The sequence below is a fragment of the Musca domestica genome, unplaced genomic scaffold (genome assembly GCF_030504385.1).
Source record: "Musca domestica strain aabys unplaced genomic scaffold, Musca_domestica.polishedcontigs.V.1.1 33, whole genome shotgun sequence".
NCBI lineage: Eukaryota > Metazoa > Arthropoda > Insecta > Diptera > Muscidae > Musca > Musca domestica.
The window spans coordinates 10,912,840-10,984,928 of NW_026712312.1; the positions used below are offsets into that span (position 1 = coordinate 10,912,840).

Sequence of the window (72,089 nt, forward strand, 5' to 3'; positions counted from 1 at the left end):
CACCGTTAATCCAACATCTACATAATTTTCCGTTTAATGGCCTGCTTTTTCCCACTCCTTCACATAATTAGTTCTGTGAAAACAATGAAACTGCTGCGTCCATTGTCTTCCTTTGACGAGGCAATAAAATCGTCCTTTGTCCAACACCACAGTGCGCGTGTGCAAACAAAAATTTCACCAGCATTAATGATTTTCGTTCTCGTTTTCGTTTTTCGCGGTGTAACACAGAAAAACAACAATTACGGGGCAGTGTGCTCACACAAGCACTCTTTATTGACGGCAAACAATGGAAAACCAGAGCAATTGCAGCAATAATCATAAAATAATTGGAACAAATTGTAAGGGAAGTGCAGTGCCAGAGGAGAAGGGATGGAAGCATAGTCGAAGATGCGGCGACGTGTTAAATGATACCAAAAAAAAAAAAAAGAAAATCATAAAGACGCTCGTCTCTACACGAAGCAATGCTGAGTTTACTCAAAAAAGACAATCAATTAAAAACAACAACAATAATGTTATTTTTTCGGAATTGATTAACACTTCAATTCTTTTTTTTATATATAGATAGATGGTAGTATGTATGTATACATTGGTATATATATGTATAACAACAAGCTGACGTAGGAAGATCTGAAATGGACAACGCATGTACTTAAATTTAAGATGAAATTGAATACAATTCGGAATCGATTCCAAGACCTTCGGCGGTAATTTTATACACACTGATTGTACGTCTGTGTGTGTGCGTGCGCTGTATTATACATATGCATGTACATTTACATTATTTACATCCATAACTATACGCAAGCAACATAAACGGCCTAATTCTTAGGGGCCGCAATTATATGCCGTCTGTAGAAACATACACATGTGTACATGCAAACATTCAAACATTCTTCTTCCATCTCCACTCCTATGACATTAATTAGCTGTGGATGCACAGCAATTGTAGTCGCTTGTGAATAAGATACTGCTATGCTTTGCGTTCGGATGGATGTCAAGCCAGCAACCCAGACAATTGTACATACGTACACACGTAGATATATGCTATGTGGCTTATACTCGCTTATTAAAATGAGGTACCTATTTCTCGGTTCTTATCTAGTGTGGTTGCTTTATTTGTTTATCGACTACGAACATTCTCGTGCGGGAATGTTACTTAGTTTTCTGTTTGCTTTGGCTCTGTGCTATATGTGTATGTATTTTCATTCTTCTATTCTTTTTGGAAAGATGTTTGCTTAGGTGTTTCATTTCCGTTTCATAAAAGTCGTATTAACACACCGCCGTCCGTTTGTTTTCCAGCGTTCGCTAATAAGAGCCAAGAGTACTTGGTGCCTGGCCATTGTACAGGTAAATTTTGTTGAAGATCGGTAATCATGGAAATTTTGTGGCGGCAAAGTTTTTGCTACATCGATAGCATTGTTTTTTTTTTTTTTTTTTTTTTTTTGCCGCAAACGGACTTTCATTCTCAAAGAAAAAAATTAATATTGGAGAGGCAATCAAGACCACTTCATCTGCACATGTGCCGGTTCCGATATGTCTTCCATGTTTAACTTACATTTGCCGATAATGTAGAATGTGCACTATTGCGCCCGGACATGAATCCAAAAATTCCGAACGTACCCGAGCATAAGTTTCGAAACATTTTAATTTTAATTGTATTCTAGCATTTTATTTATTAATCAAGGATTCTCATTGTAATTGAGAAACATGTCAATTATAATGCGACAATTTATTTTTTTATTCGTAAAATTCCATCTAAAATTCGAATTAAATCCGTCTTTAATCTAATTTTTCGATTTAAAGTTGCAGTTTTTGGATTTGTGCATAAAAACTTGTCACTTGATATTCAAAATATTCCATTAGTAATTCCAATTATTCCATTTAAAAATCGAGCCATTTTATTTGCATATGAAAAAGCAAATGCGAAATAAAATTTTTCGTATTTTTTGCTTCAAATTTCGGATGGACAAATGGAATACTTTGAATACATTTTAATTGCAAGTGAAGTAATTCTAGTTTACTCCATTTCAATTTCGATTTTTGTAATTTAAAATTTGAACTATTTCGTTTCGATTTGCTCCATTTTAATTTTAATTATTCTATTTGAAAGGCGAAATATTGCATTTAAAATTTGAATGAAACAGATGAATGATACTTTATGTAGATATTTCAAAAGTTTTGTAATTTTTTACCCTCCAGAAGGATAATTGGTATTGCCATCCGATTTGCCAATCCCTTTCAAACGATATATGTTTAGCGAAATTCCATTTGCCGACCAAGATGTGGCATCCGCTGCAGTTTAATGCTTGAACCCCGTAAAATACTTTATAGATGTTCACATATGACATGCGATCTTAGTGAGCGATGCGCTATTTATACCCAGCGCCACACTGTGAAACATGCAAAAGTCGAGTCGATTTATGCATGTCTGAGCGTTTTTTCATGTGTTTTTTTAATCAAAGTACAGATCGCATTTATTATTATGAAATCGGTGGCAATCAGTTCCACTTGGGATATACAGGGTTGCCCATATTCGACGGACCCATCTGGCAACGCCATAACTTTTGACAAAGATGTCACATCGCTTAATGACATACCGCGTTTGAAGCGTCAGTCCAAGCAGATTTTTACCATGAACCAATACACGCCACGCGAGCACTCTGAAGTAGTTGAAATTTACATTCAACAGAAGAAGTCAATTGTAAAAAAAAAGGTGAGAAGTGCGCCTTCTAAGAACACCATTAAGCGTTTATACGAAAAATTTTCGACTGGTAAAGCTCTTTCTAATCCGAAGAGGCCATATAAAAGTCGACCAAGGCGATCGGCCGAGAATTTCGCTGCCGTACGAGCCAGTGTTGAGAGGTCCCCAAGAACATCCCAAAAACGCCGTTCTCAGCAGTTGGGCATGGCTCGGTCCACTTTACAACGTCCACTTTATTCGCATTGATTTGCATTTGTTCCCGTACAAAATTCAATTGACGCAAAGAATGTTGCCTCGTCGATTGGAATGGGCCCAAAGGTCCGTCGAATATGGGCAACTCTGTAGCTCCAATATATACCTTTGCACGATTTCCCCTTTACTGTTCATTAAATGCGTAAAACTGCTCCAACAGACACACACAACCAAATTCACACCTAAAATAATAATAAATAAAAAGTATTGAAACGGACTTGACTTCCTTCGGGCGTTACGGACAATCGCTACTGCCGAGCATAGTTCTCCTTTTTTTAAACTATGTCCTACATCAAAAGGGACAAAACTCTCAAAAAGGTTTTCATAGTCACGTATGTTCGTTGGAAGCGACGTCGCAGCATCGTATGGTACGCCTAGTCCTACTTCTTTATTTTTATTACTATTCGATCTTCGGACCGAATTTTATTTACTTATTTTTGGATGAAAATATATGTTGTACGATGTATATTTCAGTTCAGATGTGAAATGAAAAAAATTGCGTTGACTAATTTATACTGAGAATTTCTCGGAGCTATATCCGTTTCTAAATATAACTACAGAATTTGAAGTCTACGAAGAATATATTAGTAAGGCATCAAAGAATCACTGCGTGGATAAGAAAATATTAAAAAAATATGCTTCTTAAAAAATAACTTAGAAATTCTCTTGTAAAATCTTCCACACCATTAAAAGTATTGTGGAATTATTTCGATTTGGAGTCGACAACTATTTTTTTTACCAAATTGTAGAACTTGTTTTGTTCTGCAAACAAATCCAATTATTCGTGTAACGACATTTCAATTGATTTCCATTGTAATTTGCCAATTGTGGGCCTGATGTATACTTACCTGCAACTACTGACTCACCTCCCACTATCGTTTGCTGTCATAAAGTCCCAATAAAAGCTCTCTTCAACATCATTTTGTCAGTCGCAAATTAATAATGCATTTTATTTTTATATTCTGAGCGGGACATTCATCATCTTAGGAATAATCTTTCATGTCGTCGTAATCATCGTCACTCTGTGGTTATCAGATTGTGTTTATGGCCCATCAGCTCGCAATGAATACATCTGTGTCACTGTTATCTGCTGTAAGTTGACAACTTTACGGCTCATCAACAGTCGACTATGTTGTTGTTTCTGTTGGGTACCTGTCTGCGGACTCGTAGAGGTTATGACCGTTGATTCTCCTACAATATGCCGAGATATTTACAATAATCCTCCCGATATAAAAACTTATCTCTGTTTGTGGCAGTTCAGTATCTTATCTCGGTTTCTGTTTTCCTCCTCACCAGGACACCGGCAACGGAGTCAAGTGGAATGTTTTATTATCTTAGGATGCATATTATCAAAGCGGGATGTGGCAAATATCTGTAATTTTACTAAGAGATAATTATTAAATCAACAAATAAGAAAATGGCGATTCAAAACAACAACAAAAACACACCTCAATTCGTTTAACACAAACACATTGTTGTTCGCCTCGAAACATGGTATTTAAGTACCCGAAATCGCCAATAACATGCATGTTTTTACATAGCCGCTTTAAATGACACAGATAGCATTTTTAAGACTAAGACTTAATTAAAGATTTCGGCGGAACTATTCCTGAAATAAAGTCTGGAATGACAACGTTTACGGAAATCGCTTGTTTTCAGTTTTTGGTTATTCTCTGTAGAGTTTGGCTTTGTTCTTCTCTTTTAACTGTGAACTCCCAGAAGGTTTACATCGAAATCAGTGTCATCCCCGCAGTCTTACACTCCGTTTGACGAAGACGCCGATCAATTTTGCCACACTTTGAAAGAATATAAAAAGCTAACAAAAATCAATGATCCACTTGAGCTGTCTTAAAAACAATTTAACGATAAGTCTATTAGAAAAGTACATTTTTATTTATTTATTTATTTAGTGCACACACGTATACATACTTGCATAGTTACTCACCTATACTAGGAGGAGCCTGAATGCTACCGTCATGTCCGCATTGGAAAATTGCTTGCATATGGAGAATTAAGAGAATATTTTTACCTGATTTTTGGATCTTAGACGTGATATCGAAGATCAACTTTGAGAAACATGTACAGGACGCGCGATTAAGAAATTATGAGGGTATATCTTAAAAGACTTCGTAGGTGTGTGTGTTTGTTACAACCCAATAATTTTTACAAAATGTTACCGATATGAATAGATTGTAAACTTCTAACTATTTCACATCTGTTTTTTTAATACATTAACTATATTTTACCATCAAATCTGATCGAACTGAGTCGATGTGACTATATGTCCATGTTTGACTTAATTTTTGGGGGAATTAAGCGGCATATGCCAAACACGAATTGGGGCAGAATAGTGTGAAATCGGATCAAGATATATATATATATGAGATGGGCCATACAATTGGACAGATAAATCAATTAACTATAAAATAGCATCACAAATTTTGGTTGCATTGCGTATTTTATTTTCAACTTAAAGGCCCGATGGCTTCTTGTAGAATTTTCCCAATCAAAAAGCGACGGGAGTGGAACATTCTTAGACACTTTCATTTATTTTCAATCATAAACATATCCTTAGCTCAATTTCATGGCTATGTTTTTAAGTTTTCTTTCAATTGTAATAGATGAATTTGTTGGCATTTCAATGCTGAAGATTTTTTTATGGGTTACAAATACACGAGCTCTCTACACTTGCCACCACTTACCAGCAACACTCTGTCTGGCATCTGCGCACTTCTAACTAGTCGATGGCATTTATCGATTTATAGGAAAATGTCTCCAACACGACTGCAGACACCGCCACTCCTCCGCCCGCATTTCAAATTCACAAATTAAAGTAAATATTTTTGTCTGTGATTTCTTAACATTCGAACACTTTGTAGGGCAGATCTCAGCATTTACATAAAAAGACAAACAATACTCTTTAAATAATTTGAATCACTGTACGTACAGGATTTGAAGGAAAAAACAATGGTCTGGCGAATATTCTCAGCCATTTTTTGTAATAATGCCTACATTCACAGTTGTCTTTAAAGTCCAATAGCATTTCTTGGTATTTGTCTCTTGACCGCAAATATAAAAAATAAAAACAAAAGACTCCAAGCGGACAATTCGTATGTATGATAGATGTCGCAACAGCCTTGTTTTTTCTGTAGTTATCAGGAACAATTTTATTTACCAATTCTAACATGTACACTGTGTCCTATTCATAAGACATTTCAAACGCCTTTTTTCTTCGCAGTATTCTTAAGTTAAAATAGGGCATTTTTTTAATTTAAAATCGTTGTCCTTACCAAGTTATAGTTTAATTGGGGTTTTGAAAGGTCAATTTCACTGCGCCCGACCGAATTTATGATGAAACATGGTGAATAAAATTCTTTTTTAACTCTTCTTTCAGTCGTTACATCTGATAGTAAAGTTTTTATTATTTCAAGGTTTCTCTATTTTAATAAATAGTTTTTTTTTTTTCTTAAAAAAAGGTAAACATTTTTTAAGTTCGCCTGGACCGAATGAAGGTTCCGTTATACAGAACCTATATCGACTATTTCATTGCAAATGTATGCATTGGAAGCAATGTAGTTGTTGTGCACAAAAACTCCATCAAAAATTTTCTGTGAAAAAGATTTGCTGATGGAACATTAATCGAACTTGGAGGGGTTCTGGTGTTTAATTCGCATATGCTTAATCACAATAAGTTCGAAATAAATACTACTTCCAGAGAACGACCCTTGTAAGGCATCATCCACATCAAAAAAGGTAAAAAAAGAGTTACTAAATGTAGAGGGTATACAAACATTAGAGCACTGTGAGTGGTAGATGGATATAAAAAATCAAGGGTCTATGTGTCTTTTAGACACAAATGGCGCAAAGCTTTGAGTTGTAAGGTTTGTCCAAATCGTTAGAAATGTAATATTCTGAATTTGATAAAAAAAGAAAAGATTCCCAATTCCAAATAGGAATTCTGAATTTCAATTGAGAAATTATGAGTATCAAATAAAATTTCCGAATTTCAAATGTAATGTCTGAATTACAAATTATATTTTGTGAACTTTATACATATACTGAAACACAATATATGAATTTCAAAGAAATTATCTGAATTTCAAATGGAGATTGTTGTTGTACTATCAAACAAGGTACATAATTTACTACAAACGGAACAAATGATGTGTTAGGTATATTTATAATTATGCAAATACTCGGCGGCAGTAATAGCAAATTGAATATAATGATATATATATTAAAGAAGTGTGGGAAACAAAAGAAAAAATAAATTCGAAAGTTACTTGTTTTCCTGCCAATAACCATCCTCTCCATTCGTATAATGTTGAACATCTCTGTTTGACATTAATAGGGAGTAGTCGCTTATCGTTACTAAAATACTTAATAGTTTCAAGCAATAATTTTCTGCGAGGGCGGTCCGAATAGCGCGTCAATTCTTTTAAAACATTGACTGTTCCGGCTGATTAACTTAGCGCCGTGAATATTTCTTCGTTTATTGCAATTAAATCGAAATTGGTAGTATTCGAACATTTTCAATTTACACTCCCTGCATAGCAAGTCAAATACATCAAATTTGTGTTGGATTGTGGCTTGTGTGACTTTGGAAATTTTACCCAATTTAAAATAAAACAAACATTCATCATCTACAACTGAGGGCTGTTGCGATCACGGCGTCATAAATATTCCGTAGCTTTGTTTTACGACATTTGTTTGCGTTTTTGATTTTTTGGTTGTTCAACACTTCGATTTATTTGCTTTATATGTTCACATAAATAAAAACAGAAACAAGCGATTGGAGCCTCTGAGCAGCAGAAGATGGAGCTGCAGAACGACAGCAGTACAACCAATTAGCGGCAGCCATTAGTGATCATTTAATTATTATTAATAAATTATTTATTCTTGTTAGGGCGTCTGTGTGTGTTTGTTGTTGATCTAGACGTTCGATCGATAGTATTATTCCACATTGAAGCTATGGTAAAGCACAGTGGTTAAGTTATTTTATTTCTATTTCGGACCACGTCTCTGCCCCCTGAATAATTTGTGAAATGATGCAAGTAATACATTCACCTTGGCATCAGTGTTGTTTTCCTTAACATTTTGTGGAATATTTACATATAATCTATGTCTTGAGAGGAGGAAGTCTGTTCGGTAGGATCCTATTGCCCTGACGAAAGTATATATGGATATAATAAATTGGGTACTAAGTGTATCTCACTCAGACTCAGTATATTACGCATTTAAAATTGAAAATGTTTTTTAAAACCGATATTTTGAGTTTATGGAAATTTAAGACTAGAATGGGTATGTTTCTCTAATGGGTTTCCACCCTAGGTTTCTTTGGACCAAATCCTGTTCAGGACATTTGGATTCGATCTAGCGATGTCCGTTTGCCTGTCTGGTTGGTGCGCACGATAGTATCATTATCAAACTTAGATCGAGTTCGGTGATGAAAAACATCGGTCCACTCCTTCCAATCCCTCCTCCACAAAAAATTGAATTTTTCAAAGAAAATAATTTACCTTAAAAAAGATAGGCTCAAAAATTAACAATATCGGCCCACTCCATCAAGTACCCCCACAAAGGGCAACAATTCGTAATAATTATAACTCTTAAAAAATATGAAATTACAGTCCGATTGCTTCAAATCCCAATACATTATGTTTTCTGACACAAGATCTGATGTGAAGATGGGTTATTGCGCTCCACTTCTATAGTACCTCCCCCACAACGGGTCAGAATTTGGAATAGCCATGAAGCTTGTAGATTAGCACCCGATACCTTTCAAACTCGGTATATCTCAATATTTCTATCCACACAAGATCTGATGAAAAGGCGAAATATATCGGTACACTCCTTCAGGTACCTCCCCCACAAGGTACCTCAGGTACCTTCCCCAATATATTTATACCTCCCATAAAGCGAAATAAGCATCCGAATGTTATCAAATTTTACGCGCCTCAATATTTTTATAAATACAAGATTTGATTCGAAGATGGGATATATTGGGCCACTCCTTCTGATACCTCCCCTACAAATGGTTAACATTTTGAAAAACCGAAACACTCATAAAATGTGAAAAAGGATCCGGTTCATTCTTCTCATTCCGATAAAATTTCACACATCTCAAGATTTATATTAACACATGATCTGTTGTGAGGATTGTAGTATTTCTAGTAAATTCTCTTTAAAGTTCACATACCTAATATTTTCACTAATGGATGACGCAAATCGATACACCCTTTCTGGTACCTCCTTCCCAAAGGGTCAAAAATTTGTAATATTTATTTTTCTCATGTTTTCCTCAATAAGAGATCTAAAGTGAATATGGAATATATCGGCCACTCTATCTGTTCCTTCCCCAGAAAATGTCAACATTTGATTAACAAATATTCGCATAAAATTGGAAATAATTGTTCGATGTTCTTTAAAATTTATATCACTATTATATAACTATTAGAGGAAATTAATACATCGGTTGACTATATCTGGAACTGCAGGACTATTTCAACATTTTACGAAAATGCATATAAAGGAAATAGTCGGTATAGTACAAATTTGGGACGTTGTAATATTTATATCTGACTTAGGCCCGATTCGAAATGGAAAATATTGGCACACTCCTACAGTAGTACCATCCCAATAAGGGATGAACATTTTAATAATCATAACGAAAGTCAAAATTTATTTTAAATAACGGACACTGGCGGAGGGTAAAAATATTTCGGCAAAGCCGACTGATACCTTATAATTTGTTCTGAACAATCCCGAGTCGATTTAGATATACGTTAGAATTATCTTGTGCTTATAGAACGCAACTTGTTTATATAAATTGAACCTAAAGCCGGTCTTTTATCCCTTCAAGACATTATTCTTTATTTTATTATTATGTGTCCAAAAACATTGACTTGTCTCGTTTAAAAAAAGAAGGAATTCAATATGAACATATATTTTTGACTCTTAAATAATCCTTAAGGATTCAGAGCGCAATAATCAAAGAAAGAACTGTGTAAGAATTTTTAAATCTTGGCTTTTTCAAGTTGAACCAGTGCATAAAATGGACTTATTCAAAAAACCAAAACGAATGTTCCTGTCCTGCCTCCTTCAGAGTTATTTTGGCGCGTAAAAACGTGTGCGTTGGTTTGTTCAGTAGGGATATTTGGGAAACGGGGATGATTGAATTCCGCCCTATTCTAGTGGTCTTCAGTAATATACAATATTTATCGTATTTGATCTCCTTTAACGAAGCCTCGTAGAAGAATATCCAGAGATATCTTTTTTGGAATTTTAGTTTAAATTTTTCCGAATACCTATGATGTTTCCGATTTTATTTGATTATTTCATCTTCAAGAAGTGATCCACAATGTTCGTGATGTCTTTATTTAAAGTCCGCCTGCATTTGTCCATGATATTAAAGTTGCTAACTTTTCTTCAATACTGTGCAAATACAAAAAAATTAACAGAATGGCCAACATTTCTCCGCACTACCTTTACCTTCTTTCACAGCAGCGTTTTTAATGAATACTCAATATTTACATTCGTAAAATTTGTGTTGAGACGAATCTAACGGATGCAAAAATGATAAGCGGTAAAAATAGCCATACAGACAGAATTATTCCGATACGTTCCCCGAACCAGGCCTTGATTTATTAATCAATTATATTTCCACGTTTGGAATTATTCGTCGATTTCAACTATTATGTAATTCGTTGCAGTCTAGACAGTTTTGTAATTCCTACTACACCGGTAAATATACCCCGGCAAAGATTCGACTGTAATGCTTTATCACATCTCGGGATCTGGATTCTGCCTGTCCGATATTTTGGTTAGTTAGTTGGATTAACTTTAGTTAATAACTTCCGTTAAATTATTCATTCATTTCACCACCGAAATCTTTAACCAGGTACTCGTCACGACACCATAATTGAATGAAATTATTCCGGGAAATGTTGTAAAAATGCGGCTCATTAATGAGGGAAACCCTTAGTTAGTCCTACACCCGTAGACGCGTACATTTAACACACAACAACCAGCGGCAGGTAGGCGTTATGAAATTCATTCAAAACGGCCTGCATTTACTGTTCTCCAGTATTGCCGAACATGATAGAACTTTTCAGCATTAATGGAACCGGACCATCGGAAATTTAGTTCGCGGAGAATTGGTCTAATTATTGCCAAGGCGTTAAATCATTTATGATGGCACTTGGTGTTCGGAGAGCACAACAATTCGAGCGATCATTAAAATCCGTTTAATCCTAATTTGGCAAACCGAATGGCCTGTGTCTGTGCGATCTTGGGGGAATTCCGGGAACAATACATGCTTCCAACGGGCTATGCTATATGTTGCTATGTTTCAATGAATTGCAGCTTTTGTCGAGTTTACCGGACTTTTTAGTGATTATTTTTACGCGGAGGCCTTATCGATTGTGGTAATAATAACATTTTAACTGATTGTACTATTGACGTTATTCGTTACATCTGTAATGTTCTGTCGCGTGGCGTGAAAGCGATTTGACGAGTGTTTGACATTTGCCATTAACAATTTTATATTTGCCACCAAAAAGTTCTGGCTGACGCTAATGACGTTTACTGTGAATGTTTTTGCTAGCGTCGTCACGTCATCGTCATCGCCACGCCATCGTCGATGTCGGTGTCTGCAACCATCCCGAATTGGGGTTTGTGGCACCTTAACCTCAGCCATGAACATGGAGTGTGTAAACCAAAGATATTTGGTCTGGGGCACTTTCTTCGTCTTCGATGAGGAGAAGGACACCACATTGACGAGGGATGGGGGGTGGGGCTGATATAAATAATATACCCTTCGGTCGTAAGACAGCGCTTCTTTGGGATGATTTACGTGGAATATGTCGACGGTTTACTGATGACCACGGACATAAGAATGGCAGTTCTTTGTGACAATTGCGCCGAACAGCAATGTTTTGTTTTTGCCGTACTTTTGCTGTCACATTCTCTGAGCAAACACAATTTGCAGTGGCAGCAAAGAACTTGAGGGTTGTGGTATTGGTAGCAGGGAGTTGGTGTGCATTTTTTGGGTTAAGTTGATTCAAAAAGGAAAAATAGTAAGAATCGAAACATAGAGCAGCTGGGTTTTTCGTGCAGGGTTTTGTGATGGCAAAAGAGACGATGCTTAAAATTATTTAAACCTTTTCTCGAATCGGGGTTAAAGTTCAGCATTTTACAGTAGATAGCTACATTAAATGTTTAAAATTGCTTTAAACGTCCCACTCTCCCTGCCAGAATACTTGTAAATCGTTACAGAACATCCTGGGTCCGTTTCAAAACGAGAATTCGGGAAGGCGTTACCGCTTCCGTCGTAGCTCCGCCCCAAATAGAGAGCACGACAGATAAGGCCATATGGAATTTGAGAGAGATGCGTTAGACGTTGATTGTATTGTGCTGTTGAGTTCTTTCTCTCTCCCTCTCTCTCTCTCTCTCTCTCTCGACATGTTGTCATATCGTATAGTTGTCTCTTTCCTGTCGACATCCATATTGGGTTTTCATCCACCAATATTCTCGTCAAATAAATGGTTTGTTTGCAGAGCGCTCTGTTATTGGAAGAACCAGTTCAACAACAACAATGTCGTCGCAGACAATCTGACAAATGATGGTGTCAGCGGTGGTGGTGGATGTTCCATAAACCCTCGGAAACCGGCCAAATGTGCGAGAGTGAGTGAGTGCGCTTGTGTTTGCACCTACCTGCCAGTAAGGTTTGCCATCGTTCAGCCAGCAAACTGTGAGCGAGCTGGGCTGACTGGCCGCACTGTTTCACACACGTCTCGAACATCTCATAACCAACGCGCGGCGAACTACACTTGAACACGGCCTGAACAATATTTGTTAGCAAGCCAAATAGTAAGACGGCATACCCCTCTGCAAACAGTCGAATTCAAGAGCTCAATCCAAAGAGTACTCGAGCGCATTGTAGAATTTGTATTTAATAATAATAATCGCATAAAAAACAACACAAAGCAAAGACACACAACGGGTGTTATTTATTGAAACAAGAAACAACAAACTAAACCACACCAACCGTCGCCCGGATCAGAAGTGTTTTAAGTTAATTTACTATATATACAAATATAGAAGTACACAAATCAGTCTATCTGAATATTTAAACAAATAAACAACAGCAACACGAGGAGCAGCAGCAATAGCAACAGCAAAAACATTAAATAGAATTGAATCGTATCAAAACAAAACAAAACTACTGACAATAGCTCACAGTGCAGTGAAGTGAAATAGAATTGAAAAAAAGAAAGAAAGAAAAAAAAGAATAAAACAGAAAAGCCAACACCGAAGAGAATCAAACAACATTCGAAACAGAAAGGAAATTTTGATAATCAATAAAGAAATGTTGAAAAGGTCACAGCTTTCGCGCTCGTCATTTACAATTTAAAAAAAAAAAAGAAAAGATTTTATTATTTAAATTGTGAACGTTTTGGTCGGATCATTTGTTCGCATTTGTTTCGGTCCCACATTATTCTGCGGTAGAACGGCACTGGGATAAATCGGCATCATAACGGCGCAACTATTGAACAGTTTCCTTAAGGGTTCGCCCCACCAAACTACCATAGACATCATGCAGAAACTCTACTCGGAGGCGCCGACTAGCGGTCCCATCAGCATGACCAGTCAGTCCGGCGGTTCGGCGGGTGGTGGAGGGAACAATGCCGGCGGTGGTGGGGGAGTTGGCGGCGGCGGCAATCAGGGTAACCCAAACTCTCAGAACCCCAACAACAACAACAATATCGGCAACAATAACAATGGGGGCAACATGAGTCCATTAGCCCGGGCCCCCTACAGCATGAATGCCATGAGCATGCCCGTTGGGGGTGGTATGTCGTCGGTATCGCCCCAAACGGCAGCCACTTTCGGTTCCAGTGTCTTAGATTCAGCCGCCGCTGTAGCCAGTATGGGAGGATCAATGGGCGCAGCAGCGGCCATGAATTCTATGGCACAGAATTGTATGACGCCGAGTAGTATGAGTTATGCCTCGATGGGATCTCCCCTAGGCCAAATGGGCAACTGCATGGGCGGGGGAATGTCCACAATGGCTGCAATGGGTGGATATTCGTCAATGGCTGCCGCCGCCAGTGCCCGTGATTTGGATACAGGCTCCCCCAATTCACTGAACAGATCGCGCGTAGAAAAACCGACAACGTATAGACGAAGCTACACCCATGCAAAGCCACCATATTCCTATATTTCGCTGATTACGATGGCCATCCAGAATAACCCCACACGAATGCTAACACTGTCCGAAATATATCAGTTCATTATGGATCTTTTTCCCTTCTACAGACAGAACCAACAGAGGTGGCAGAACTCCATAAGGCACTCATTATCCTTCAACGACTGTTTCGTCAAGATCCCACGTACACCCGACAAGCCCGGCAAGGGATCCTTCTGGACCTTGCATCCCGACTCGGGTAATATGTTCGAAAACGGCTGTTACCTCCGGCGCCAGAAACGCTTTAAGGACGAAAAGAAAGAAGCCATTCGCCAAATGCACAAATCGCCCTCGCACAGTAGTTTGGAGGCCACATCTCCGGGAAAGAAAGATCATGACGATTCCCATCACATGCATCATCATCATCACCACAGTCGATTGGACCATCATCAGTCGCACCACCACCATAAAGACAGCGGACTTGGCGGATCCCTGGGCTCAGCACATTCAAAAGACGCGGAGGCCTTAGCCATGCTGCATGCCAATGCTGAGTTGGCATGCTTGGGACAGCAAGCCCAGCATGCTCCATCCCATCACCAGCATCATCATCAACTGCAACAGGAAGAGCTGTCCAGCATCACCAGCATGGTCAATCGTTGCCACCCCTCCTTGATAAGCGATTACCATTCGTCCATGCACCACCTGAAGCAGGAACCATCCGGTTATGCACCTCCCAGCCATCCATTCTCCATCAACCGCCTACTGCCGACTGAATCAAAAGCCGATATCAAAATGTACGATATGAGTCAGTACGCTGGCTACAACGCCCTCAGTCCGCTGACAAATTCACATGCTGCCTTGGGTCAAGAGTCGTATTACCAAAGTTTGGGTTATCACGCACCAGCCGGCACGACTACCTTGTGACATCACCAGTATCCCTTGGCTTAAGGACGAGCGGAACAGATGCTGCTGCGTAATACGGCTTCAGGCTTAAACACGAATGGCGCCAACGGTGCCAGCACGTGCGTTGGTGCGACGGGCACCACTTCGTCGACCACGAGTAGCAGCATCTTTTCAACAGGTACCAACAGCGGCAACCCTCAACAGCACCAACAACAGCAAATGCAATCAAACCAGAATGAATCTGTAACACCCTCTTCCACCGCTTCCAACCAACATCAGAACCAACAGCAGCAACAACAGCAACTCCATAGCTCGAGTTCCACGGCAGCAGCAGCAGTAAATTTCTACAATCAAAAATTGAAAGCAGCCGCCTATCTAAATAGCAAAATGGCGGCAGCAGCCCATCACCACCATCAGCATCACGCGAATCTGTTACAGAGTCAGCTGACTCCGAGTGACCTGCAAGAGGATTCTTCCAATATCACCAGCGATCTCAATGACGACCACTTGCAACAAGTCCACCATCAGCAGCAACAGCAGTTCTACAGCAACTACCAACAATATGCCGCAGCAGCCACTTCCTATCGGAACTGGAATCACACGTTGAGTTTAAATGGGGCAGCGGCATTGCAAAATCTTCTCTAAACGTCGGTCCAATGAAATGTTCGAAATAAAAACCGTTCATCTGATAAAATCGGCATGGATCGTTTGCTCGTCACCTCTGGCCCGGTAGTAGTATTGCGAGATACGGATGTGCACCCGTGGTCGTTTCAATGGTTACCCGCGTCGGTCAGCGCTTTTTGAAAAAGTTTACCACGAAAATCTCAAAGATACACAAACGCACGATAAAACCAATCACTGTAAATAGTTTTAACATTTTCCAATACGTTTTTTCGTTTCTTGTTTTTTTTATAATTGTTAATGATAACGAATATATTTTTTCATCAAAAGATTTCAAAGAGTCTCTCGCCCAGACTTTTTGAAATGCAGCAATCAAAAGTGATGTAGATTTAAGCGAAAACAAAGTTACAAGTTTTGTAAAAAGACGTCTAAAAACACATATTCCACAAAACAAATCGTACATCCTCATAAAAAAAACGAAAAAAAGACAAATCTATAGCCGTGCCATGAGTTGAATAATTTTAACATTCATTTTTTTTTTCATACAGAAACTATGAAACAATCACAAGAATCAAAAAACAAAAAAAAAAACAAAAAAACAATAGGAGAGAAACCCAACTTTATACCTTCATACCTAGAAAACCCATAGTAGCGATAATTTTGTGTAGTCTTATAGAGTTAAGTGCAATTTTTTCTGTTTGTATCTATCAAAATCGGTCTTCGCATTGTAAAACAAACAGATAGAACAAAAACAAAACCAAAACCAAACATGAATCTTCAAACCCTTTTTTACCTTTTTTTTTATTATTTTTTAACCAATTTTTATACATTTTTTAATTCTGACACATTCCTGTTGTAATGTCTAAACCAATGTTATTACCATCCTAAAATTTTGTAAAAATTATGTAAAATTATAGTCTAAGTCTAAGCTATCCTTAAGGTAATTAGTAATATTTTTAATTATATTTGGAAAATAAAAGGACTCACGCATAAATATATATATACATACGTACATGTACATTTTTTATTACAATCCTAAGCTTATTAAAAGAAAAGAAAAAAAAAAACAACCACACAAAAAAAATAAATTATAAGCCCCATAAATAAATGCCATGATTATTCAATAACTAATAAAAACAAAACAATTTTTTTATTAAAAAAAAAAAAAAACTCCACTCCGAGAATTGAAGTGAACGCAACTGTTCCATTAAATTAACAGATTTTACAACTTTTTCAGAGTGAATATGTGTAAAAAGTTAAAACGCGACAACAGACATCTATAAATCAACAGACATTGTTAATATTGTACTAAAAACAACAAATTAATTAATTATACATGGTTAGCATAAAATTAAAAATTACAACAACATTTAATTACTTTTAGTTAAAATTTAATAAAAAAAAAAAAAAAACAAAAATATATGAAATTCTTTATACAACTGTTCGTTTTTTTCTATTCGACTTGGAGATTGAAGATCTGCTTGGAACGAAACTGTCGTATGGAAGGATTTCGACTGAATGATAATTTTGGGAGGTTCGATAGACTCGATTTGTCTTTAATAAAAAATATGTTTAGTGCAAGCAAATGATGGAAATTATTTTGTGCGACTAACTAAAGAGCCTTGCTTTTACAATATATGGCTCAACGATCGTGGTAATATTGTCTCAGCTCTCACGTTTTCTTGCAAGTCTTGGCAAAACTAATTTAATTTTACAAACAAACTTTCCCTCGAAGAACATCCATCCATTTGTACAAATTTTCACGAATTATTGCGTTATCGTACACAACTAATTCTACCATCTCTATATGCGATTTACACGCTGCTACTACACCACTGACCTTTAACAAGCCATTGTACGTTAGTTATATTCCGTTCCACCAACGAGTTTGTCGAACTAATGTCCACAAGAGTAAAACACTCCTGTTACCCAATCCAGCCGCTGAGATACCACTTCGGCCGATAACCTATCACGGACAAATAAACTTATCTACAAACTCGTTGAGAATCGAATCGAATGCAATGCAGAAAACGGTATGATAACAATTCAGAGCAAACAATTATAAAAATTGCATCTCCGTTTCGCCCGAACCTTACTCAAAAATTTTATTTGTTCCTCCCAAGCATTCATGAGAAAACAATATAAATTTATAACTATGTATGGCCGTTGTAAGTACATTCTTATCTGAGAAATAAGTCAGACCGGTCCTTAAATTGACAATCCGTTCACAAAGGTGTCACTGCTTCGGTCGTGTGAAGTCGTCATGATCGAGAGAGTACCTACAGATAAGCACAGTGAAGGGTCTATTAATATATACAAATGACAACTAGTGATTACAAATTGGATTTGAAGTAGTCTTGGGCTCCACTGATAAGCGGGACTAATGAATTGTTCTCTTTGTTCGGCCGTCATGTTTTCGATTAGTTTCAAATCCATCCATGTGTGTCGGCCAGACTGTACGCCAAAGCGTTGCCATCTCGATGAACACTAACACCCTGATATCAATCAGTGTTTTACATGTTGTCGTTCCTCCCTTTTTGGGTATGACAAGAAGAGCATGGAAGCTAATAGTGATGAGTTTGATAGCAACGGCAAATTGAAGACACTTTTATTTTCACACAAAAACTGTGATTTTCTCGATTAGTTTTTAATTTGATCCTCCATCTGGTGGGCGGAAAGGGTCCTCACATCAAGCAGTCTTTGGTATTTTCCAAACAAATAATACTTCTAAGTTCACATTTAATTTTGTTATTATGGGGGGCTTTATTGCTACACAAATAAGCGCATAAAAAATAATATTAAGATCTAATTTATGGCCTGTAGTGGCATTAGTGCAAAATTATGACTGAAAAGTCTAAATTCAAGTTCACAGCGCTGCTGTTCTGGTAGGACTTAGCGACTACTTTATTTTGGTCGCTAATTGCCGAAATTAAAAGTGCTTTTAGGCTTCTGACGAACGATGACCACAATCGCCAACTCGAACGAAAACGGAAACATTTTATACTCAAATGGTAAGAGATTTCACTTGGATTGGAATCCAGTCACTAGCTTCTATGTTGCCGAGTGGTACAAAAACCTTGAAATGTCATCACAGTTAGCCAAATTGTAATACGTATTCAACATTAAAACGCTTGGAACACGTTTTACACCTCTACGAAACGTATTTCTTTCAAGAAATCACAAAACTATGTTCTATTCCAGAACCTGCAAGAATCTACTAGTTTTGCAATTTGTTGTCGATATCATAAATGAAAAATCGGTTATCATAGTAAAAATGCTTACACTTTTTCAATTCTGGGACAGAACACAAAATTCGAGAAATGTTGTTTTTTATTTTTGTATATTTTGGCATTTAAGTCTCATTTATTTATCAGTGACAGGCCTACCTAATACCGTGCACAAATACTCACCTTCCTCACTGTGGTAACACATTTGGTACGGCGAGGTCCGAGGAGCAAGAAAATTGTCCAAAAATATTAAGGTCTTCAAAATTTAGCCATTTCCCGTTATAAATATTTATATTTTATCTAACATTCTTCTTTATTTTCAACATATCAATAAACAGAAATAAGTTCTGTCAAACTTTACATTTTTAACTTTAAAAATGTGTACGTTCCACGTATTTTTGTTATATAAATAGATGCATTCAATTTTTGTGGTGGAAAACATCGAAAACCTGCGTCAGGCTTAGGTAGGCCTATGGTGTAAAAGAATACTTCCAATCATGGTATGATTATTACAAGGTAAGCAAGTGCTGGCTTATTTTTGAAAATTATACAAGAATTTTTCCAAAAACGAATTGCCAATAAAATTTTAAGAAATTAAGAGCGACGAAGAGAGATTTTTTGTCCTTACTTAAAGGGATGCGTTTTGCATGGCCGTAGTTATCGGAAGCAAGACCGGATATTTTAAAACATTTGGTGCAAGGGCATTTTTAATGATTTGTTTGTCTTTGTTTAAATTCATATTTGATTTTCCAGGTGTCGCTTCTATTACTTTTTATCAAACAAATCTCCATACGGCTGTTGTTTTAAATTATTGTAAAGCAACAGTTGCTATTACCGGATATTCTTAAACCCATTTAGTAGAACATGGCATGGTTAGGCCTACCCAATACACGACGTATCGTACAAAATTACTCACTTCCTGCACTATGGTATGGATGTTTCATACAACCGTTTTATCCAATTACGCAGTGATCATATCATCAAGTCAAATTTAAATTTAAAAAAAATCTTCAAAATTTCACTTTCTCCGCATTTTTTGTTTAATTCGTCAAACCGATACAAAAAATGTAAGTCAAACAAAATATATAAAAATTTACCATTTGTTGTGGTGCCTTGTTATTCTGCCAAAACGAAACACATCCAACATACCATACCAACACGAATAAAACTATAATACAGCTTGAGAACAATATTATTATTAATAGTTGGCCATAAACATTTATTAAAAAAAACATATTTCTCAAATAAGTCGTCATTTAACATTTGTTTTGTTCGTTTTTATACCCTACAACACTATGTGTTGGGGGTATTATAAGTTTGATTGGGCCAAAAATTATGTAACACCTCGAAATATTGATTTCCCACATAGGAAAGTATATATGGATCTTCCTATCTCGCCGAGCTGAGTCGATCTAGCTATGTATGTCCGTCCGTCCGTCTGTCCGTCTGTCCAAGTTAATTTGTAATCTCTCTACAGGTCGCAATTATGGCCCGATCTTCACGAAATTCAGAATGGAGGTTGGGATAAGGTCAGAATAGAACCCTATTTCTTTTGGAGATGATCGCACAATATTTAGGGGTCGAAATGGACCAAAAACTGAAAAATTTTGCTTACTTGTTCATAAATGGCAATGTAAGGCAAATAAGGAAAAAAAATCACCAAATCCTTATGGTAAGAATATGTGATTAAGGGGTCTGTGATTTACATAACTTCAATTTTCTTATAGACTGAACGCATCAACAAAATTCAGGAATTCAGTAGGTATTTTTCCAGCATACGATTGAAGTGAAATATTTGACAAGGAGATGCAGAAGTTCAAAAACCCAAATAGAAAAGGATCAAGCCTACGGTAACAAAAGGAATTGCAACAGGGAAGAACATGGAAATTAATAATCCAATAAAATGTATAAGAATTGCAAAAATGGGTATTTTAAATTATTATAACAAAATCTTAACATGCTATTATTTTCTCAATCTTATTCTACAATTACAATAATAAGCTTATAAATAAGGGTTCAGTTTTGGTTATTCTATGTTTATTAAACGAGCATTTCTCAATAAATTCTCAATATTGTCACAAGCTCAAGGCTTATGATTTTAAGCTTAAACAATATTATTCTCAAGTCATTTTGGTACGTTGGGCAGTTTGTATATGCGTGTGTATTGTTTTTGAATAATTAAAATATTTTGGAATTATTTCAAACTCAGCTGCAAAATATTCTTAATTTCTACGTTAGTGGGCAACAAAATAGCAAATTTGTAATAAAACAATATTGTAATTCTCTCTTCGATTAAATTGTGTGAAATAGCCCCATCATTCCACTAATTCTTTGTGGTGTTCTCCAAAATGAATATGTTGTGAGTTTTTTTTCTGAAATTGCAATTTTTAAAAGTATATTTTTACTCAAAAGTCTCTGGTACAAATTTTCGTTTTTCCTTTAGTATGTCCTTAAAAAATATGTGTGCGATGTTCCGATGTTTAACGAGCATCTGACTATCCTCATACAAACTTTTCCCCGGGGAAATACTCCAACCACCAGAAGTCTACGATCTCTGGATTTTAAAGCGGCTAATGCTGACCATTTATGAGCTGTATATGACAACGGATTCATTAGGCGTCGGCAAGATGCGAATGTACCATAGTTTTTATGAAGGATAACGGACGGATTACTCTTTTAAAATATTTATTTTTAGGATAAGAAAATATTTCAAAATCGGTTTCAATTTTATTTTGAAATCATTAACAATATCGTGACTAAAATTTTATAATTAGAAATCTTAACAAATATACTTCATAAATTGTTCAACATAGTTCAAGGTTACACATTTGTCACTGAATGTTCTGAAAGTTAGGGTAATTGGTTCGTAAGATGTAGAAAACTATCTGATAGATTTTAGGGACTATGAAGAAACCCCATTTGGGCTTAATTAAAGTTTTCTCATAGTGGAGGGTATCAAATTTGATCACTTCATTATTCGATTCGAATTTTAAATGAAATGATAAGGTAAGGTACCGGTCACTGCCAATAGGCTATAAAAAGCTGAACGAAGGAAAGGTTTATCTTACAGTAAAATCCAGTCCGACGCTTTGTTACAGCCTAGTTTTTTTTATTTCATCTTCGAGGCGAGCTTAATTACCTAAAATTTGATACTACCACACACTACCCACTATGTGTGGCGTTTCGCCGCTGATACACAATTTATCTGGCATATGGCTGGATGGCTTATAAGAGCCGAATTTCCGAAGTAGTATTTTTTACGATTACACATATACAACTCCCAGCCGTGTTTTTTGTATGTATGTTTTTTTTTATTTTTTATACGAAATTTATTTTGGGGAAACCAATACTCTAAATTGAAATTAGAATACAATTACTCCTCTTGGTACCCGAAACCGAATATTTGAGGATCGATTTCGAACGGTATGACACAATTAATATACAATCCACGGTAGGGAGGAGGAAATTAAAATTGGATGGCAGAGAAAAAGGCCAAATGGCCAAATCAATTGGATTCATGGTCTTCAGCTAAAGGGACGTGTAAATCAAGAGTAAATTCAAAATATGCAAAATAAAGTTTTTCGATGTCTACCTTATGATTGGGGGCATAAAAATGACAGTCCAACATAACTTCTCTTTTTTTACCATGCTATCGGAGTGTTATTAACTAGTTATCTACTCACCGTAAACTGTTCATCTTGTATTGCATTAATATTACTTGATGACATTTAAGTCAGTTGTAATAAATTAAGCAACAACAGAAACATGGTGAAAGTGTAAATCCAGGGTAAGCGGAATAGGTGACATCCAAATTTGCCAAGAATGCGTAATTTTATGAACCATTGGCTGACTTTGAATTAAAGTCGTATTATAAATCTTAAATTAAAGTTATAAAATATAATCCTCATGTGCGGAGCCATGGAGAGTGAACCAAAGAAGAGCGGGAACATTGAAGACAAATCCCCTCGAAAATCAATTCAGCTTAACTGAGTATGGCTCTTTGTGCTGTTAGTGACTGCCTGAGCATAGTTGTTTTTGTTGTCTTTTGTCAATGGCGTCTATCACTTTAATTTCAATATGAATACTGTCATACACGCACACACACACACACACACACACTTAGACTTACATACACAGGGACTGATAAACTCACAAACGTGCGCATACACACCAACCAGCAAAAATCAAGAGATACTCATACATTTCGAAGACTAAAAAAGCAAAAGGTGTTGCTGGCGAATACTCTTTCTCTCCTTCGAATGGGTGGCAAATCCGGCTGGGTGGTTGAACTATCACGGGCCGTTTGATGGGCGATGTTAAAAGCCTGAAGTTTGTTTGCAGGAGACCATTGTTTAATATTCCCTCCATGTGTTAGACATGCGCTCTTTCTAAACTGGCTTTTGGAGCTCCCCAAAGCACGGTCGTCGTGGTAGCTTCAGCAGCAGACATTGTCGTCATGATGAGTAATATTTCTGGTGGTGGTGTGTCCAGATGTATAACAAAGTGGGTATGTGATTATTTCATGTACACATACACGCACGCAAACAGCCATTCATAAGTATTTGTAGATGTGTACAACATTTAACTACAAGTTACACATTTTGTTCTTCACAGATACATTTTTTGTCATTTCTTGTATTTGTTGGTTGTCGCACAGCGTAGAGTGTTGAGCACAATAGGTATAGTTTCTTTATCGAGCGGCAAATATACATGGGTATGTATATGTCCTCGCAATGTCATCTACGGGTACATGCCTTTGTATGTATATGTGTACATTAGAAAGCATATTTACTAGGTAAGACTTTTATGTTTTTTCAAATGCGTTTATATTTATTCATTAACAAAATTTGAAAAATTGGAGAACGTATCGCTCATTTGTACTCATTTTGTTTCAAAATGGACGTTGTTATATTTAAAATTGCTCGATTAAGCGAACATTCATAAAAAAACAGATTGACAAATATAAATATGGAACATAATTGTCGGTTCTTGAGCCCACCTCATATTTTAAACTATATTACACTTTGCATAGATATTTATATTTAGATGTGATTTCCTAAGTTCTTGGTCTACAACTTTCTTTAATTGGGTTTTTACTACTTAATAATCTGCAATTTATACAAATTATTACTGGACGCCGTTTAATTGCTCAAATTGACAGCGAGTAGAGAACACATTGTTGGCAGTTATGTTGTGATCGGTTTATGTATTGTCTATTTTTTTTATTAAAATTTCAGTCAATAAATGAAACATATTAATTAATTTGTAGCAAAAAATACCTAGTGTTATATTCGTGAAATAAGTGAGCTCTAACTATAACAAGTAAAAAAAAGTAGTAAGTTCGGCCGGGCCGAACTTCGAATACTCTCCACCGTTTGGAAAGAATTAGAAATTTTTCAAAAAAAAAAAAAAATAAAATTCATTAAAAAGTCTGTTAAACTCTGTAAAATACATAATATTGTATGGGGGATATACGATATTTTGAACCTATATAGACCATTCCCTTTCAGGGGGTTAAGTGCTCACAAAGAACTTCTTGTGTGGATTTTCAGACAATACCATTGGATAATATGGCTAAAATCATCAAAATACCAAATATCGGGGGGTACCGTTATATGGGGGATATACAATATCGTTAGCTTATATAGTTAATTCTCTGTCAGGAGATAAAGTACTCACAAGGGATTCCTTGCGTGGATTGTCAGACAATTCCGTTGGAAAATGTGGGTAACATCATCAAAATACCGAGTATCGGGGGTACCGTTATATGGGGGGTATACGATATCGTGGACCTATATAAAAAATCTCGCTCTCAGGGTGAAATACTCACAAGGGACTCCTTGTGTGGAATTTCAGACAATTCCATTGAAAAATGTGACTAAAATAATGAAAATACCGAATCTCGGGGGGTACCGTTATATGGGGGCTTGACCTGCCTGCTGACAAAAGAGAGATCTGTGCAAAATTCCTATCTTAATTATTAGTAGCGTGATTACAACAGACGGACGGACAGGGCTAAATCGTCTTAGAATTGTGCGCTGATCAAGAATATATATACTTTGTTGGGTCTTAAATCATTATTTCCATTAGTTACAAACGGAATGACGAACTTATCATACCCTCCATACTATGTGTGGTGGAGGGTTTAGTTTCCGTCTTCTCAAGTATTCGAAATGTTTTATTCTTGTTGGATTTCGGCAAATATCGTTCAATAAATTTTATGTGACCATCTTTTACCATCTTTTATTGCTATTTAAGATCAGATACATTACATCAGGAAATCACATTATTATTTTAATAGAGATTTTTTTTCAGAATTTTGACTAAAATAAGGAATTTGTTAAAAATCGTATTGTGAAGTAACCATCTGCCTCAATAAAAACCATCGAGTTCAACCGTTTACAATATACAACGGGATCCTAACATACCCGATTAACTTCAAAAAGATGATATAATAAGTCTATAACCACAAGCCTTGAAATAAAAACGACTTACGACTAATGCAATGCAATTTCCTAATGTGGGCCATTTACGTTATTTCCCACTTTCTGAGAACATGCCATGTCAAATGGAATGTATACCGATCATACGATTACTAGCTACAACTTTTTGCAATAGTTTGCGAAAAGGGTTTTATAAAATTTAATCCAGCCATTTTTGCAGCAAACATTATCTTTAACTTTATTTTATAACGTAGGGTTATAAAAATTGCTAAAATTGTAGAGTGTTAATGCAAATGTGTCTTGTAGACCTTTGCCAAAATGCTTGCCTGCGTATAATATTTTATTCACCACAAAGTTAAACACAAAATTTCCCAACGCATTGCATTAAAAAAAGTTGAATATTTTCAACTTTGACAATGCGTCTATTGCTTGAATGCATGGAAGCATTCAAATGTGAAAATAAAAACAAAATATAACAAGTTTTGCAACTTCAGTTGATTTGAATAGAATTATGGCCCTTGCGTATTGGGGTAATATGACCCAACAATAGGCTTGATTTTGTTAAAATATTGGCTATTTTGTGGGCAATGCCACCATTTCGGTAAGACCACAAGTATGAACATCTAATTTTAAACGACATCAATGTTAAATATCACTTCAGAACTGCTGATCATTTTTAAGGACATTTTTCAACTTTTATCATGATTTGAATAGAATTATGGCCCTTGCGTATTGGGGTAATATGACCCAACAATAGGCTTGATTATGTTAAAATATTGGCTATTTTGTGGGCAATGCCACCATTTCGGTAAGACCACAAGTATGAACATCTAATTTTAAACGACATCAATGTTAAACATCTCTTCAGAACTGCTGATCATTTTTAAGGACATTTTTCAACCTTTATCATTTGTAACGAAGCCTCGTGTAAAGATGAGTTGTTGATGTCACAATCAATTTCGAGCTCTTGTACCAATTAAAAAACAATCAAACTTTTTTCCTTTCGAATTTCTTTGTTAAAGAAAAACAGCACGAAAATAAAATAAAATAAAAAAAAACCATCCTAAACAAATGCAAACTCTTTTTAATAAAATTTTTCAATTAAGACCGAAACAGACACAAATATACATACATACCTATGGCAGTGCAAACAAAGTTGCACACATACAAAGGGTATGGTGAGCTCACATTATGCATGTACCCAAAAATATGTACGTGTGTGTGTGTGTGTGTGCGAAGTTTTAAAGTATGAAGAAAAAACACCCCACCCGATCCACTCTCTGAATTTTTAGTATATGAGACAAGAAGAAGAGCAGACTATAAATGAATCATACGCAACTGCCTAGATAAGGGGTTGAATCGGGCGATGTGCTAAGCTAATAAAAAATTAAAATTAAAATAGACTTTGTTAAGTGACTTTTGAGCAAAAAGCAGAAATGCAAAGATAGCAAAACGAAACATAATTAAATACGACAATGAGAACGACAGAAAATTAAAATCAACAAGTCGAAAAACCCTGAAATCTGATATACGCCATAAAATGGGCCCAAAAAGTGTGTTTATGTGGATAGGACGACATTTTTATTTTAGGCCACAATATGGCATGTCACATTTTACATGTAACGGTACTAGTTTACGAAAAATTATTTGGAAAATCCCAGCTTAGTGGTTAAATTGTAATTCGCTTTGACGTTTTGTTCCCATGTCTCAGGATACCTCGAATTCTGAGTTTTCGCAGGCTTTTTGCTTATATAGGTACTCTCTTCATTATGCTGACAAGTTCGGCCACTTTGAAGGTATAGTTCATTATATTTTAATATCAGTTATGTCCGTGAGGGTTTGAGCTCATTCTTAAACTTATGCTGTAAATATAATCTCCAAAATAAACCCCTTAGGGACAGAATTCGCAATATATGTATAAACACATATTAAACAAGTAAGCAAAGGCTATAGTTGTGCGGGCCGACCATGTGATACCGAACAACACTAGAATATGTTGGAAGCCCCATTATGTTCAATTCCATTTTGGAAGATTTCGTTTCTGAAATAGTATCAGATGTTACCCTAAGGTTTTTGACCGGGGGCATTTTCCCAATATTTACGAACACCCTCATGTTGCTAGGTATTAAAAACAAGTGCACACTAGATACAATCCAATGGCCAATCAAAAATGGTAGAATTCATCCCTGTCCTTAACTCTCCTCGTGCAAATTCCGTGCCGAATGGTGTTCAATTGCGACTGCAAAATCAGGACAATTTTTGTCCATTTGAAATTTTGTCAAAAACACTAGACTTTGATTCTGACCCTAACTCTACCTCCATGCGAAATTTCGTGACGATCGGATAATGGCGACCTGTATATAATGCCCTCAACACATAGTGTTGTGGGGTGTAGAAAAACTTTAGAAAATCTAAAATTCAAAATTGTAAGCCAAATTGAAAAAAATCGCATGCGAAAAAATGTGACAATAATTGAAAAAAAAAAAAATAAATGTAACAAAAAATATTCGAATTTATTGGTATATTTTTACGCGATTTTCATAGATTTTATACTTTTCAGGCAAGAGACCATTCCAAAAATGAAAATTTTTGTATTTTTTTGACATAAAAGCCATGCTTTATTTTATCCGATTTGATAATTTGAACTTCAAACCTATTATATTTAGATATTCAAGTTAACGAAAGGAACAAGTCTTGATAACTTCTGATGGACCGCAAAGCCGATTGACATTGCCAGAAGTAGGTGAATATCTGTAAATATCATCATGAAGATTGCTTTGGGAGACCACTATATTCCATTAAAGATCGTATCAAATAATTATAAATAATTAAAAGACTTATATTTCAGTGTCTACACTTAGCGTATTTGTAATGCATACTTTCGCCAAATTGAATACTTCATGTTGCACTAACTTAGTGGAGCCATAGAGTCCTAAAATACACTGCTTTATTATTACCCCTGCCGCAAGCTAAAAGGCGAATGTAAAGTACAAAAGGTATAGTGGAATTTGCATGCGGTTTTGTACAAACGGCAGAGTGTAATGCTTATGTAACAATTTTTTTTCTCATTATAATACTTTGTAATTAGGTTTTCCAAAGTTAATTAAAATTCGGTTATGAAGGCGGAAACTTTTTTATTTCCATGAGCTCTTCTCAAAATGTATCATCCAACGAAAATGCGTACAGCAAAGAAGCTCAGTTAAATTCAACACCCATGCAAAAGGGTATGAAGGCGAAAAACGCGAGGACGGGTCAGAAGAAAGAAAACAAGAACGTTAGGGGAATTTCATTTCCGTGAATGTATGATTGTGCTGTGCTATCTCCCCAATATTTTAGAAAATACAGAGGGGAAAATATAACAGCGTGGGGTTAAACAATTTTTGACTTTTTACTGCTTCAGAATTTTTGGGCAAACATTTCAGAGAAATTACAGAGATAAAAAATTATATTTATTTCGTTCGTGTATTCGTTGGGCTAGCTGCAACAAAACACAAACACTAAACATACAACAGCACCAGAATGAAAACGAGGGAAGTTACCGAATTGTGTAATACGACAGCAATCGTGTATACCCGAAACGAGTTTTAAAAATAATATACATATTCCGAGGATTTTATGTCACATATATATTTATATTTACAACCTCAAAACTCACATATCGTTAGCTAAAATGCAAAAAGGCGTAACTAACAAAACATAATTGCGTAGATTTTTCTAAGTTAATAAAAGTGCCCATTTGATCGCAGACGTGTACAATTTTGTCAAGCCATGTAGTTAAAAGACATTCACGATATTCATTCAAAACTCAAATTTCAATTTTTTGTTAGTTCCACCTTATTGCCTTTTAGCTAACGATATATAAATGTTTTAGAATCGTTGAAACTGAGATTCGCATTTCTTAACCTTGAGAACTTTAAAGATATTCCCATAAATAACAATTTTTTTTTGTTTTTTTTTTTATTGGTATTTAATCAGGATCGCATAAATTAGATTATTAAAAATAATTAAATCGTTAATGGAAGTAACGAACACAGCTAATGGCATAGAAAGTATGAAGCTGCTCCTAGAAAAGCAATGCAGTGCACCCTTCAGTTGTAATGTATGATTTCCCCCTATAAGCCGATTTTGATTCAACTTTGCAAATCCTAATATTTGCGTCAGTGCTAGGTCAGATGCGAAAATGGACAATATCGGTCAACTCAATTAAGTACCTCCCCCACAAAAAGTCAACATTTTGAATATTTTCAACTCTTATAAAATGTGATGCAAGAGTCCGATTGTCTTCAAAATTCTCACATCCAAATAATTTTATTAAACACAAGGTCTGGTGTTAAGATTGGCAATATGGGTCTTTCTGGCACCTCCCCCACAAAATGTCGAAATTTAAAAATAATAATAATAATGAATAAATAAATAAATGTTTTCTGCATAAAAAGATAAGCAATAATCCGATTTTCCTCCAAATTTGCAAATCCTAATATTTGCGTCAGTGCTAGGTCAGGTGCGAAAATGGACAATATCGGTCCACTCAGCCCCTCACAAAAGGTCCAAATTTTGAATATCCATTAAGCTCATAAAACGCGAAATTAACATCCGATTCCATTTAGACTTGGTACGTCTCAATATTTCTATCAACGCAGGGTCTCTAATAAAAACGGTAGAGATCGGACCATTCCTTCTGCTACCTCCCCCACAAAGGTTCAAAGTTTTGAATAACCAAAACGTTTATAAAATCGGAAATAAATCCGAAATAAGCATCTCTTTATGTTTCACACATCCAATTATTTCTACTGGTACCTCCCCCACAAACGCTCAAAATTTTGAATATCCATGAAGCTCATAAAAAGCGAAATTAACATCTGATTCCATTCCAGACTTTGTATCTCAATATTTCCATCAACACAAGATCTGTTATAAAGATATAGAGATCGGACTATTTCTTTTGCTACCTGTCCCATATAGGGTTTAAGAGTTTGAAAAACAAAACGCTCAAAGAAACGAAATAAAAATCAAACTCTCTTCAAATTGCACACATACAAACAATTTTGCTAATACAAGATCTGTTGTGAAAAATATATACAGGGTGAGATAAAAAAACCTGTAACAAAGTCAAAAGCCAAAATGTTTACTTTTTTTTAAATTGTATTGAACGAAAGCAAAAATGTCGGAAATAGTATCCAATTCTACAATAAGTTAAGATATGTTCGAATTTGTCACCTTTGGCACGCTCCTCGAATGTTGCTCTGAATCATTAAAGAAGTCAAAATATATTTGAGTAATCGAACATTGGCTCAGGATATACATCCGTCGGCAAGACCGACTGATACTTTTTAACTTGTCTTTAAAAGAACTCAATACGAAAAAATCAATACACTTTTTAAAATTTTAAAATATGCTATTTAACTCGACCATACGATATGACTCTACAAAATACGAAAACTAACTTAATGACTAGAAATCGTTATATGGGAGTTATAGTAGTCGTAGAAAAAAAAATCAAAACCCATAAGCCCAATATTCTGGATAGACCCTCGTTTCATTTCTGGCAAGCACACGTTAATACTGAAACGAACAAGGAGAACATTACAATTTAATGAGCAGACATTGCTATGCTCCACCCTGCGTAATACATACCAGCTTGGCGAGTTTATTCTGCTTTCGGCTTTCTTGTGGTTCAACAATGGCGTACTCCCTTACTGTTATACACATGCACATACTAACAAACTGCTGAAGTCTACAATGGAATGGGGAAGTAGCTCGATAAAAAAAAAACTCTCTACAAAATAATTTAAAATGATGTCTTCAGACATAAATTGTAGTTATCTTGGTCCAGCAGTCGGCGACACTCCCAGTTTTCTCACCCATGCCAATCCAAACCCACAATACTTAGATGCCTCAAAAAGCGGATGCACCAAGTAGTAGTTTGACTGCGATGCTGGTAAGAGCGACTTGTCAACGTAGCCGAAAAAATTTGTTACCTTCTTTGCTTTGCATTTTACTTACCTATTTGTTTAAGTCGGTTTTGTCGACCGATATATATACCCTCGGCTTATGTCTGATAATAAAATATATTTTTATTTGATTATTCAAAATGTTTACCATTTATTGGGATAATACCGAGGCGTGGGCCAATATTTTCTATTTCGCATATAACCTAGGTCTGAAAATGTTTTGGAAACTTTTGAACTTTTGTGGACGAGGTAGGAGAAGGAGTGGATGCATTAAAACAGATAATACTGCTAAGAATACTGAGATGTGCAATAATTGCGTATTTCCATTTTTGTGGGATTAATTGGTAATCAACATTTTTATATGCTGTGTGGGAGGTACCACATTTACATTACAACTATGAATTATAGCTATATTATTATTTTAACATCGGTGGGGGAGGTACCTATAAGAATAGGTCGGTGAGTTTCATATTCACATTAGAACTAATGTAGATTGTAGATGAAGCTAGAATACACATCAAATAAATATTTTTAATTTGTTGACACTTATTTAAATTTTGTCAGTCAGATAGACTGGACGGACGAACAACCTTAGATCGACTTCAAATGTCCTTAAACGGATTTGGGCCAAAGACACCTAGGGTCTAATAAAACCGTTATTTCGATGTGGCACGTTATTGTCGTATCAAATGATATATACCCTCTGTAGCCATATGTCTAAGGCATTAAAGCTCCTTTCAGCTACTTCTGTAGTCTGCATTTGAAGTCTATGTTTTGCGTGTACGTATGTTTGTGTGTATATAACACTAAGTCATGTTTGTGGAGGTCTTGTTGTTCGTAGATTGGCGCACTACAGATGCTCAATCAAAATTTGTTCTGTAAAAATCGGAAATTCAGCCGATAAGATATGATTTGTAAGAATGTTGGGTCATATCGCATAAAAATGCCCTTTCAGAAATATTTGAGCAAACAATTATTGCCCAAACTTTCATTTCACGCTGTTCTCGTGGGTGAGCACATTCTGATATGCCACATTGGCCTAATCACCACGTAACCCATAGTTTCGTCAAGATTACCGGGGTTTTCTTTAAAAATAATTAACTTTCCCACAGAGCGCTCTCGTGTGTTGTCATTCCCAACACTGAGACTCAAAAATACCATCAATAAAATATATAATTGATCTACTTTTAAGTACCGAAGTAGACACCACACATTTATTATATTTCTGCCTGTCAAAATTATGACAATTATGACTTTCGGTTTTATTTACGTCCCCTGCGTTTGGGGGTGGAAAGTTAACACACCTCCAAAAAGCAACTAAAGATGTTGGATTGGAGAAACGTACGGGCCACAGTACGACATGGATATGTAATTTCATCCAGTCATCCGCTCTACATTTCTTTCATTGAGCCGTCGCCCACCCTATTGACAGCGCCAATGACGCTTAAGTGATAAAGGTGTGTTCAAGAATGATAAGACGCTATAAAGTATAGCAGCTCATGAAACTTATATCCAATATGTCAGTGTCCGTCCGGCCTCCATCAGTCATTGTCACACCTATCCAATAGAGAAACAAGGCAGCAATAACAATTTGCCCACATTACCCATTTGCTAGTCAAAGTCAAACTCTCTTACAAACCTATATTCACAGCAAAGGCTTACTTTTAAAGGTATAAGCGGTAGCCCCAATGAAAGAAGACAGTTATTGAAGGACACTCGGGAAAGATATCAACGTTTTTCTAAGACACATGTGAATGATCATCGAGTAGATTTGGATACGTTTGTTACGTAAAGTAATGTTGGTTGCAAACCACGCCATGTGAAAGAGAGAAATAAAAGCATTTATTTCTCAAATCGTCAAAGTCAAACTCTCTTACAAACCTATATTCACAGCAAAGGCTTACTTTTAAAGGTATAAGCGGTAGCCCCAATGAAAGAAGACAGTTATTGAAGGACACTCGGGAAAGATATCAACGTTTTTCTAAGACACATGTGAATGATCATCGAGTAGATTTGGATACGTTTGTTACGTAAAGTAATGTTGGTTGCAAACCACGCCATGTGAAAGAGAGAAATAAAAGCATTTATTTCTCAAATCGTGGGACCCAAATTCCAAAACACTTTTCACAAAGAAAACCCAATTGCAGACTTACTAGCGATGGGATTCTACCCAGTATCATCCCAATTTGTGGCATACAATCCAAAGTACATAAAATGCAACCTTCTGACTGTACAAGGCATGTATTAGAATCAGTCCACATTTAGATATAGGTCCCCTATATAATTCCCAATATGAATTAGCCGATTTATAAAATAAAAATAAAACATTAAACTCACTTACAAGCTTTCTTTAAAACCCCTTCTGTTGAAATTGGTAGGCAGGGTAGAAATTTGTAAGAACAAGTAAAATAGTATAAGTCGGTTTTGCCGACAGATGTATACCCCCAGCCTTGAGTTATGAACGTGACAGATTTGGACTATACTACTTGGCTACTTATATGAGATAGGTGCACATATTCGGAAATATGCGTCAGGTAACAGATATAGCGGACCGAAGTATTCCATTTTCAAACTTCATCTAATACAGATAAAATATATTGGTATGTGCAAAATTTGAAGGAAATTGAACATTCGTATCCAATTTTATGCGAAATCATAAATTCCGAAAAATTACATATTCATATCAGAATACTGGTTAAGAGAAATATTTAGATATAGCAAGTTGTTAAGAATCGCCGGCTTGTTTCGCAAGTTATGACAATTATAAGTTGGCAGATCTTGTGTTGATGAAAATATTAAGAAGCTCCAAGTCTGAATAGAATCGGATGTTAATTTTGCGTTTTATGAGCTTCGTGGATACTCAAAATTGCGATCCTTTGTGGGGGAGGTACCAGAAGGAGTGGACCGCTATATATCCCAGATCTTGAGTTAGTAGAAATAATGGGACGTGTGTAATATGAAGAGATCCAGATGTTTATTTCGGATTCTTTCCTCGTTTTTCAAAACTGTCATCCTTTGTGTGGAAGGTACCAGAACGAATGGTCCGATTTCTACCATCTTTATAAAAGATCTTGCGTTTATAAAAATATTGAGACGTGCTAATTCTGAATGGAATCGGATGTTAATTTAGTGTTTTAAGAGCTTGATGGATATTCAAAATTTCGACCTTTTGTGGGAGAGGTACTTGATAGAGTGGACCGATATTATCCATTTTTGCACCTGATCTAGAACTGACGTAAATATGAGGATTTGCAAAGTTGGAACAAAATCGGATTATCGATTCTCTTTCTGTGCAGAAAAAATATATTTTTTTGAAAATCTCGATCATTTGTGTGGGAGGTACCAGAAGGAGTGGACCGATATATTCCATCTTAACACTAGACCTTGGGTTACATTAAATATTGGGATGTGTGAAATTTGAAGACAATCGGACTCTTATATCACATTTTATAAAAGTTGTAATTATTCAAAATTTTGACTATTTGTGGTGGAGGTACTTGATGGAGTGGACCGATATTGTCCATTTTCACACTTGACCTAGCATTGACGCAAGTATTAAGATTTGCAAAGTTGAAGCAAAATCGGATTATCCTTTCTCTTTCTGTGCAAAAACTAATTTTTTTTGAAAATTTCGAACTTTTGTGGGGGAGGTACCAGAAGGAGTGGACTGATATTGCCCATCTCCGAACTCGATCTAAGTTTGATAAAAATATTACCATGTACCAAGTTTGGACCAAATCGGATACTCCCTTCGAGAGTTGTCGTGCGCACCAGCCAGCCAGACAGACAGACAGACGGACGGACGGACGGACATCGCTAGATCGACTCCAAATGTTCTGAAACGGATTTGGTTCAAAGAGACCTATGGTCTAAAACCGTTATTTCGACTGGGCACGTTTTGACCGTATCAAATGATATATACCCTCTGTAGCCATATGGCTGAGGGTATAAAAATTAACATTATTTTCTTATTTTTGTACCCCACGTAATACCATGCACATTAAATATTGCATATATGCGTATTTTGTATGCAGACAGGATAAATTCAGAAATGGGCCATGTTAGTTCACGTTTTCCAATAGCACCTAGTTAAGTACGGTTAAGTACTTTCCGATATTCGTTATTTTTGGGTCAACTTTTTTACAGAATTGTTTAAAATTCGGTTCTTAGAGTTTGGGTTCTACCTCTTGTGGCAGAGTATTGCCTATATAACGGTACTTGCCGATATTCCGCATTCTGATGATTTTAGCCACATTTTACAACTCGCCATATATAACAATCACTGTAGCGGGAAATCGGAACCATCGAATTTACGGTATTTTAAAGACTTTTTACCAACTGATTTCACTGACAAAAATGGAAGTGGAATGGAAGGCTTTCTTTACCTCTTGATGGAGGGTATTCAAAATTACTTCTTTACACATTTCATTTAATCATTTCATTCATCGGAAGTTTTCATCAATTTGGCGAAGTTCGATTGCAAGTGGTAAAGCCGGTTTTTTTTTTGTTTTAGCTCTGTGCGGTGGCATAAAAACAGCAAAGTGGCAAAGCGTGCAGACACGTGGCACCATTTCTATTCGATTCGTATGAGGACAAAAAGGACGCGCGCTTACATAGATTAATTCTAATTTTTAGAACGAAATCTGTTGCTCTCAAATTCGCTATTCGCAGCGTTTGCCGATAAAAATAACGATAAGTACAAAAAAGAGAGCAATAACATCAAAACAAACAAAAACAAATTGTTAAGGATTTGTTGTAATTGCTTTAGAGATAAGACTGCCAACATAGCAAAACAAAGCGCAATCCAAGGCTCATGGTGACAAAGGACCGTGCAGGGGGTGGGTGGTGGTTTACCGGCCGACGACCAGTTCAAACAGAAACCCGCTTCAGTGTAATTTCCAATTTTGAAGCTAGAGGTCGAACGACCGACCAACGCACCAACAAACCACTTTCTAAGGACAGAATCCGTCCAACTTTATGAGTGAATGACTGCGAAACTCTTCTGCTACAGTTAACAAAAGGGATGTGACTCAAATGTTATCGAACCTTTTGTCACCACAAATACATACGATGTCTATTCCACAGTCAATGCAGCCTTTCTGTTGGACTGGGGTATTGGGACATTGGGCTGACGACCCTCCATCATCGTTGTGAAACCCATCATTGTCACCAGTATTGCTATAATCCGTTAGTGACGCATTCAGTCACGGAGCTTACCAATGACCATTCATTCTTTGCTGGCTGCTGCATGTTTCCATGAATCGATAGGGCACATACTTTCTCCCAGAACATACACTTACACGTGAACACAGATTCCACACGCACACACCAGCCTCTGGTAAAGATGAATATTTCCATATAGAATAATTTAAGAGCGCCAAGCAAAAGACGAGTGTTCCGAACGCTGTCATTGATAAGGATAAAATTGTTTGACAGTTTTGTAGGAGCCGAAAGGAGGAACTTATGATTGATTGCTTTTGGTTGCTGAAATGTTTGCATTATTTCCTATAATCAAGTGCATAAATTATATTTTAGCCTATCTGTGTCTGCAAATGGCAAAAAATGAATAGTGATACCAAGGTTGGTCGGTTTCAGTGGGATCCAACACAAGCGTGCCTTTAAACGGAGTCAATATCGTTCCCATTGAACTAATCTTGAACGAAAAAAAAACATATTTTGATACCAAAACAGACATGTGAAAATTGTAAGATTTGATTATTGTTGTGATTTTTCGATTCAGATTGAAAGAGTGTGGAAAATCAAATTAGGGCACAATACGACTGTAAATGTGGTAATAGTGACCTTTAACGCAACAAAGTCAAACGCCATAATTTTTACATTTATTTAATTTTTTTTTTTTTTGAATGAAACACAAAGTGTCGGAAATAGCATCAAATATTAGAGTATGTTTAGATTTGTTCGAATTGGTCACTTTCGACAAGAATTATGGCCTTCGAACGGCCAATAAAACCGTCACACGCTGCCCGAATGTTGCTCTGCGGTATTTTGGCCTATTCCCGGCGAAGCGCTTGCTTGAGGTGATCGACACTTTGGTATTTTTAGTGCCTACCTTGCTTTCAAAAATACTGCCGACACATTTGTAACCATTCTTGGGTGGCGCGTGCTGAGTCCTGTTTGTATGCGGCCAAAATGTTTGTGTGCCCAAGGCTTTAATACACCCTTCAGAACATTTTCGCCATAATATTCGGCATTTATTCTGATGCCACGGTTGATTAATGCGAGCGGAGAGCGACCATCGGCTGTTAGGCAGCCCAAACCATCACCATGGCCGGCCCTTGAGTTCTGGCCAACCGAAGGTGCACATTTTCAGCTGACCTCTTTGGCAAGTAAACACGATCATTTTGTTTGTTTACCAACAGCTGGGCAACAAATGTTTTCTCATCGGAGAAAACCAAATTCGGCAGTTCACCACTTTCGGCCAAGCGAAGCAACTCTTTAGCTCTTTTGAGTCTATTTTCTTTCTGTTGCGGTGTAAGTTGTTACACTTTTTGGAATTTCAATGGCTTTACCCCGAACTCATTTTTCATTATTTGCCGAATGGAATATTGCGATATGTTCAGCTCACGAGCCATTTTCGGCCAACTGCGACGTGGGTTTCGATCAAGTCGCTCCTTTACTTTTCGAACCATTTCTGCTGATGTTGTTGTTTTCTTCCGTCCACTTCCTCGACGTCGGGCTACGCTTCCAGTATCGCGGTAACGAGCGATGGCACGAGACACAACTTGTGGTTTTCCATCCAAATATAAAGAAATCGCACTTTCACACTTGAATTCCATCACGAATAACTTTATTTCTGGAAAATTCTCACGAAAATGGTTTAGAACGCTTATAAACAATATAATGAGCTGTTACTGGAATAATTTAACAGCTGTCGGACGAGTGGCTTAGAAATGACAGTAGTATGAAGTTGGTTGCAGTTTTTTCATCTCACACTGTAGGTATTGCAGTTGCAATATGTGACTGAGCATTTTTGAAATAGTAAATAAGTATTAAACTTTTTTTCTGAAAAAAAAAGATTTTACAAGAATGAAAACCTAGGCCAAGGCATGCAAGATATAGCGTTATACCGTAGCTATACCTAAATTACAAAATAAGAACCCATCTTACGTGATTTGAACTGGCAACCGTACATATCAGGAACTAATTTCTGCGAGTCTGCATCTTAGTACGATTACCAATGATTACTAAATATACGTTAATCGAATTGGGAGTAATTTTTTATTTTAGTTTTATAGATGGTAGAAAATCTTGCTACATAATTTTATGAATATAGGTGAAAATGTTGGTGTATGTCCCACATAAAACGTTGTCGAAATTAAACAAAGTTCTACTGTTTTTCGCCAGTTAACACTTTTACAAGACATCTTACATTCTTAGGTTACAATTACTAGGACACAAAGACTTTGCGTGATTTTACAGAATCTCACCTACTGTAGCCGTGGATTGTTTGTTTTATTCAAAATAAAGTGCAGTTTCTAAATCGCTTACTGAAAGGTCGATAAGTGCACTTTAAAATAAGCGAGTAAAGTTCAAACCGTTTGCTAATATATCTCTGTTAATAAAAGAGCAAAGCAATTAACGGAATGATTGACTGACTGACTCAACGAGTCATTAACGCCCCGACGAAACGGCTGAAGCTATAACCTTTAAATTTTGGATGAGGGTCACTTTTGGTCCGAAGGCTGGGTTTATGGAAATTCGTACTAGAACGAGACGAAAATAATTAAAAGGTAAGAAATATGGTACCCTCTGCATTTGAGGAAGCAGTAGAGCTAGAGCTCTTAAAATTGGAATGAAGGTCTCTTAAATTTGGAACGGAATGTATGATAGATGTACCAAAGGGTTTTTGGAACTTCGCACTTTAAGTGTACGAAATGTCCTAAAATTTATTACATTTGGTACCATTCCGTGTCATGTGATACGTTAGAGCTAAAAACTTGAAATTTGGAGTGGGAATCAAGGTTGGGGAGTAGAGTCGATGTAAGGAAGTAGTTTTCCAAGTATGTACACATGTATACGAAAAGTACTATACGGTACTAAATTTAGTACAACTTGAATTTGGAGGAACGGATGTGGCTTAAAAAATGTAATTTCAAATTAACATTTTTGGCGGAGTGTTGAATTGGGATATGGAGGAAGTTTTCGAAGTTTATACTTATGTGCACGAAAAGTATTGAATGGTACCACTTTTAGTATTGGGTGAAGGTATAGAGATAAAATTCAGAAATTTGATATTTGGACTACTCATGGCATCTGCTTGAGATTTGACGGTAGTTTGGAAATTCGTCCTTAATTTGTACGAAAAATACTAAATGGTACCAAATTTGGTATTCGGTGAAGGGATAGGGCTGGAATACCGAAATTTGATATTGCAGTTTGCGTCGGTACCAGGGATTGAGATATGGAATTGATATAGATGTCACTATTGGGGTCTGTGGTTCAGATATGTAGGAGGGTTTGGAAATGCGTACTATAGTTGTCCGAAAAGTACTAAATTGAACTAACTTTGGTAAGGGGGGGAATTAAAGATCTGAAATCCTGAAATTTGAAATGAATGTTACTGTTGGTGTCTGTGGTTGAGAAGTATTGAGATATAGAGGTGGTTTGGAAACGTGTACTATAATTGTTCGAAAAGTAGTACTATTTTTGGATCATTTTTGTTTTCTTGGAGACGTGAGAATTTTTTTGGATATACGTGCTAAATGTTACTGAATTTGTTACTGGGATAGAGCTGAAATTCTTAAATTGAGGCCACTGTTGATTTCTTGGGTTTACGTACGGAGACGTCGAATTAGTTTTGCACAGACAAATTGGATGTGGGTTCATTCTGCAATGGTTTTACTCGGTCAACCTCAAAATGAAAGATTTTGAAGACTCTGACTTTAAATATGTGTATTTTTCCTTCCAAAAAGATAAAAACTTGAATAATATAAAAAGCTTTGAATGTCCGGAAATTAAGTGCGATGTCTGAAATTATGATTAGAAAATGTTGTCAAAAAGAAAAAATATGAATTTTGAGTACTGAAAAGACCTAACACGAACTCTTGGAACGAGTCTACATTTAGGGGTGCACTTTTCGCTGACAGGCGGATATAATGTAATTGCACTAATAAGAAGCTATAAAACAAGAGAAGGAGCTCAAATAAATTTTTGTTGCGAAAAGTGCTGATTTGTTGATTTGATTCAACTAATCGCTTTACACATCTCACATGCGCACTTACATGCATACATGTGTGGATACATTCGTATACTTTAGCTACAATGGTTACCTGTTTTAAACTATTCATGCACTAAAATCGCTCATTAATTCAAAGAGTGGCATAACTCCAAAAATTCGACTTTGGAAAAAATATAATAAACGACATGCATCGTTGTATGAGAAAGGTTGATTATTTGATTGAATTGATTAGCTGCCTGGGTTTCTAACAAAAATTACCTTCACTCGAATCGTTTGTAACCCAACGTGAACGTTGTAAATTAGGTTTTTTAAAATTTAGTTTTAAGAATACGGTAATACGATATGCGCCAACAGAACGCTCATATCCTACACAAAATTGTATGTAAATTCGCCATCTTAAACCTACAATTTTGGTGTGAATCTGTAACAAACCGTCAATTTTTGTTAAAATCGAGTGCTTTTTTCTGCTCATTGTTTTTTCTGAGCTTTTCATTCATATTTTTTTTTTTTGTTACAAAAATCAAAAGCACAAAGGAAATGTGAGTGACAGAAAAACTGTTCCTATAATGACTAAAATATGTTTACATTCGCCAAAATGTCGAACGAATACGGTTTTAAAAATATAGTTTTCTGTTGGGAAGATATCGTCATAAGGACATTGAAAATAATTTTTTGGATAACTAAACAAACGAATTTGTGAGTTATGCCAGTCTATTAGTAAGTGAGCGATTTGTTCATATAAAGTTCTTGGCATTTCGAATCCCTATGGATGGTGTTTATATCCAATGTTTCATTTTGGATATAGTATTGTGCAAAAATGTTGAACATTTCTTGATGGGTTCACATGAACAAGAAGAGTCAGTTTGTTAACGCATCAGAGCGTTAAGGAGCTCACGATAGCAGTTCTACATAGATTAAGATCATCGCTCAAATGGCAATCCTGAAGAATCTTAATTAAGATTAGCTAGGAAGTGGCGTCTTGATTGGTGCCCACATTGTTTTAACCATATTCTGCAGAGTCAACTGATTTGAAAACAATCCAAATCCAAAATCAATATCCAATTTTGTATGTCACTGTTCTGGTGCCCAACCAGCATTGCGTATTAAATGCCCACACACACACATTCGTACAAACTCTACACTAACGCTGGCGTCATGTGAACACTTCTGCACACATTTGCACACTTAAAACTTGGGTTCGAAGATGTGTTGAAAATTTATTGACATTATTCAATTAATTATTGTGCAAATATTTCATTCTACATATGTACATGCGTATTCCCTCCCACACATTACCGCTTATGTGTCTCTGCATGCCAGAGTTGGGAGGATAAACCGAATGGTACGTTGGCATATTTGCCCACTGCCGGGAACATGGTTTGGTCTGTTGTGCAGTCCGAAATATTCGTACGTCCATAAGCCCGTTCACACATGTACATATCGTTCTGCTACACAACAGTGGATTTATCATTAATTGTGAATTAGGATACAATTCCAACAAGGCAAACAGACACACGCAAGCTTGCAAATAAACACAGCCAAATCCCTAATACACCCACTGAATACACAGTCGCATGGATGGGTACTAATGGCTGAATTTACCAACGAGGACATCTGGAATCGTTTGTTTGGCAAAATCAACACACGTCCTCTACATTCCCAGAATGGACGGAGTTGTGTTGATTTGCAGCGTTGTTTGGCATTGTTGATATTTAAATTTGGCTTCACACAAAAACTGTATTTAGTTTAGTTCTAATTTTCTATTTGGCTCACACATTGGTTTAATTTATATGAGGTCAATTTGAAAAATGTATGGAAGGTATATTGGTGCGATTCGAATGCGGAAAGACACACGAATTGTTTTAATTAAAAGTCAAATGAGTACGTAAACTGAGGAATCGTGCACAACAAATACCTAGGTTAGGTTAGGTTAGGTTAAAGGACGCGCGATTGCCATATGGCAACCGCTCCACTCGGAGACCTATAGGTCCATTGTGTTCATCCTAGAAAAGAGTTTTGAGAGATAGGAGAAAAAGTGATTGATAGAGAAGATGAAGATAAGGGATAGTGTAGTAGAGTGAGAATCTACGGCTGAGGAGTTTGCCGTGTCGTCTTTAGCCACTTGAGTCTTCTGGCTAGTTGAAGTATTACTACTGGGTCAGTGTTAGAAAAAGACGACAAGTCATGTGACACTAGTTCTCCCACTAGCCTATGCCTCACATTGATGAGTGCTGGGCAGTGGCAGAGGAAGTGTTCGATTGTCTCGATTTCTTCTTCATATTGACAGATCCTACAGTAGTCAATGCCGTCGCTGTCCCATTTCGATGTCATAGCCCTCACCTTACAGTGACCTGTGATGATGCCCACCACGAGTTTTAAATCAGGTTTTGACAATGACATCAGCGACCTTGTTCTCTTCTCCGAGAGCGTGGGCCAGATTCGTTTGGGGATGGTAAAACCAATTTCATCCAGCCATTTTTGTTGGATCTTCTCAGAGTAGTGTTTGTGAATAACCTGCAGGAAATGGCACAGTGGTGGTTTAACCGAGTTGTCTACTTGAATTGTAGTTGATTCGGATCCTGATCTGGCCAGTTCGTCTGCAGTCTCGTTACCTGGGATGTTAAAATGTCCAGGAACCCAACAAAGCTTGATGGACAACCCAGTGTTTTCCAAGGCTTCCCTGCAGTTCAAAACAGCCCTAGACTTGATTGTAAAGGAACTCAAGGCCTTCAGTGCCGCTTGACTATCGACATATATAGTCACCGGACTACTGACTTCAGTGTTCCTCGTGACCAGCAGGTCAATGGCCTTTTTGAATGCAATGATTTCCGCCTGAAAAACGCTACAGTTGTTTCCAAGCTTGTAAACAACAAATACCTATATGATAGTTGTGTGTTTATCGAAACCGGACTCACGTAGATGGACTCAGAAGATAAAATGTATATTCATCGATTTTTTATAAAATTTTGCATTGAAATCCTGAAGGTGAAAAACTTTTTTCGTAACCAAGTAAAAACCCCGACGTTTTTATACTTTTATCTATGTACATAGAAAAGAAAGATATGTTACTTGCTATGCTTATAGCTAAAGAACGGCAGGACTCATTATCACAATTTGGAAAAAATCGGATTTGTCTCTTAACAGAAAAGGATAACATAAAAAACGAGTAAAAATACGCTAACAAAAATGTGAATAACTTTATTACATTTTCTCATATATTTTTTATTATTTTTTTTTTTTAATTTTTATATCGCATGCGACATTTTCAATTTGACTCTCATGTTTGAATCCTACATTTTTCTTTTGTTTTTGAAAACATATTAAAAAGCGAAGAAAATCAAATTATTGTCCATTAAGACTGTAGTTGCGACTTCGATCCTAAATCGACTAACACATCTTATGGAGCTTATATCATAACGTGGGTGTTCTATTTTCGTATAGCAAATGTTTATCCAATAATGACCCAAAATGTTAAATTATAGCCCACATCTTATGATTGTGGGCATAAAGGAATAGTTTGAAAATGTGATTAATTCCTTCGTAGCACATAAAAAAGGTCGTTACAAGAAATTAGGTGTTTATTTCTATTCAGATTTCATAAAATATGGGGTTTAATACAATCGTATTTACTGCTGTTAATAAAAAACTCCCACAAATGTAGTTTGTTATAAACATTAGATTTTTTTTTTGTGAATTGCAAAAATTTTGGTTTTCATTGGACTGCATGGACCAATACACGTTCCTTCTCAGAAAACATGTCAGGCAAACATGTTAGATTGATCACGAAATCTTCGTCCAGTAACGCTGGCCGGAATGTAACAGACTTAAAATATTCTTATGAGCAATGCTCATTTGTAACCAGAGGCGACGACTGACTCCATCTTAATTAAATAACAATGAGCGCAAAAATGTGCATTTTTAAAACAACAAAGAATAATATAATAATATGTGAGTTAAAAATTAAAATAATTTATATTTTTATTCGACAAAATGCGGGGTTTCTAAAAAATATACAAGAAATGGGGATTGGGTAGGCTATTTAGTTTTTATAAACAATGCCAAGTGGCCGGTGATGCAAGTTCGATATTTTTCTGTTTGAATTCCACCAATATAATGAATCTGGCATTGTTTAAGTAAGCTTATTAAATAGCCGATGGCCCATAGTAAAAATGCTCCTGAGCTGTTTTATTAATATTTTTGATTTGATCAACTTTTTATTCCGCCTTCGAAGTGAGGGCAACACGCATTCATAGATGTAAAGATATATTTGGCTGACAACTTCTGGTACGTTGGTATGTATGCCTGAATATTGTAGTTACTCATCTACATATACGAATGTGGGATAAAGCCTGAGTGGGTACGTTCTCTTCATTTGTATTTATCTAAATGTGTTTTAAAGTGGACCTGCTGTCCTTCCGACATGGACTCCTATTCCTAAATATCAACAGCCCAAATGCTTAGTGTAAACACACATCCGCACACACACACACACACACACACACACACACACACACACACACATACATAGGTGTTGTATGTGTTCAGTTATTTTAGCTATTGTTATTTAGTCGTTCTCATGCACGAAATGAGTGTAATGGTGTTAGTGAATTAATTTCGGTTTGCTGTGCAAATATATTTCAAAATAAATTAAATTGTATTTTAATTTTCGTCAACAACGACAGTGCAATTGTCGGTTGGTGGTATTTCACGTTTTGGCGTTTTGTTTTTTGTGTCTTTGTTAATTCGTACACACAACGCTACATACATATGTGGATGCTTCAATTTTGGCGCGATTGTTGTTATTGCTAGGCCTTTCGGTTTTCATTAAAAATAAAATATATTTCGCATTAAAAATCTCATTATTAGTTTGCATTGAATTGCGTGTAATTAAAATTGCATTAAATATTCGTGTTTTGTGTTGCATTGTTTCGAAATCTCGAATTGGGTTTCTGATATCAATAAATGTAGTTGTTGGTTTTTAATCTAAATATAATACAAAATAATAATTATTAATTAAATTGGCCGAACGAGGTTAGTGCAATGTAAAAAAGATAAATAACAGTTTTTGGATTTAATATTCGAACGAGTTCCATTTTCAACTGAAATTGCCAGTGAAATTGATTGGAGAAAGAAGTCTAAGTCCTCAAAATATCAATATCACCGGATAGCAAATACCGAATTTAAACAAATTCGACCGAGGATGGGGTTAAAATCTTCAAAATACCCAAAGTACCGTTATATGGGGATATTAGAACACGTGGACTGATATACCTCATTTTCAATACCAACCATGATTTTAACTGACATCGTTAAATCGACTCAGCATTTTACGCAGATCAAACAGTTTTTGTTTGGCGAATTTAATATACCCTCCTTTCCATAGTAGGGTGTTTAAAAACGTAGATCTTAAATATGTTATTGGTTACTGCGCATAAAACATCTGACGGTTTACTTGGACAAAATCTGTTATTAAATAATGATAAAAAAAAAAAACTTTAATAAAAAGTCAAAGTTCCTGCAATGCGCTATGGGGACAATGACATGTTTTTGAGGCAAATGAAATTATGTTCATAACACTATCATAATCTTGAAAACATAAAATGACAATCTGGCAACAACTCCGGGCCTTATACCGATTTGTCAAAGAAGGTCATGTTTTCCTTTCGGCATTTCCTGACATTTAGACTTAATCAAACCTCATATTATTATTATTCGCGCCAAACAAAAACTGTTTGCAATATATTGACAACAGAAAGCGGAAAACACGTGGAAAATAATGTAATTTAAGATTATCATTAAAAATAAAAAGCAAAAGTGTAATGTCTTTTAATCAATTTGCACCTTTTCAAAAAAATCTATTTTCAAGTAGCTAGAGGCTCTAAAATTCATATATTTTTTAGCATTTGGCTAGAAAATCAACCATAACCCGCAAATGAAATAACCTAGATTTCAGCAAAATGTGGCCAAAAAACGGATTGAATACATATAGGGGATCTTGAAATCGGATGAAATATATATAGGAGAGCTATATATTAACCTGAATTGATTTCCACCTAATTTAACGGAGGTATGTTAATGCAGAAAGGCAACTATCATTGCCCTGGAGGGTGCATTATGAGTTTGATTGGTCTTAGTATAAAATCTCATGAAACATATACAGGGTAAGATGAAAAAGCTGCAACCAACTTCAGACTGCTGTCATTTCTAAACCACTCGTCCGGCAGCTGTTGAAATTATTCCAGTGACAGCTCATTATTGTTTACAAGCGTTCAATTTTCCAGAAAAAAAGTTATTCGTGATGGAATTCAAGCGTGATAGTGTGATTTCTTTATATTTGGTTGGAAAACCACAAGTGGCTATCGTTAGAGCAATCCAGCATTTAAATGTGAGTAAATCTTTTGTGTCTCGTACCTGGTAGCGTAGCCCGACGACGTCACGGAAGAAAACAGCAACATCAGCAGAAATGGCTCGGCAAATATTGAAAAATGAGCTCGGGTAAAGCCATTGAAATTCCAAAATGAGCAAGAACTTACATCGCAACAGAAAGAAAATAGACTCATAATATCTAAAGAGTTTCTTCGCTTGGCTGAAAGTGGTGAACTCCGATGAGAAAACATTTGTTGTCCAGCAGTTTGTAAACAAACAAAATGATCGTATTTACTTGCCAAAGAGGTCAGCTGAAAATGTGCACCTTCGGTTGGCCACCAGAACTCAAGCACCGGCCATGGTGATGGTGTGGGCCGCCATAACAGCCGATGGTGGCTCTCCACTCGTATTAATCGACCGTGGCATCAGAATAAATGCCGAATATTATCTCAAAAATATTCTGGAGAGTGTATTAAAGCCTTGGGGACACAAACATTTTGGCCGCAGAGCTTCGACATTGCAACAGGACTCAGCACGCGCCGCCCAAGATTGGATACAAAATGTTCCTCGCTTCATTTTCAGCGCACTATGGCCACCAAAATATCCAGATTCCAATCCGTTGGACTATTGTGTCTGGAGAATTTTGGAAAGCAAGGTTGGCACTAACAAATACCAAGGTGTCGATCACCTCAAGCAAACGCTTCGCCAGGTGGCCACTCCCGGCCGCAGACCAAAATTCGGGCAACTGTTGTTTGACATTTGTTGCTTTCAGTAAAATTAAAAATGAGGGCGTTTGACTTTGTTGGAGTTTTTTTATCTCACCATGTATATGAGAGCTACCACTATATAGGAATCGATTAGGTCCTAATATGGCAGACCTTAACCTTCGCGGGAGTTTATCGTATGATCACAAACTCAACCTTATTAGACAAAAGCAGCACGATTGGTGTATCATTTACAAAACATTTGAAGGGAATATATAGGGAAGCTATATGTAAATCTGAACCGATTTTGAACAAATTTGCCAAAACTATTTCTAAGCTGTATCTGATACCTCGTACCGAATATCATTGTTATGGAGTACATATTACGACTCGGAGGGGCTTAAATCTCAAATCGGATGAAACTTATATGTGGAATCTATATCTTTATTCTTGCCGATTCAGAACAAATTTGGTAGATGTTGTTATTATCATAACCAGTAGTTAAAAACGAACTTTGGAAGGTCTACCTCGTCCCACTTGTTAAAAAAATATTTGCAGCGATTCGATCACTTTTAGTTCTTATACGCTTTGTGAAATTCTGTAATTATGTAATCCTACATATATTATGACTTTATTCGCAATTTTTGAGCTTCGGGGTCGAAAAAATGGACCGATACATTTTATTTCCACACCTGTTCAAATAAAGACAAAAATATATCGAATTTCAAAATTTGAAGAGAATCGATCACTCATTTCTCACTTTATCGATGTTTCAATCTGGTCTTGGGGAGGCCAAAAATGGTCAAAACCAAGTCTAATTTAACCTATTATATAATGATTAACTATTTATAAATTTAAAGCATTGGTGAACTTGCATCATCGTTATTGGCGGAAGTCACAACAACATATTGTTTCTATATTGTCAGTATTTGGTCCTTCTGGACCCATAATGAACCAATCATAGGTACTTGTACCAAAATTCATGCACTTTTGTCAAATTCATCTATTTTTGGTCATTTTTAAAATGAACTCAAGATGGTTCATTGGGCTAAGATACCCCGAAATGGTAAATTTTTAGATACTTTTACATAAAAATCTCAGAAAAAGAAAATGAAAAAAATTATTAGCATCCTTGTGAACATAAACCTTTCAGATTTTATTTTCACAAGATTAATGATAATGTAACTCAAAAGGATACCCAAAAAAATGTGATAAATCACCATAAAAAGTAATTGGCGTAAAAGAATCTCTGATTGTGGACCAATATTTACATAATTTGTATAATTTACAGAACTTCTTCCTTTACTTGCTTTCCTTTATCAAAAGAAATAGTTGACCCTCGAATTAAATTAAAAGCAAATTATGCATAAAAAGACTCTCAACGAAGCATTTTCCACAAATCAATTGAACTAATTAGGCGAAGCTAATTACAAATTCATGTCCTTTCTGCTCCACGTTTTGTCGGTTGAGAACTACTGCAAAGGGAACAATGACGAAGAGAAGAGGCACAATCGAACAAGCAATTGAAAATGAAATGGAAATCTTAAAGACGTTACCTTTAGGGTGAACTTAGCGTCGATTAAAATTGCATTATCATTATCACAACCAAATATTAATAGTTTAATTGAAGTGATACAGTATACGTCGTAAATAGCAGTACAGATTTACTTTGAGCCATAGGGTCTGTATTTGTTTCCGCTTTAGAAATCATATTTATCTCAAAAATAGCAACATGCTGCAAAACTGGCATTACTTTCTGCGGCATCCACATTACTAGCCGAAAATTGCTCTTTCCTCGGATTAAAGTACAATCGAATAGTGGTGCAAGTGCCCTAACATCGCAACAATCAAATCAAATCGAGATCAAAATTAACACCCGTTTTCACACTTCATGAATGTTTTCATTGAAGCGCAACGACAGACACCTTATTTGGCCGTATGGGCGGCAGGCACGGCGCGGCTTATGCTCAGGCAGTAGTAAAATCAAATGCAGATGACATCTTGCCAAGCTAATAACTGTAAATACATTTTGGGCAATGAAAAGAAATCCCCAGATCATAGGTTATTAAACGAAGAGGAGTGAAGCAAACAGCAGTGATTCATTATGCCTTTCGCATTACACTCCACCCCTGTTGTACGGAATTAGCAAAATCATATGTCTCTGGAAGCAGGGGTGCGAACGCCTAGATCTGTTGCACTGAATACAGTGGTGTCGTTTCAACAAAAAGGAAAGGAAGATGTCGTATTTTTATAGAATATGCAGCGTAGTAAGGTATTTATTTTAATAAATTCAGTTAAAGGAGAACTAAGTGACTTTTCGGCGACATGACTGAGTTTTGAAGCTTTGCATTTCTGATGTTATACATTATTTATACACCAAAGAAGTACCCAACAAAAGCTTCCATTACCATATAACGACTTTCAACTTTTGGTAAACTACTAACCCATTATATTTACTAGGGTATGTCATCGGAAATGATGGGGCAACTAAACAACATATGACAGATAAGTGGAAAAACCTATTTGTTTTATTTTCAGAATACACTTTTTTCGACTTTTGGCAATGAACTTACACTCTTACGCTTTATTGTTAAACACGAACATTTCGGATTGTTTCAAGTCTTACACCTGCATCAGAAAGTCATCTTTATTTAATATTGCCTGTTTGTCTCTGTTTGTCGGACGCTCACACTCTGCGCTAATTACATTGTAATGAGAAAAGTACGATTTTTACGTTGCATTTTCCCTTAGGAGAACCCCCTTGGATTCAACCTTCTGGTAATGCAGAAGATAGTTCGTTTACATTACCTTTAAATGAGTTAATCGGCTCATGCAGCCTTCAAGTGTTTGCTTGCATCTAGAATCACATATTCTGAACGCTCGGCAACTAAGTATATACGTACACAAAGATACTCCATAAGAAGTTATGGAATAAAATTTTGTGTTTGAAAAACAGCGGGAATGTACATAAACTAATACATTGATGAATGTCTATTATACAGACAGTAGAATATGTTTTTTTTTTTTTGGAAAAAAAAATGGCTGATCAAACTTGAAATAACTTCCTAGTAAAAATCTGAAGCATGATCTCTAGGATATCTATTTATTTAAATATTGTCACACTATATATTATTATTACTTTTTAATCGGTCCATAATAATTTACCTCATTGAATTTAGCATAAACTTACTTAAGGCCTGTTTGCATTTCATTTCATTTGCACACAGCCCTGAATGCTTTTCAAATTGTTCATTTATTTTGAATGAAAAATAAAAATAATGTCCACATAATCCCAAGTTGGGGCGCTCTTCTTTTCTTTTTTCGATTCGGCATACACAGAAACAACAAGTGTGTTGTTTAGTGTAAACCTTACTTATGTCTATTATCAGAAGTATTCCCTTTGACTCCACTGTGCGTTTGTCATTATGTCAACGCTTAGAAAATGATGACTGAGAATGCAAAAAAAGTAACAACAATTGTCCACAAGCGTGCAAGGGGAGGGGGAACTTTTAGCTAAACCTTCTAATAATGAAATGCTTATTGTTACAATTATTTTATTGCCCTTCTTTGTTGTGAGTAAATGAATGAATAAATGATGAAAGGCAGGGGCGTTTGAGCGACAGAACAAAAGTGGTTATTTTTGCTGTTTGGCTGTGGCTGTGGCTGCCTTTAATACAATGCATCTGGCGATTCGGAACCCCCGACCGAGTTGTGTGTTTCATTTTTATCTTACAAATCCCTTGACTGCCAAATGATTGAATCCTGCGACGTTTTCATGGTTCGGCCGGGTTTTGTTTTCCATGGCATAAGCTAAGGACACCAACAAAAACACGCCCCACCCCACACTTATCGTTAAACACACCGCTTTATGTTCTGGTGGTTTTATTATTGTACCCTTGATTGTTTTTGCCGAGCGGTCGAAGCATTGCCTCCCCTGTCGACCGACCCAAGCGTTCATTTCAAAAACGTTTATGCCGGAAACATGTCTGGCGAACTTTATATTCGCTAAACATTTGTTGTTGCTTTGGAGTGCGATGGTAGCTGGTAGGTCTTGTTGTTTTAAGGATACACAGTGGGTCCTTGGAAAAAACATGTTTATATGTCAGTGAAGAGTCTGATGTTTTCCTCTTTTAAGTTCAGGGGACTCTTCGTCAATGGCACGCATACCACATTGTTCCTCATTACAGCCATTTACACCACCACCAACAATGTAGCAATCATCTAAGAATAACAACAATGCATTAACACCGTTCCGATGTACAATAACAGCAAATGCTATACGGCACTCGGAGAGAGTGGCCTTAATAAGTTCGCAAGAACTTGCCTAAAATTCAATCAAAAATTGGTACAGGAACCTTTGGAAATGTATTTGAATTATCATTGGGCACTTTACAGCGAAGCGGAAAACAATGGAAACCACTTGAAGGCGAGGAGAAAACAACAACAGTTTCTCACAAAAATAACAATAACATGAAGGGACAAGTATTATGAGGACTTTGCGATATGAAGCGCTAGACTGTTGTTGTTTTCTTTGCATTTGGCGGCATACGTTCATGCTTGTACGGGCCGAAGGAAGGTGTTTATGGAGTGTTTGGGTGTTTTGCCGATTTCGAGGCTGTAGAACGGGGTGGGTGGTTTCGCGTTTGTTTTGACAATGTCTCTGTTAACATTTCATTCTCTCGATGCGGCAAATGTATCTGTGTTGTTGTTCAATCTGTTTTTCTTTCGTTCTGTATTAAAGTGTGCGTTTTTCGTTTTTTCTTGTTTTCGGTGGAACTTGTTGTTAAGTGCGGCACGTAATGCCACGTATAACTGGTGGTTTTCTTTGTTTTCGTGGGGTGGAATAATGCTGCCAAACATTTCGACCGGATTGCGAAGTGAGTTGAACAAATCAATGTCACAGGCAATCAACAGAGCAAACCAAAAACCAAACGGACATTTCTGTTAAATGGCACCATATGTGATTGTAAACTTTTGACAAATGTTTTAATTTAGTTGTCACTGCTGTGAATTCACTTTGACCTGTTTCTGGCGATGCCAAAAGGGGGTTGAAATCTGTGAAAAGGGTGTCTTATACTCGATGGTTGGTGAAAAGGGCGTGAGAGGGGTGCGAGCTACACAATCGTTTATTGAAGAAAATGATAAACAGACTATTACAGAGTTAAAAATAAATCAATTAACGTGTTTAAAGAGATAAGCAATATCATTGGAACGCAGATGGTTACACCAGTAAAAATTTCAATAAAATATTGATTCACTCCTAAGAAAATGTTCATTATTGCCCTGTTCTAGAATCTGAAATAATCTAAAAATGTTACTACGATAACCGAGTTAATTATATCCAAAAAATTACACAACTGCAATCCTCATTATTAAAATTGTTAAAGTGGAAATATTGAAATATATACACACTTTGCCATTTTTCAAATCAACAACTAATATATTCTGACTATTTACGTGTTTCATATATCTATGCGTAACTTTCTCTCATATTATCCACCTCCAAAGTCAAATCAATTCTAGCCCACATACAATTGAGGGGGGGGGGCGACATACAGGCAGCACACTTAACATTATGTTAACATTTTTCGTTAATATTTATTAATATCAACACGTAGAGTGACGTCGGCGTATCACACAGGCTTTCGCATTGCCGTGTTTACATGTCGATACGAATAAGACTTGAGATGTATGGTCTGGCAGACACGACTAATACACGGGACGCATATTCACACCTGTCGTGAATTTTAGTTCCTGATGATATTAAACCAACCTCCAAGCATTCTAACTCTTGCTGACATGCCATTTGCATGTCTCACACAGAACAAACCCAATTCAACATCTGTCGTTATTTCGGCGTATGTCATGGTTAACCTATGTAATCGCTTTTACTTTTGGTTCGACTCTCGCCACAGCAGTACCATAACATTATTGACGTGGTTATTTGGTTGCTGCCGTTTGGCTATATTACTTCTACGAACCTTTGGGCACTCAATTCCTGGTACTTATCGCTACTTGAGCGTGATTGACATTTGTAAGGATTTCATTTAGTCCTCTTTTCTTTCAATTTCATTCCACATTTCATGAATTAAGTATACCGTTAAATTGAAGGCAACGGCAATAACGGAGCGCCACGAGTGGACGATGGAATCCAATTTTTGTGTTGAGAATTCAAACATCCCTTCCTGCACTAACAACATCATTACCTGTTGTGAAAAAGGCTGATTAAAAAATATATAAAATTCCGAATGCAGCATACTTGTGCGAATGGGTGTGTGAGCCAACTCATCATATCAAAATTGAATCAATAAAACTGGTTGTAGCCACCGGAAGACATTTTCGAAGACAGTAACGCTGACTATGAATTGGCGCATAGAAATAAAAATCGTGTAAGCTATCATTCCTTCATTATCCAATGATGCCCAAACCATTAGCCCGGAAGCCTTTATTCCATTCCCGTGCGTTGTTTATGTACATAATGTTTCCTATGTACATCAAAAGAAAGGACGAAAAACAGGTGGGACCAACTATATGATGCCCTCAACCATCCTGCATATTTAGCAGAGCTATATCCTAATCGATTTATATGCGAACCTACAATATATTTGGACACCTTTTACAAGAGTTATTGTGATTCTTTGGAAATCATCAAAAGAAACTATGAGCCCATTTCTTTTCCTTCAGGATGTTACAAACACATGCACAAGAACATAATACCCTGTTTCATAGTCTAATATTATTAAACAGAATATTGTGATATTATTAAATATATAATTTGCTTGTAAAGCGTACTTTTTGGGAGGATTTTTAGAAGATATTTGAAAATATTTATGACGGGTATATAGCTAATTTTAAGTTTCCTATTTTGCCACCGTTAGTAATATATATGATTTTAAATATGCCATTTTTTAGCTAAACCTACTACAGATACAAATATTAGGATTTGCAATGTGTGTTCTTGTTGTATTGGGTACAGTGTGACCGCTGGAAATTTTCAAAAAGTGTCACAAAAAGTATCATTTCTTGAACAAAGTGGCACATATAATTTTAAATGGTGGCACAGAAAGTGGCACAATTTATTTCACATTTTATTTAAAAAATAACAGTTTAGAACAAAACAACAAATTCATCTATATGTAATACTATATAGTAATAATATATGTATGTACATGTTGCATATTTAACAAGTTAAAAAGCTGTAAGTACGGCCGGGCCGAACTTCGAATACCCTCCACCATGTGGAACAAATTTGGCAATTTTCAAAAAATTAAAATCCATTAAAAATTCTGTTAAAATCATAAAAATACCGAATGTAGCCGTATATTAGGGTCAGTACGACGTCGTGGACCTGCATACGCAAATTTTGTCATAAGCCTGCGCAGGCAATTTTCTGGCATTAGATGTAGTATCCATTACGAACTTCAAATACAAAATTTGAAACTATTCCAGTGAATAATGTCGCTAAAATCATCAAAATACCGAAAATCGGGGGTACCGTTATATGGGGGCTATACGAAGATGTGGACCTATATAGACAATTTTCTTTCAGGCAGTAAAATGCTCACAAAAAAACTCCTCGTGTGGATTTTGAGACTATTCCATTGGAAAATGTGGCTAAAATCATAAAAATACCGGATATCGGGGGGTACCTTTATATGGGGCTTTATGATATCGTGGACCGATATAGCTCATCTTCGAACTTGACCTGCCTGCAGGCAAAAGAGGGATCTCTAAGTTTAGCTTTCTGTCTTAATTCGTGTTGACTGTAGCGTGATTACAACAGACGGACAGACGGGCGGACAGGGCTAAATCGTCTTAGAATTTTACGCTGATCAAGAATATATTTACTTTGTTGGGTCTAAAATGATTATTTCGATGATGATGTTACAAACGGAATGACGAACTTAATATACCCTCGTGGAGGGTATAAAAATGTCTCTTAACAGCTGTTCCAGAAATAAACAAACACAACAATGTTGACAACTTTGAGCATGCGAAAACCACTTACAAACACCTAATATATAAGCGTTCGCTCTAAAATTTGCAATCGCTGATTGGAAATGGCAGCGTACGACGCTTTTCATTATTTTAAATACAGCGTTTAGATTAAAATATATGTAGTTTAAAAAAGTGGCACAAAAATTCAAAAAAGTGGCTCATTTAGGATCAAAATAAAAAAGTGGCACAACGGTATCAAAGCCGAAAAAAGTGGCAAAATTGATACTTTAGTGGCACAACGGTAACGCTGATTGGGTAAATTATTTGCAGGTGAAAATGTGTCCCTTTGGGAGGGAGGTACCAGAATGTGTGTCAAAGGTATGGTGAAGGTAATATTTATATATATTTGTAAAAGAATTTTATGTTTGTTACAACGCTCATAACTCAAGAACAACGATATTTAGTTTGTCATTCTGATTGTAAAACCTGGAAATATGCATTTTGGACCCCACAAACAATATCTATTCTTTATCAGGATAAAATTCCAAGTCGATTTACCGATGTCCGTCTGACTGTATATCCGTCTATGCTTAGTAGGTTGATAAAATATACATATATGACTTAAGGTAAATTGTAAATTGGAAGCTTATTATCCCAATATATAGGAAAATTCTTTGCACATCTGTCCATATAGGCTTTAGTTTTAGTATATATCCCATATAACTCTATTTTCAGATATTCGGTATTTTGGTGACTTGTGTCACACATTTCACTGAATTGGATTCGAATTTGGCATTTGGAAGTGGTAATGGGTACTACCTTCCATGACAAAGATTGCCTATGCAGGTATACGTTTTAGAATAGCCCCTTATAAAGGTGACTTCCTACCTTTGATGATTTACGCCATATTTTTCGACGAAATTTTCCCGAATTTGAAATCCGGAGTTCATATATATTATCCATAATATAACGATACCTTCCAATATTCGGCGTTTTTCCGATATTAGTTACATTTTTCAACGGAATTATCTCAAGAATGATATTTGAAATTAGCAATATGCCTTCTCTGACTTCTCCACGTTTCATAGATAACTTACAATTTGCATTAAAGCAAAAAGTCAAATTTGAGATATATTTTGACTATAAGTCTGTGTACCGAGGAAGAACTCGATATATAATCACACTAGAAATCCATTTAAATCAACACATGTTTTTCCTTCATAATACATTACTACTTCAAAGCTTGAATCTTTATCAACTTCCACATAGCAATTTAAATTACATCACGTAGCGTTCAAATAAAACTATGCCACCCTCTTAAATTCTGCACTCAGCAAATAAAGTTTTAAAAAAAAAATTAACGTCTTTGGATTCCTATAACTAGGAAGCTGTGCAGAGCATTCACTCAATGTTCACATCAATCGACTTAAAATCGCACACTCTTTAATTCCAGAGTTAATTCAGGTCAGGTCAGGTGTCTAAACAGAAATATGCAATATAATCTTGAAAGTTTTCCAAAAATGGAGTCTTAAATAATTCTGAGTTCTATGACCTAACCACAGTATTAGCTATGCATTTATCTGCCTATGCATATATATTTCCGAAGGTTTACATTTTAAATGTAAATGCTATTACTTTTTTTCGTGAAATTCAAAATAATATGACGGTTCAAACTGGTTTTCCTGGTGCTTACATACTTCTTTTCAGTACGGTGTTTATACAACTTCAAGTTATGACTCAATTTATCTTTGAAGATGTATTCGCAGTTATAATCTCTGTTTTCATTGAACCTCTATACAAAGGTGCCGTACGATGTCGAGACTTCAGCATTTAAAAAAAATGAAAATTGTCAATATGAGCTCCAGATTTGGTATTGCTGTGGAAATTGTACTCTTTCAAGCGAAATTTTTCCATGTCATTATTTTTCCCCTTCTCGAGCTTTTCTCTATATTGCCTAGTAATCAACTTAACTGTGACTCCAAAACTCAAATGTTCAAGACTCCTGGTAATTCCAGAGGTCCCAGCAAGAAAAAAACGAGCCTTATTTCAAGACGACATACGCTTACATGCGTATATTATATTTGCATGTGCTATTGTACTAAAGGGCATTTACATGGTTGCTGCTGCAAGGGAAGTAAGCCCTTTCCCCAATTTTATTAAATCACAAATTTTCGCATTTTTTCCCCCTGGAATGAGTCCTTCCGATCGTCGGTAACTGGTGATAATCTTTCGTGCGATGCAGATTGCAAAACACTTAGTTTGTATATTAATTAATTCTACTTTAATTTCTTATTGCAGGCTATAATTTACTAAAACGGAATGACGTAAAATATTCATTGGATAAGAATAAAAAATATGAGGACTCAACAAATAATTGTCGTAAAACTTAAGTAATTCATTTTCTATGAAATGTATTTCGCTCTGTGCTGAGAACGAAGATTCGCATACTTTGCGCTTCCCACTCTGCTTATGGTGCAGGGCTCTAAATTTAATTCAGATGGGCAGGGTAACTGGAGGGGAGCAGGCGGCGCCATATACTTTGGGGCCAGATGCAAACTAGAATCGTTGTGTTGGGCAAATGAGCTGCATTTGCAGTGTCCCTCTGCAGCATTGTCGCCGTTGCCGTTGCTGCTGCTGAATCATTAATTTAATCTAAAACTTTATGTTTAAGTTTGGTTTATTGGAGCAACGCCAAATGCATCCGGGCGACAAAGTGGATGATGGTTGTAACTCAGGGTGGGTGGTCGATATGAAAATTGGCTCGTAGTATGTATGGCTTGAGACTGTTACCAGCAAAGTGCAATAACAACTGCACATACTATGCACGTAGAAATAATGTATGTCGGCCGGCATGTACATACACGTTACCCCCCACTGTGTTCGCATTAAAATAATGACTGTTAATGTGTGCGTGTGTGTGCATTATGTACAAAGCGTTTGTTCACAGACATCGTTTGTTGCAGATTCAAGCTAGTTGTAAGCAGGAAACTGTTGTGCAAATATTTTATGCAAATGCATCGCACGCTACACTTTGCTAAGGATAATGCTGGTAGCTGTTGTTGCAACTGTAGTTGTCGGTGCCTGATGTAATGCCATCCTGTTGCTCTTGCGGCTAGAACGGTGCTGGTTGAATAGCCGTTGCCAGTTTCCACTTGGCATTGCATTTCGTTGGCAAACACATGCATAAACCTACATACACTAACCATATTCACATATGTAAACATAAACCTCCTCTCGACTCGAATAGGCACATAAAATAAAATCAGGATAAAGCCTGAGTATGTCCAAAAACTGCTCACAACAATATTAAATATTTGTATGCGTATCTGTCACAGCCAAGATGGCTAACAATAAGAGCGATTTGAAGAAACGTTTCGCTGTGTAACCGAACCCGCAAATGGTATGTATGTGGTAATTTGGAGATTTTTTGTAATATTTTTCGTATGTAGACTGACATAAATTGTTTTATCATTTCCCTGAGCGATATCTATTGCCTCTAAAGTGAAATGAATTATAAACCCTTTTGTTGTGAAAACTATGACAACGAATATGGATGAGAACATTACATTATCCTTGTAACATTTAATATACCCAGCAAAAATACAGGATTTATGCAGTACTTTTTGGCACCAGTAACTACCTAAAAAATCTCATCAAAAATCAGCATCAAAATCAAATTTGGCAAGAATTATGGCCTTCAAGCCAATGAAACCGCCACACGCTCCCCAAATGTTGTTCTGCGGTATTTTGGCCCATTCTCGGCAAAGCGCTTGCTTCAGGTGATCGACATTTTGGTATTTTTTAGTGCCAACCTTGCTTTTCAAAATACTCCAGACACAATAGTCGAACGGATTGGTATCCGGAGATTTTTGTGGCCACTGTGCCCTGGAAATGAAGCGAAGAACCTAATTTGGTCCTTGGGTGGCGCGTGCTGAGTGCGATGGCGCTGAGTCCTGTTGAAATGTCCAAGGTCTGCGGCCAAGATGTTTGCGTGCCCAAGGCTTTAATACATCCTCCAGAATATTTTCGCGATAATATTCGCATTTATTCTGATGCCACGGTCGATTAATGCGAGCGGAGGGCACCATCGGCTGTTATGGCGGCCCACACCATCACCATGGTGGCCAACCGAAGGTGCACATTTTCAGCTGACTTCTTCGGCAAGTAAACACGACCATTTTGTTTGTTTACAAACTGCTGGATAACGAATGTTTTTTCATCGGAGAAAACCAAATTCGGCAGTTCAACTCTTTAGCTCATTTTAGTCTATTTTCTTTCTGTTGCGGTGTAAGTTCTTGCACTTTTTGAAATTTCAATGGCTTTACCCCGGGCTCATTTTTCAATATTTGCCGAATGGAATATTGCGATATGTTCAGCTCACGAGCCATTTTTCGATCAAGACGTTTCTTTACTTTTCGAACCATTTCTGCTGATGTTGCTGTTTCCTTCCGTCCACTTCATTGACCTCGGGCTACGCTACCAGTATCACGGTAACGAGCGATGATACGAGGCACAAAATATTTGGTTCGAAATAGCGCATTAGCCTAATAATACATTTTTCAAATTTTAATAAAATTATCTGTTCTGCTCTTCAAACATTCTAGTTTTTTTAAATGCCCAATAGCGCATGGGACCAAAGATATTCGGCACAAAACACATGCGCATTACGACTGCCGAATAGCTTAGTTCTAGTTTATTCAGTTATATCAAAATCCTAACCGATTCTCATTTGAGAAGGATATTTCAAGGCTACAAATGATGTGTCGTAACGAATATCACTGTTATCGGGGCATAGATTTAAAGGAACGGCAGTTATGCATTTAACACAACCTCCACCAAAAAAGCAGACGTTACTGCTATCCGTTGAGATCCCGAAACATCAAACAACTGATATCTCGATTTTCAACTGATTTGGTTGAAAATCGAGATAAAATTTTCACTAAACACTAAAAACATACAGATGTCGTGTTTTTAATATTTTTTTATAAAAAGATGCTCTGTTTTTTATAAATTTGTTTCAGATGACTGGTTTTCCTCCCAACGTTTTTACGTTTCTTTCTCCCAGAGTTGTTACGCCTGTGTGGTTTGGGGCATCTTTACGGTAGTAAAATGCTTCGGAACAACTGGAATGTTTAGTGTCATGAGTGATTCTTCTTCAAGTTTTAGTAAATAAGAAGAGAGAACATAATTCGTGGCTAGTTGGGAACGCCTGGGGATAATATTCTTCAAATCACGCCCTTTACAGCGGTATAAAATGGTGTACTTTATAGAGCAGTGAGTTAGAGCAAATATCATCGCCAAGTAGTTTAGGCGATACGGTGCATTTGCTACACGAATAGAAAAGTTAAAAAGTTAAAATTAGGCTTTTCACTTAAACAAATTGAATACTGCATTGGTAAATAAACTCTTGGTGCAGTCCGTGCATCGCAACACCGTGTTTCAATTGTTTGCTAAACAACGGATATTCGGTTAATCTACAACCAATGCCACAGTGGCGACGCAGGAGGTTGCTCCTGCCTATGTTCCATTAACAGTGTTGAGATTGGACTATTTTTATAGTTACCGTGAGGTCCCGCGTCAAAGTTTTTACCGTCGTTCTTATTTTATTATGCGTTTTTTTGCTGTTGCTGTTGCTGTGCAATCAGTCAGTCAATCAATCAATCAGAGCGTAAGTTAAACATTGACTTACAATCCAATCTGCACTTGGCGAGGCAGCGCGCATTAAATTGCCGTGTTTACTTGACAACTACCTGCACGGCAATCGCCTATTCCCCATCCAGTGTCGCCATTGTCATGATGGAGCATAGCATCAGAGAACCTTTGCCCACAAAGTTATGTATAGGGTTGCCTTCGATACGTATATATGCTATAGTAGGTTTCGCAAAATTGAGACAAAATATTTGGAAAAGATAGCGAAATCTAAAAACTAGTTCACATAAAAACAAGTAAAAAGCGTGTAGTTCGGACAGGCCGAAATTATATTATCTCCAATAAGAGGAAGCGGAAACCTTAAAAATAAAAGTATAGAGAATCTACATTAATATATTAATACAAAAGTAAAGTAATTGACTGACTGACCGACTTAATAATTCATCAACGCCCAGACAAAATGGCTGAAGCCAGAATTTCGAAATTTGGGCGAGGGTCACTCTTGGTCCAAAGGGATTAGATAAGGCTGAGTATTCGGAAATTCGTACTAGAACAGTACGAAAACTGCTAAAAGGTACTAAATATGTTATCCTTTGTATTTGACGAACCAGTAGAACTAGAACTCTTTAATTTGGAATCAGGGTCGCTAAGGGAATGGGTGATGGATGTACCAAAGGGTTTTTGGATATTCGCACTATAAGTGTACGAAAAGTATTAAAATGTACTACATTTGAGCTAAAAGCTACGTTTAGAGCTAAAAACTTAAAATATAGAATGGGAGTAGAGCCCTTCATGAACTCTAAATATTGGGTGTTAGAAAATGGCGTTAAGCTCTTAACAATACCGAATACTCCGTTATATGTGGTTGTTGTCAATTGTATTTATTGTAGTTTTGCTCCCACTTAGTAATAATTCTACCAAAGTGCATTTGCAAGATGGCACGATATAGTGAAGTGCTGCTAAATGAAATGTTACACCGTCAGACTTAAGGACAAAGTGCCACCCTCACAAAAAAACTGATAATAATTTCGAAAAACACTTAAACACATCTGGTTCGCAAGTAGCAGATATTGTCCAAACAACGTCCGTGGTTATATGCTCATAATTAAAAAATTGTCATTAAGAAATTGTTATCTTTTGGTAAAACAGCAAAATCACGCAAGGCTGGGACGAATTTGGGAATTTTCAAAACCTAAAATCCGTTAAAAATTCTGTTAAAATCTTAAAAATACCGAATATAGCCGTTATATTGGGATCTCTATGACGTGAACCTACATAGGCTTTGTTTGTCATAAGCTATTACCATATTCAAATACGAAACTTGAAATAATCGGTGAAAAAAATGTAGCTAAAAACATCAAAATACCGTATATAGGGAGGTACTGTTATATCATAGCTATACGAAGACCTGAACCTGCATAGACAAATTTCTGTCACAGGCTGTAGCATCCATTACGAACTTCAAATACGACATCTCAAACAATTTCGGGGATTATTGCTCCTAAAATCGCCAAAATACCGAATATAGGGAGGTACTGATATATGGGACCTATACGTAGACATGGACCTGCATACACAATTTTCTGTCACAGACTGTAGTACCCATTACGAACTTCAACTAGAAAATTTGAAACAATTCCGCTGAATAGTATCGCTAAAATCATCAAAATACCGAATATAGGGAGGTACCGTTATATGGGGGCTATACGAAGACGTGAACCAGCACAGACAATTTTCTGTCATAGGCTGTAGTATCTATTTTGAACTTCAAATACCAAATTTAAAACACCAAAATCATCAAAATACCGAATATCGGGAGGTACTGTTATATGGGGGCTATATGAAAACGTGGACCTACATGGCCCATTTACGGCCTACTGGCAAAATAAACATGTGTGCAAAATTTTAGCCTTCTATCTCAATTCCTTCGAAAGATGATTACAACAGACAGACGGACGTCGCTACTTCGACTTAGAATTTTACGATGATCAAGAATGTTCATACTTTGTTGGGTCTGACATGAGTATTTCGAGGAGTTACAAACGGAATGACAAAGTTAATATACCCTCCATAGTATGGTGGAGGGTATAAAAAGATAAGTGTTTTGGAAAACCTCAATCTCTTTTACGAACACATGTTAAATTTTGTTTCGATCTGGAAACTCCATCATTTCCGCATTTTTTTAAATATTTAATATTTTAATTAAATATTTACATAAAAAGGTTTGTCGGGACAAGGAATTCATAATGATATGGTGAATGTGTTAGGTGCTCCTTCATATACAATAAAAAATTGGATCGCACAAGCATTGAAGATAAACCAAAAACAGCAACAACAACAGAAATTGTAGCCGACGAATAAATGTGCGTGAAATTGCTAATATCATGGGCCTCTCAAATGATCGACTCCATTTAATTTTGCATGAAGAACTACAGATGAAGAAGCATTCTGCAAGATGGATGCCACATTTCTTAACTGTCGATCAAAAACGCATAAGAATGAACACACGTCCCAAGGACGAACCCTAATAGGATCAGATTTATATATAGCTCCCATATATATCGGAACAGATTAGATATAGCTCCCATATATATCTTCAAACGATTTCTGGTTAAACGTGCACAAAATGGCTAATATCAGTCCAAATGACCTGAATTTTGGCAAGACCTACCGAATTTAGTTTAGAAGAAAGTATTTAAAATTTGGTGAAAATCGGTACAGATATACCTACAGCTCCTATATATATGTTTCATCCGATTTGGTGTATAAGTCCCTCACATTCGTAATATGCATTCGACAGCAATGACATTTGGTACCCGATATCTTATATAGCTCGGAAACACCTCTGCCAAATCTTATCAAAATCGGATCAGATTTGGATGTAGCTCCCATATATACCCATAATCCGATTTCAGGTTTGTTGTGCAAATAATGGCTCGTATCAGCCCAAATGGAGAGAATTTTGGGACGTATGTTTCTATTTTGTGGAACTCGGCTCCGATATATATTTTTGAAAATCTATTCAGAATTGGATATGCTTCCACTATATTAGTTCCATCTGAAATCAAATTATTACTGCTCTAAAGCCAAATGTTCATAGGTGGTATGATCTACTTCAAATAAATTCTTTTGTTACGGGAGCTCTTCTAAATAAGCATAGCGGGGCATGGTATCATATAGTCGACTCCGCTCGACTTTTGACTTTTCCTTGCTGGTTGAATTTCGACCTGTTGTATACTCGTATTTTAGCAAGCGGTATCTTAGTGTACACTGATACCTACCAAATCTTCGAAATTAAATGGCAATCCTGTTCGATACAAATTGACTTTGTTTGGCCATTAAAGCTTCATATTTGTCTTGTGAATAATTCAAATTACGAATATTGATTGACGAAAATATCAACCCACACTCTGACGTACATTTAAACCCATCCTGCACATCGACGAACGTGAAATAAAAACACTGCGGAAGCTCAACATTAAACAGTTGGGGTTATAGGCCAAACAGACATCATCAACGCCACTGCACCATCGCCAATCGCTAACGATGATGGGAAACGTCAACATTCCACCAGCGCCGAAGTGTTATGAAACACCCATAACAGTAGCCCAGTTGCAAATAGCAATCAACTATCGTTGACCACGGAAATTCGAGTAACTTATTACACACTTCAGCTTGACACCAGACTATCCGTCCAAATATATTCCGTAAAAAAACAGAGCTAAATACAAATCAGTTTGATTGTCATTTGCGAGGACGAGGCACACAGTTTTGTTGGGTGTGGAATATTTTGGCAATTTAGGCCGCTAGAGTATTAAACATATATTATTTTCACAAGCTTGTGAATATTCAATGCTCCAACGGTCTGAATATTGTGCTTGTAACTTGTAAATATTCGTAGAACAGCCAGTTAACTAGTTGTCGGCCAACCTACATAAATGAGTCTTTCATTTTTGCTTTTAATAGCTTAAGTGGCAGTCCGGAACATTTAATTTCATAATTTCGAATTTTCTAATTAATTTTTTAAAACTATCCATTTGTAATTCGAATTATAATGGTTTTAAGGAAATTTTCCTTTTTTTATTGGATATTTCATTTTTTCCGTTGGTGTTTTAACGTTAAATTTTCTATTTAAAAATTAGAACTCTTTCATTAGTAACTCAAAACTGAAATTTATTAATTATACACTCAAATCGTTTAATATATATGTATATATATATATATAGAGAGAGAGAGAGAGAATTAAAATTTAAATATACACTGAAGCTCATTTATAAAGGCACATAGAGTAGTGTAGGCCTAAGCTTAAATACGTATATTCATTCATTTACACACATTCATACGTATAACAGTTTGGAACGGATATGATATATGATGGGGACACATGCAATTTTGATTTGATAGCCATACGCTGAGGACTCGGTTTTCTGATTACCTACACACATTGACCAGAATATGCGTATGTGTCATTGTATGCGAGTCATAGTTGTGGTTGCTTTATTTTACAACAAGAGAGACAAGGGAATCGTACAATTGTCTATTTGTTTGCTGATGCTTTATTGCTGATAACCAAAGGCGCATTTGTTGTTAATTAACGCGTAGGCGACCTAAATTTTGTTTAAAAAAGAATAATTACTCACCAACGGGCGAGTGCAAATGTATGTGAGGCGCGCTGTTTTTATGCGTCTAGTCTCCCGCTCATACACACTAGAGGTAAATGGCAGGGGGTCAGCAACCCTATGGGACCTGTAATGCCTTCAAATTGAACTTAAGAATGTAAATATGAACAAAGTAAACTTTTATTGTCGCCACTAATATTAGTGAGGCTTAAGTAAACTGAGGGGGCTATGGAGTCAGCGAATGTCTTATCACTTTCTGCTTACTTCTTTTATTTTCCTGTTAATATTTATGTTCTGATTTGTATTCGACGCGTTTACAAATTACAAATTACAATAAATTCTGTTTATCCACCACTTTCAGTGTAGCATATTCAAATTAGTTCTTATATGTTGGGAGTTTCAATTCTGGCAGATCTGGTCGATCCACGTATGAAATACCGACTTCATACTCTTCATTACTACAGGGAGAGAAATACAGATAAATAGGGACCAATTAATAAGACAAATAGTATCAGTCGGTTTTTCCGACAGTTGTATACATTTAGCCTTGAGTAATAATTGTTCAAACTGTTGACCCCTTAAGGGGAAGGCTCCGAAGGAATGGGCCAATATTCAACAATTCGTATCTGACCTCAGTCTGATATAAATATTACAACGTGCCTGATTTGGAATATAACGAATACATCCTTCACATTGTATGAGATATGTGATAATTTTTGTAAAATGTTGGAATATGCGTGAGGTACCATACATAGCGGACCGAAGCATTCCACTTCATCTTGTATTGATAAAAGTTTATTTAAAATTATGAGAAATATAAGTGTGGGCCGATATATATCATCTACAAACCAGACATATTGGAATATGTAATGATTAGAATGAATCAGATACTTATTTCGCATTTTATGAGAGATATTAGAGATATTATTCAAAATGTTGCCCCCTTTATGAGGGACGTACCACAATGAATGGACCGATACATCCCATCTTCACAACAGATCTTTCGTTAGTAGATGTGGGTAATTTAAAAAGAAACGGAAGCTTTAATGAGCGTTTTCTTATTCAAACTGTCGACCCCTTAATGGGAGAGGTACTAAAAGCAGGAGGCCAATATCTACCCTCTTCACACGAGATCTTGTGTTGGCAGAAGTATTGAAATGTATAAAGTCTAGAATGAATCAGATGCTTATTTCGCATTTTTTGAAACAAAATTATTTAACATTTTTACCCGTTGTGGTGGAGGTATCGGAAGGAGTGGACTGATATAATAAATATATAGAGATGAGAAGAATCGGGAGCTTATTTCGCGTTTCTTGATTTGATCCAAAGATGGTACTTCCCCTGGTACCTTCCCCACAAAAGGTCAACAATTTGATAGAAAACAAGATAAGAATCAGTCGGTATTGTCGACAGATGCATATCCTCAATGTACGTTTATTTAATTGTATGTTTACTTGCTTTGAGATTATTCAAACTGCAGACCCTTTATATGGGAGGTTCCAAAAGAGCGGACCACTGTTGTCCATTTCGTATCCGACCTAAGTCTGATATACTAATTACAACCTGCCAGATTTGGTGTAAATCGACTAATTCATTCACTTTGTATATTGAAATGTGCGCGAGTTTCCCGAATAGTGGACCGAAAAATATGGTTGAGAGAAATATACAAAAATACAAGTTAAATAGTATCAGTCGGGTTTATCGACAGATGTACATCCTCAACCTTGCGTTGTGGTTATTCTAACGGATGATCCGGTTGATCTATGTTTGATAATAAAGTAAAGTAACAATTTTGGAACAAATCGGATACACCCTTCGAGAGTTATCGTGCGCGCCAGCCAGACAGATAGACGAACGTTCGGACACCCACTCCAAATTTTTATTCAAAGATATCTAGGCTGTACAACCGTTATTTCGGTGAGACACGTTTTGGTCGTATCAAATGATATATTCGCTGTGTAGAAGTTTGGCTGAGGGTTTAGAAAATTCTTAAAGTTTTTCTACAGCAGCTTTGTAACGGCCCATCCAGACGTGGACGTTATATCAGGGGTGTACTTTTTCTGTGCAGTTGATCTAATCAATGGGAACCCCAAATTGCGCATTGTAAACAAATATTGGATGTTTTGTCTTATATCTACTGACTTAATAATGCGTTGTGTAGATCGACGGTAACAAAACCAGTAAAGAAAGTCCTAAAATCGGGCGGGGCCGACTTTATGCTACCCTACACCACTTAGCTAATTTAAGAGCTCCACATTACAATTAAAAGATTTGATTGGAGAATTTAATCATACTCGCTATGATAATAATTATAATTTAAAGTTCAAAAGACTAAATATGCCGAAGCATTTGTATCTTTTAAATTCGGACTTGTATTGCCCATTTGGTGCAAAATTAATTTGAAATCAGATAAACATATATATGGGAGCTATATCCAAATCTGAACCGATCTCGGTAAAATTTAGCAAAGGTATTTCTGAGCTGCATTTGATATATTTCCCCAAATATTGTTGTTACAGAGTGCATATTACGGCTGCGGAGGACAAAAATAACAAATCGGATGAACAATAAATATGGGAGCTACAGCTATATCTGAACCGATTTCGATCAAATTTGGCATACTTATTTGCATGCCTATTCTGGTTGTATGTGCAACTATACTATTCGGGATGATATTACACGTTTGGTGCACAATAAAAGACAAATCGGACGAAGATATTTATGGGAGCTATATCTAATTTTTCACCGATTATCTCCAATTTCAATAGGGTTCGTCCTTGGGCCAAACAAATGTTGTTTGGAAAATGTCATCTCAATCGGATAATAAATGCGACCTGCATTTTGTTCACAAGAATACATGGACAGACGGACGGTTTATATTTTTAAAATTTCGCACCTGTACCATTTGCTTGTTCAGATAATTATGTAAATCATATATCTGTTTTATTCTGACAACTTTGACACAATTTTAAACCAACAAGTTAAAAAGTATCAGTCGGTATTGCCGACAGATATATACCCTCAGCCTATGTTCGATTAAATAATCAAAATATATTCGACTAGAGTTACAATTATTTAAACGTTTGGCCCTCTATGGGGCAGGTTCCGAAGGAATGGACGAATATTGTCAATTTCGTATCGTATATATAAATATTCCGACGTTCCTGGTATGGATTATATCGACTAACTCCTTGCTAAATTGTTTCGAAAGTTATGACAGATAAAATTATTGAAAATTGTGACCCTTTGTGGGTGGGAAGGGGTTCGCAGATATATATCAACTTCACAACAGGTCTTGTGTTGGCAAGAATATTTGTATGTGTGAAATTTGAAGAGAGTTGGATGCTTATTTCCCTTTATTTGAGTGTTTTGTTCTTCAAAATCTTGATCCCTATGTATGGGGGAGGTACCAGAAAAAATGGTTCGATATATACCACCTTTATAACAGATCTTGTGTTGATAGAAATATTGAGATGTGCTAAGTCTAAATGGAATCGGATGTTAATTTGGCGTTTTATGAGCTTCATGGATATTCAAAATTTCGACACTTTGTGGGGGTGGTACCAGAAGGAGTGGACCGATACATTCCATGTCAACACCACATCTTGGGTTTATAAAAATATTGGAATGTGTGAAATTTGAAGACGTTCGGATCCTTACATCACATTTTATAAGAGTTATAATTATTCAAAATGTTGACCCTTTGTGGGGGAGGTCCTTGATGGAGTGGACCGATACTGTCCATTTTAGCACCTGACCTAGGACTGACACAAATATTAGGATTTGCAAAGTTAGACAAAATCGGATAATCGTTTCTATTTCTGTGCAAAAAATATATTTTATATACATATATATATATATATATATATATATTTAATTTCGACCTTTTGTGGAGGAGGTACCAAAAGGAATGGACCGATGTATTCACTCTTAACACCAGACCTTAGGTTAATAAAAATATTGGGATATGTGAAATTTGAAGACAATCGGACTCTTACATGACATTTTATAAGAATTGTAATTATTCAAAATTTTGACCTTTTGTGGGGGAGGTACTTGATGGAGTGGACCAATATTGTCCATTTTCGCACTTGACCTAGAAATATTAGGATTTGCAAAGTTCGAGCAAAATCGGATTATTGCTTCTCTTTATGTGCAGAAAATATTTTATTTTTATTTTTTTTTTGAAAACTTCGACATTTTGTGGGGGATGTACTCGAAGGAGTGAACCGATACATTCCATTTTCACACCAGACCTTGGGCTAATAAAATTATTGGGATGTGTGAAATTTAAAGACTATCGGACTCTTACATCACATTTTATAAGAGTTGTAATTATTCGAAATTTTGACCATTTGTGGGGGAGGTACTTGATGGAGTGGACCGATATTGTCCATTTTCACACCTGGTCTAGCACTGATGAAAATATTAGGATTCGCAAAGTTCGAGCAAAATCAGATTATCGTTTCTCTTTCTGTGCAGAAAATATTTTTTTGAAAATTGCTATCTTTTGGGGGGAGGTACCAGAAGGAGTGGACCGATATTTTCCATTTTCACCCCAGACCTTGGTCTAATAAAATTAATGGGATGTGTGAAATTTAAAGACTATCGGACTCTTAAATCACGTTTTATAAGAGTTGTAATTATTCGAAATTTTGACCATTTGTGGGGGAGGTACTTGATGGAGTGGACCGATATTGTCCATTTTCACACCTGGTCTAGCACTGATGAAAATATTAGGATTCGCAAAGTTCGAGCAAAATCGGATTATCCTTTCTCTTTCTGTGCAATAAATTCGTTTATTTGAAAATTTTGACATTTTGTGTGGGAGGTACCAGAAGGAGTGGACCGATATAGCCCATCTCCGAACTCGATCTAAGTTTGACAAAAATATTACGATGTACCAAGTTTGGATCAAATCGGATACTTCCTTCGAGAGTTATCGTGCGCACCAGCCAGCCAGACAGACAGACGGACGGACGGACGGACATCGGTAGATCGACTCCAAATGTTCTGAAACGGATTTGGTCCAAAGAGACCTAGGGTCTAAAATCGTTATTTCGACTAGGCACGTTTTGACCGTATCAAATGATATATACCCTCTGTAACCATATGGCTGAGGGTATAAAAACAGTGACATAAAGGTATCAAGATAGGACATTCCATAGCCGAGTAATTCGAATATTATTTGGAGAGTAGCTGGGGATGATCGCAAGTAATTGAAATCCCACTGTGAGCAAATTGGATATAACATTAATCGAATTCACTCCACACACGATCACTAATGAGTTATATTAGCGTATAGGTGATAATGAGATGTCCATCATACCAATCCCTTTATTTTTGGCTATGGCCATTGTACGGACGGAGGAGACGTTTTGGGTTAAATATGTGCTAAATAACTTTCATTAACTTGGAATCGAAATGAACACAAGATAAAACCCGAAATCGGATTACAACGTCGGTGCGGAAACACGAAATGTAACAATGTAAATTTAAGCCAATGGCTTTTGTAAAGTCGTGCCTTGCGGAAATCATGGGTTTGCACAACATCTTCCATTGGAGATTATACGATTTTGGAAATTTCGAGTCGATTTTGACAGTCTGTTGTAGGTAAACAAATAGGGATCTACCGTTTCTGGGCATGCCGAAAAAATTATTAGTATCTCTACATGTAAATAAATTGAATATGGACAGCAGCTGACCTTACTAAACACTACGCCAGCTGGGAGGTAAAATAATTATTAAGTAAATTAATAAGTAAAAAAGCATTTGGAAGGAACTTGGCAAATTAAAAAAATCGTCAAAAATACCGGCTAAATGAAAACCGTTATATGGGGCATATACGAAGACGAGGACCTGCATAAACAATTTTGTGTCATGGGCTGTAGTATTCCTAGCTTCTAATACGAAATTTGAAACAATTCCCGCGAATAATGTCGCTTTATCATCAAAATACCGAATAAAGGGAGGTGCAGTTATATGTGGGCTGTACGAAGGCGTGGACCTACATAGACAATTTTCTATCATAGGTTGTAGTATCCATTAAGATCTTCCAATACGAACTTTAAATCAATCCCGGTCTAAAATGTCGCTAAAATCATGAAAATATCAAATCTTGGGAGGTACCGTTATATTGAGGCCATATGAAAACGTTGACGGACATGGCCCATTTACGAACCTGCCTACTGGCATAATACACATGTGTGAAAAACATTAGCCTTCTATCTCAATTCGTTCGAAAGATAGCATGATTAGAACAGACAGACGGACATCGCTTAATCGACTTAAGCTGATCAAGAATATATATACTTTGTTGGGTCTGACA

At 36.4% G+C, this 72,089-nt stretch overlaps 1 protein-coding gene and 1 long non-coding RNA gene across 7 annotated transcripts; one reads left to right on the forward strand and one right to left on the reverse strand.

The window, feature by feature from the left end:
* Positions 1 to 3,870: 3,870 nt before the first annotated feature.
* LOC109613800 (uncharacterized) lies at positions 3,871 to 12,153 on the reverse strand. Of its 6 annotated transcripts, none has more exons than XR_009342769.1 (4): positions 10,445 to 12,153; positions 4,899 to 10,387; positions 4,402 to 4,749; positions 3,871 to 4,336 (listed from the first exon to the last, which is right to left on the reverse strand). It is a non-coding gene; the product is annotated as an uncharacterized LOC109613800 (long non-coding RNA). The 6 variants fall into 6 exon arrangements; XR_009342766.1 differs by having other exon boundaries at positions 4,402 to 4,769; XR_009342768.1 differs by having other exon boundaries at positions 4,402 to 4,796.
* Positions 12,154 to 12,476: 323 nt separating this feature from the next.
* LOC101901781 (protein fork head) lies at positions 12,477 to 16,267 on the forward strand. The gene has a single exon (XM_011296483.3). It carries the CDS (start codon positions 13,551 to 13,553, stop codon positions 15,063 to 15,065), a length of 1,515 nt encoding a protein of 504 aa, XP_011294785.3. The 5' UTR covers positions 12,477 to 13,550; the 3' UTR covers positions 15,066 to 16,267.
* The last annotated feature ends 55,822 nt before the right edge of the window (positions 16,268 to 72,089 follow it).

What these genes read in the sequence shown, in the direction of transcription:
- LOC101901781 (XM_011296483.3), top strand. Translation starts at nt 13,551, where the DNA reads ATGCAGAAACTCTACTCGGAGGCGCCGACTAGCGGTCCCATCAGCATG.